Source organism: Limanda limanda, chromosome 5 (assembly GCF_963576545.1).
Source record: "Limanda limanda chromosome 5, fLimLim1.1, whole genome shotgun sequence".
NCBI classification, from domain to species: Eukaryota; Metazoa; Chordata; class Actinopteri; order Pleuronectiformes; family Pleuronectidae; genus Limanda; species Limanda limanda.
This window is the reverse complement of record NC_083640.1, coordinates 12,894,713-12,966,801: the sequence shown is the minus strand read 5'-3', so window position 1 is coordinate 12,966,801 and position 72,089 is coordinate 12,894,713. Positions and strand designations below refer to the sequence as shown.

General features: G+C 42.8%; 2 protein-coding genes across 2 annotated transcripts; both read left to right on the top strand.

Annotated features, from left to right (window-relative positions):
• The first annotated feature begins 3,060 nt into the window (after window positions 1–3,060).
• Window positions 3,061–20,139, top strand: LOC133002344 (DNA repair protein XRCC4-like). The gene is made up of 8 exons (XM_061072139.1): window positions 3,061–3,117; window positions 4,192–4,348; window positions 5,328–5,530; window positions 12,872–13,038; window positions 13,622–13,768; window positions 14,870–14,970; window positions 18,093–18,225; window positions 20,019–20,139. Exons 2-7 carry the CDS (start codon window positions 4,210–4,212, stop codon window positions 18,215–18,217), a joined length of 882 nt encoding a protein of 293 aa, XP_060928122.1. The 5' UTR covers window positions 3,061–3,117; window positions 4,192–4,209; the 3' UTR covers window positions 18,218–18,225; window positions 20,019–20,139.
• An 11,335-nt stretch (window positions 20,140–31,474) lies between these two features.
• LOC133001530 (versican core protein-like) lies at window positions 31,475–71,371 on the top strand. The gene is made up of 12 exons (XM_061071130.1): window positions 31,475–31,490; window positions 31,550–31,933; window positions 33,035–33,209; window positions 33,376–33,503; window positions 35,371–35,664; window positions 66,791–66,904; window positions 67,046–67,159; window positions 68,108–68,266; window positions 68,493–68,575; window positions 70,664–70,808; window positions 70,931–71,113; window positions 71,229–71,371. Exons 1-12 carry the CDS (start codon window positions 31,475–31,477, stop codon window positions 71,369–71,371), a joined length of 1,938 nt encoding a protein of 645 aa, XP_060927113.1.
• Window positions 71,372–72,089: the final 718 nt, after the last annotated feature.

Sequence of the window (72,089 nt, the reverse complement as noted above, 5' to 3'; positions counted from 1 at the left end):
ACCACTTCATGATTATTATGGGAAACAGAGCATGTATGTGTTGTTAGAAAATTAAACGTGTTCGACATCAAACACAGATTTCATGGTTATGGCTTCCTCTGTTTTTATATTTAATATTTTGTTAGCTTCAAAGTTAAAACAATATTCTAAAAACAAAATCCTGTGTTGAAATAATGCACATAATTGACTGGTATTTATTCGTTAAAAGCCTAAATCTCTTATTCTCTCTCTCTCTGTGATTTAGGGCTGGCATTTTTTGTGGTCCTCTTTTCTCTCTCTCTCTCTCTCTCTCTCTCTCTCTCTCTCTCTCTCTCTCTCTCTCTCTCTCTCTCTCTCTCTCTCTCTCTCTCTCTTTCTCTCTTTATCTCTCTCTCGAGGTTTTCACAATGAAGTCCCCTCCCTCCAACCAGCCGCGCATCTTGATTGCGTTTAAACCATGTTTCACATCTCCCTCGACCCATCCTTCCCAGACACTCCTGCAGAGCTCTTCATGTAAAAAGAAGTCTGTCAGCTTGTTAACCACACATAAATAACACTTCAGCTTTTTTTTTTTAAATTATGACAAGAGTGTGGATGAAAACTTGGTGGGAAAAAAAACAAATGTCTGGTTTATAAGAGTGAGAGCTGAGCAAGTGTAAACTTTAAACGGATTCACAGTCCTCTTAATGTACGTTTTATAGGATTGTACAGCGCACTGACCAATTTACATTGCAGTACGGTACATGCCGGATTACTGCAGTCAAATCAAGGCTTGATGTAGTGTCAGTCTGTGTAAAATGTATTTTAGTTACGAGAGAAAATAAAAGGGTGAAACTCTTTTTTGTTACACATTTCAATACCATAAAACTTTACTCAAGTAATAGTAGTGTTCACAGGTTTTGATTGTAGAGAAAGGGACATTGGAAAGTGACAGCCACACGGTTTCTTTGCCATTTTGACCTTCAAACTAAATAAGAATCAATTATGAGCATGATGGTGATGGGCAGTGTTGTGCTTCCACAGGTTGTAATGTTCCAGGGTCTCTACTTTTACACAGCCATAATCATCATGGAGAATTGCCGTGCAGTTGGGATTGAGCTTAATGTAGGATTTCACTGCTGTAGTTTATTCCTGTGTGAATATTGGAGATGTGAAAATGACCTGTCATTGTGCAACTGAATTCAAGGTTAGCAAGATGGTTCCAACTTTATATGAAAGAGCTGAGATAAAGTGGACAACACTTGAAAGGGTAGCAAGGTATTCTGTTTTGAACCGTTTTCCTATTCTTGAAATTAGTCATCTTTTAAGTGACCTGAATTTTAGAGGTGACCTTTGAAGTTGGTGGGACAGCACTGCAGATTACTTTGCCTGTGTAAAGAGTTTGAGTTGCAGTTTCTATTCTGAAAAATTTTACTGAATGAAGTAGTATTTTATCCCTGTGTGATTTCAGTCGAATTTGTCTGATAGGAATGCTTTTGTTCTCACTAAACCTTTCACCCAGTGGTTTTAGAGTGTCATCAGATCTCGCAGTAGTAGATTTACTATTTTGATTCCAGATTGTGTCAAGGGAGTTGGGTTACTCAAGCAGTGGAGAGGCTGATGCATTCTGTCAGGCGTTTTTTAGTTTCGGTGACCACACAATCCACTAAGAAGACGATTAGGTCTGAAGTTAGTTGTCAACAATGCCATTTGCAATTCACTTCAATTTTAATTTAATTTGCCACATTATATGATAAGGATTTTAGAAAATGAACATCTTTGTTAAACAGCACGAGTTGGACAATGACCCTGACCCGCTGCCACTATATCACTGTCTGCTCTGCTGGCAGCAAGAACGTAAGCACTAAAAATGTCCATGGTTGAATTACACTAGTTTCTACAAACTTGATCTTTAGGTCAAGGCACATATCAATCAGGTATTGGTGAAGCTTAACAACTCAGCCTTTGATATGATCATAGTGTAAACCAGATCAGATCAGAGGCCAGATTTCAACCTGTAGGCATTGATTTATCATGTAAAACCTGTATTATCCTTGCACAAGAGAAAGTAGTACAGAGAAATGAAAAGCTCTACCTCTGAAAACAGTGCAAATTATATATATATATATATATATATAAACATTGATTCTGTTGCACAGAATGGATATTGAACTTGATGATGTGAAACACCTAACAAAGAAATCAAGAGACCACTCCAGTCTTGAATCTACGGATCTACATGCAGGGCATCACATACCTATAAATAGTCAAATCTGAGAGTCTGATATTCTGACATTCTTGCAGTGGTTTGTCAATTTTTTAATGTATATGTCATTATTTTATTTTTATGTTAGTTTATGATATATCTCTATCAGTCAAATGGCTTAAGCTAGTCAATACCTCGGGAGAGTAAAGACCTAAATGCCATTGCTCACTCTGCTGCTGTTTAGGGCAGCACTGCTTTAATCCCTGAGGATGACAACAGGACACTAACAAGGAGTTGTCCTTTTCATCTTGAATTGGTGAAAGCATGAGGTGAAAGTCCAGTGAAAGCAAATCAAGAGGACAGGCCTAATTGTCAGGACCCATTAAAGAGACAGTTAACTGCCTTGGCTTACCTCTCTCTACTCTGTATGATCTTGTCATTTAAGACACAGGATGCATAATTACAGGCTCTATTTATGAGTCATTTACCAACTATGGCCTGCACAGAGTTGTGTCTCACGGTGTTTAAATGCGACAGAAAGAGAGAAGAAAAGACAATAAATGGTTGAGCAGAAGAAAAAATTACAGAGGGCCTCAGAAAGAGGATGACGGCTGTATGTCAGGGATGCAGGGAAGCTGCAGCTCATGATTTAAGCATTCCACGGAGTCTGTGCTGATCGAAATAACTGAACAGATGCTAACAGGAGGACACTTTGAACAACTCTCCATTCCTGACAGACAGCGCTGTTTATTTAATTTGAGTGTCTTTCTGTCATTACCACAGGGTCACAGTCCCTGCGGAACAGATGCTACAGTAACTAATGAGTAGCCGGGCTCATTTCATGGGGTTAAAGTTGAGCCCTTCATCCAGCCACACCCCTTCTAGAAGCACAAAGGGTCAACTTTAAGCTGTTGCAAGGGTCTTAGTGTGAATGCACATATGCACACACTGGTGTGTGTATCTCTGTGTGTGTGTGGAGAGAGCACATTTGCATGTTTCATTTTGAACAACCTTGATCGTGTGCTCATGTCAGGGGGTAAAGAATCCCAAAAGAACGTGCTGTCAGGTCATAACTTACAGCATAGTGTCCGAAGGCCCTCATTTTCATTTTTTCCAACATGTCCAGCTTGGCTAACTACCACTTTAGCTGTCCTTTTCCCTCCATCTCCACACACTTTGCCCTGTATTTAAGCAGGGAAGATTATCAACTCACCTCTCACTTCACGTGGAAGCACTAATCGCATGTTCTGACCTGGACATCCGTAATCAAGTAAAACTTTCTCAAGCCTCTCGTGGAGATAAACAATGTAATGGTGGCGACGATTCTGGAAATGTCCTACTTGTCCCAAATTATCCACTAAAATTTAATAAATGAGATGTAAAATAAAAAAAAAACCTTTAATAGTAATTTTATCTAATATGTAATAATGTAGTGTAGTCATTGTGTTTAGTGGAGCTTTTATAGCCTCAGTTGAGCTCGACAGTTTGAGAGCTTACTTGGATTTATCAGTCCTTGAGGGGATTTTTACCAGATTGAAATTTGAGGATGTCCTCACTAATAATTCTTTGCATTTCATATCCTTAGATAAATGTACAGAAAAATTCAAATCATACAGCAACTCTGCCTTTATGTAGATCTTCTTCTATTTATTTTTTAACAGCATGTAATTACTTTGCTGGTGGCCAGGGAGCCCATGCTCCCACACACAACCCTGCCAAAACCTGTTTATCTCCCTGTAGTTCCTCTGACTCAGAGACCCCCATCGAGGACACACACGAGGACTTTTATTACCAAATCCAACTAGTGAAACAATGAGGCGCATTGTTTCAACTGGAAGATTAACACAACTCTGCAACATCAAACTGAACTGATTGGACTTTCGTTGCATGGGGGCCCAGAGCCAAACGCTAACAGTTGGGCCACTAAATGACTTGGAAAAACAATGCAGTGGTCTCGTTGCTGGGAAAATGAATCACAATGATCCATTGTAAAGAGTTTCTGAATTTCTATGTATGATTTTCTGCAGGTCTACAGTTTGTAAGACATGAGTGGCACAGTCCGCCAGATCACAATAACCACTGATCCAAGTACACCCTACTTCCTGCGAGTGGACTGGGCAGAGGACCTGGGTGCTGGATTTACATTAGCTCTCACTGATGGCAGCTCGGCGTGGATTGGAGAAGGTACATTTCATTCTAAATAAACCCCAATCAATATGGATTTTTCAGGGCTGATGTCGATATCAAACCCATATGGCAAAGAAATTGATTATAACTATGACTAAAAGAAAAACACAAATACAACCAAGCAGAAAATTATTTTTCCATTGGATTCTTTATTTTGTAAAATTAAACTTTTCATACTAGCAAACATGGACGCAAATACATATATGTCTGTGAAAGGCTCATAGCGGCTAATGTTTTCATGGTCATTAGATACATCTGTGAAGCTCTAATTCTCATGCAACATCTCTTGTGGTTTTATTTTGCTCAATTGTGTGTTAACATGTAATTTCATTTAAAGACTTAAATCTCTTAGCCATTGACTATCCTGTACCTCGCTGTCCTAATTGTGCAGGCACCTGGCTGAACCCAATCTCATAACATTGTAACTCTGGGTCCTTTAACCAGAGGGACAGCAATGACCTTGTTTCATCGTCCCTCTTCACTTCTGTTCTGCAGCTTACAGGTGTATAAATTAAATTAAACGCTACAAGGGTTGTCTTTGTATGTGCAAGTCAGTGTTCAGTGTGTGTGTGGTTAAATATGCACATGAGTACGTTTACTGTGGAAAGACACCTGGAACATAACTGCTCCCTAGCTTTCCATCGCTGTCCATCTGCAGAGCTGACAGGCAGCGCTGGGGTTGTGACAGCTATGTGGGGGCTTCTGGGTCGTCAGCGTTTCAGTGTTTGATGTGTTAATTGGGACTCTCAACCCCTTGTGAGCAGCTGTGAAACAGTTGATGACATTCCCTTCTCTACATGTTTCTCTTAAAATCCCCTTTCACATGCATCCACGCACATAATCCTTGTTTATATTTTTGTCTGCAGTTTACCTTTAGCCCTCTGTCGGGTTACTCTCAACTGGGACTTGAATATCACACAAAAATGAGAAAAATGCCTGTAAGAGCAAACTGTTTTAGCAACGCCTTTGTGTTCAGTTTCAGAAGATGAGGTGACAAACGAAGCCAGTGAACTGGGAGTCACAAGAGAAAACTATGTGAAGGATCTTCTTCTAGCACTAACAAGGAGTGGTGAAGGAAGAGGAGGACGAGGCAGAGGGAGCGACAAGAAGGCCTATTCTTTCCACCTGACTCCAGATCACTGTCATCTCTCATATCAGAAGTTCTGTGATGACATCACGGTGAGCAAAAGCGTTAGTTCGATATTTACAACAACTTATTTCTAGAGTGGTGACATCTTCGTCCAGCTAACAAATACTTTAAACAAAGTCACACAAGCAGCAGCTTTAAGGATGTGCTCAGACAGATGCGGCCTCCAGGCAGGCACCGATGTTGGGTCTCATTGTCCTGAGTGGCCAAATGCGTGAAATTTCAGTCAAACATTTCCCTGGACATTTCCTGCCAGCCCCCTTGTAAAATGTACAAATGATCCCAAATGATAATACAGCAGGTAAATGTCAGGAAAATTCACAATGAGCAAGTTTATGACGTTTCAAACATGTGCCGGACACAAAACTGGAAGGATACAAATATCTTGGGAGGAAAAAAAGGTGCTATCCAAGTAAAAGACACTGATTGGAAAGACAACAAGATTCAAGAGCTTTTGGCGATAAGGGCCGATGCCGTTGTCAATGCACTGTAAACAAAAACAGCATGCAACAGAATTTATACATCATGTCCAGCCTCCTTCCTGCTCCACCCGGGCGCCAACACTCATCTGAACGTTATGGACATTTTCCTGCTTGGTTCTTTGTATATGAAAGGTAAACTCCTCTTTTTTGCAGACGTTTACAAAGTTCGTGTTTGAACAGGGAGACAGTGGCACTGTGTGAAATATGCTGCCCCTTTTTTTCACTGGGATGGCTGTAATGGCACAGCAGCCTCATCAGTACCTGTAACAGTGGGCCTCCACCAACACCACTAACATTGCCTGCACTGGCATCTGTCAGTGCAACAGTTCGTTCTCTCTTTCCTCACATCGATATGTGTGCAGTTTCAAACTGCTTTTCTCTCCTCCTGACATAAAGCACAAAGTGACTGGAACTGTTGGCACTATGGCTCCTCATTTGGATGATATTTGCTGGAACTGGTTTTGGGAGAATTTCATCATTGGCACCAAGAGTTCTTTAACAGAGTCTTCTAACAGAGGCATAGCAAACTCATGTGGGTATTTTTAAAAGGAAAACGCGGAATCCGCACATTGTGCACTTACCTTTTGTCCCTGTTCCCTGAGGAAAAATGCTGCTAACGACATACAACAATATGGAAAGGAAGTCTTCTTTTTTACAGGGGGCTGTTAAAAAGATAAGGTTTATAGTCGTCCAACATTATGGCAGAATTAGAAAGGATTGGTTTCCCTCAGGCCACAGTTGAAAAAGCCAAAGATAGGAATCATTCAGTTTGTTGCCAGTCATCCGATTGTAACAGTACAAGGTAGATAATGGCTACAGTTCGTAAAAGAGCTTTGTTGATTGAACATTGGTCAAATGGTAATGCTGAGTTATAATGTAAGCTAACCCTGTCCTACGTGAAAGCACATCTCCTGTTAAATGTATTCTACGGTCACAAAGAATGAAAACGTTCTGTACTGTATCTCTGCTGAGGTGGTTCTTACAAAGTGAGCGACAGGTTTGATGGAGTGCAGGTCGCGATGCATTTAGTGGACGTCGGTGTTATTCTTCCCAACTGAAAGGGATGCTTTTGCCTTGGGCGAGCATTGCACTCCGGGTCCTGGGAGCTCTGTGCAAGTAGAGGAGAGCAGAGGGAGAAGGCCAGTGGGTTAGAAACACCGTAGAGACCATAAAGCTCTGATTTACGGGCCGGGCCGTTCCCATCTTACAACGTTAAACAACTGTTGATTGAGAGCCTTTTTCTTTCTCCAACTCCCCCAGGCTTTCTTTGTCTCTGTGAGAGTGGGCCGTGCAGACAAGTGTTCCTACAGTGTGTGTTTGTGTCCGGACATGTGCAGACATCTGTTGGTTTTAGACGAGGATGCCAAGCTTCCAGCATTCAGGTGTCAAACCTGACAGATCAGTATCTTCTATTTCTACTCCACTGAGGCCCAATGGTCTGCTAAACTTCAATCTAGCACCAAATTTTTTAGACCTACATTTCAATTCACTAAATCTGCCTGTGAAAATGTTGAAAAACGCGGTGTCACGATGTTATAAAAATCTCTGGATTTGTCCATTATTTGAATTGGGTTTTCTCTGATCTATACCCCATCCCTCCACCAAGTTTCATGGAAATCTGCTGAGTTGTTTACAAACCAACAAACTGACTCCTACCTGGGATTCTTCTGGGGACAACCTTTGGCGTAACGGTAGATAATCATGGCCTTTTCAAATGTAGTATAATAGATAATCACATTGCATTTCTGGTGCCTGGATAAGCTTTGTGGCTGAAAGACAAACTGATGATTTTACTTTTATATTCCCTAATTTAAGACTTTAAGTGGTTTTGACATGACATAATTGAGCTCTCTTCTTTTTACTGGAGGTCGTTTTTCTTCTTCTCTTGCCTAAAGGGGAAACTACACCACACAAAATGAGTAATAAATCTTTCCATTCTCACTTCTATAGTTCATAAATAGTAATCCAATGCTCACAATGTTGCAGACGGTATCCTGCGTGTGTGTGTGGTAGACACAAATCTAAGAATCCTGGGGGACTATTTGCATAACTTTGCAAACTACCAGTCTTGTCTCACACCTGTAACACCTTTTTTTACCCTGCTGCTGATGGAACATATTTTCCCAGCCAGATAATTTGAGGGTGCAGACATTGCCAAAAATGAGGCAGGTTTCCTTTGGGAGCAGAAGAAAGGCGGGGGGAGACAAAACAGGTGGTGAACTTAACCTGACATTAATATTTTATGTGACCCCAGAAGTTGTAATGATGAATGTAATTTGGGTGTTGGTTGTTAAACTACTTCTCAGCAGGTGTTTAAATAGCTATGTCAGACAGTATCCCCTCCTTAATGTCTATTTAAGTACGGTATCAATCTGTCATTGGTGGGGGGAAAAAATCCAGCACTGACACTTGGCAGCACAGACACTGAATAATCTTGCAGATTAAGAAAAGTGGAGCATGTAAATGGAAGAGACTATACATCTCTTTAAGATAACCTCATTTTGTCTCACACTTGACAAAACAACACAAACTTTCTTTCAGTCTTGTTTTTTCAAATCTAAATTCACTGACATAAATAGAAAACACAATTGTTGTATGGTACTTTAGTCTTGGGCACGGCTTTATTTTACACCAAATACATGATTCAGTGCTGTGACAAGCGGCAAGATAGACACACCAATGTTATTCACATGCTTCCCTTCAGTTTATGAAAACTGTCACTTGAGTTTCACTTGGAGCTCAGCTCTCACTTCAGACCAGCTTCTGTCCAGGGAGACTGGGACTCTTAATGCCTGACAGTTGTGGTAATTGAAGCCACAGGATTCTGGATCAGTCTGTGTGTGACACTGATTGTTCCATGTTTTGTGTTTGTCGCACTCATGTGTTATATTGTTCACTGAGGAGTCCTGCTGTGGAGCTCGATGGCAGCCAGTAGTCCATTTCGTCTCCGCCTGATATAATCAAATCATAAATTCTGAGGTGTGGAGAACAGAACTGAGATAAAGGTCTTAAAGTGAAAACTTTTCAGATACAGACACAATAACAAAATAAATTTTTACGGGACTCATTTCTAAAGCCAGTTTTTAGAAAATTGGAGCAATAAAATGTTATTGTTAAATTGCACAAACCCATTCTATTGTTTGCAGTAAGAGCAGCGCCCCTTATCTGGGCTTTCTCAGAACCATCTCTGTGTGATTTTTCACTGTATCATCAGTGTGCTTATACCAAAGAGCAGCATCTGCCACCATTTGGATCTATTCAACATTAGTTAATGTCAACAATTTGGAGAGACCCGAAGAGAAAAGCCTTATTGTTGGTGAGAAAACTTTGAAGTGGCCAAAATGCTTTTCTCGTGGTTTCAAAAAAATAAATCAACAATCATCCAAACACAAAAAAACAAATATGAGGACATATTGTTTACATGTTTGGCTTTTGCAGATGTATTCACGTTTTTGTTCTGCTCTTGGTGTCTGGGAAACTTTGGTGCAACAGGAAGCCAGATTTCAATCCTGACCACATTGAAAAGTCTGATCCTCCGACGCAATCCCTCCTGCTGTCACCACCAGCAACCTCCACCTCATGCTAGTTGTTCACTTACTCAGACTTAATCTCTCTCGTTGGTGTGTACATTATAAGTGACATAATCTATTCTTGCCCTGCTACAGAGAACTGAGAAAGTGTTTTCCTCGTGTTCTGTGCCATCCTGCAGCATTCCCGTTGTTTTTGAGAACATGCATGTGTTATCAGGAATGGACTGACTGCCGTCTCCCCTCACTTCCTGCTCTTTATCTGGCCTCACGCCCCTGCACGTCAGATGGAAGGGAGTTGATGGGACAAGCTGAGCTCCACTCGAGCCCACTCATCCCATTCTGTGCACCTCAGCCCACCCTTGAACACTGTCTCTTTGTCATTATGCACACAGTGCTCACCCACTTACTTCCCGGTTCACTTGAGCACAATAGTCATTTTCAGACAACAAAATAATTTTTTTTTTTATAGTTTTATCACTATTGTTATGATGTGGCCATTGTTCTTGTCTTGCTTGACATTGTGCAGATGCAATTGATAGCTGGACTTTATAGTTAAAAACGACATAAATGAATATGACAGACATTGTCATATTGAATTACAATTGTATCCATTTTATTGATTAGTGCTTATTGATTAAAATGAGTTTATTGTCCTCTAATCATTTGAAATAAATGGTGGGTGAGGTCTCCAGCTGTGTGATGGACGTGCAATAAGGAAAGCTTTGTGTCCTCGGTGCCCACAGTGGGTCATAGAATAATTTTCACTGTGGCTGTGTTCTTTTGGCTCCGTCGTCCACACCTACGTCCCCCCCCCTTCTCCATGGGTTTGACCTTATGGTCTGGCTAGCTGTCTGGAGATGTTCACACAAACAAACAGATAGACCACACACACACACACAAACACACACACACACACACACACACACACACACACACACACACACACACACACACACACACACACACACACACACACACACACACACACACACACACACACACGCACACACACACATACACAAACACACACACACACACACACAAACATCTGTAATATTATGTGACAAAAAGTCATCCGAAGGAGTTGATTTTTAAAGTCAAATGTTTTACAAAATATGGGTGTTAACAATGTTTAAAAAAAAAAAAAAGTATTGTGCCTTATGGTATCAGAGGCTGAGCCATTAACTTATCTTTGAGTTGTTTTAGTTAAGAAAAGCAGTAGAAGTATGTGGCCGTGGGTTGTGCATAGACAAACAGTCTGACCTCCCACACCTTGGCAGAGGTTGGCAGCAGGCAGCAGACTGACCTTTAACTTTATCTCTGTTTCTCAGGAGAGGAGCCAAAGCTCAAGAAAATAAAGAGCTTTCAGCCTTTTTCTGTCGTTCAACAAATAACTTGAACCAATAATAAAAGAGGTTTTCATTGTCTGTCACTGATTAGTTGAAGTTATCATGCTGCTTGTCCACTTAGTGAATCCTTCCTCCTTTCGTGCAACACAGTCAGCTGAAGGTAAACCTTTGCTGAAGTGGAATTTATACTGTTTACTGCAGTGGTGAAACACAAAAAGTTCTGTATTTGAAGGAAGGAAAACGAACAGCAGCTGTATGAGGGCTATTTTCTTTGTTGATCCATTGAAGGAAGGTTGTGTTTCCAGCAGTTTTGATCTCACAGGTAAAACTGTGATGACTAAGATAAGCATGAACCTTCACATTATCCCTCCTCACTGATTTATTACCACATGATAGTTACAGGTATCACAAAGGTAGAGGAAAAGTCTTTGAAGTATCCATGATCATTTACACTATTCAAAAAGCCAAACACCACTCGTTCTCACTGGGTCTCACCATTAACGGAGGACTATGTGATACAAACACTGAATCAATCTCATGTCACACAAAATCCTTTTGAATCCCGATGAGGAGCCTGCACTGGATCACTGTGACATCCTGATGTTTCTCTAGATTTTTACGAGTTCCTAGGAACCTCGTGCTGCTTCAGATCCTGGGTGGTCTCATCTAGTCCAGATCCCATTCAAATAAGTTTTGTGGAATCACTGATTTCGTCGTCGTGATCAAGTGATCAAATCTATATTTTTTAATATAAAGTAATGTAAAGTGAGAGGCAGGGGAAGAGAAAGTGGAGGAAAGGAAGAGAAAGATGGATGGAAGTGGATTAAAGGGTAGGTTGAGTTAGTGAAGCTGTGGGAGCGACGTGAACTGAATGTCCACTCACTGAAACATGTTCTCGTTCCCCAGCGGAGAGAAAAACAGCTGTGTGGCCTGCCAGGACAGAATCAACCTGGGAAAAAAATGACAAGTATTTTATGAGAGTGTTTGAAGATGGCGGCTTTATTATAGTGGGTCTGTGACCCCTGAGCCCAGCCCAGCAGATTTAGCATCTCGTCGCCTTCTGGTTTTCTAGGGCATCGAGAGCATTACCTTTCCCTGTGTGTCCGTGAAGGGGAACGTCTCCAAGGCAACACGCAAATGAACATTGTGCTGCCTTTGGAAAATGTGTTTCGTCAGGCAGCTTTGAAGGTAGGCAGTTTTCACTCGGGGTTTAAAACTGCGCCTCGAGGGTTTCTCTAGTTAATTATTGTTTGCTGTAATTTGACTCCTGTTTTGCCAATTTAAATATAGAGGGCTTCAGTGGAATTTCGAAAATTTTACACATCAACGAAATGTTTAAAATATTTTTTCTGCATTTTTCTGTAGCCAGCAGTAATATCCCAGTCCTGCTGTGTGACTAAGTGCCAAACTGCAAACTGAATGAGGAATGTTTTTCTGAAGCCTGCCTGTGATTCCACTGACAAAACCCAACAGAGAGGAAACTGTGTGCTCACTTGGTCAGTTTACTGCCGACCAGTCAATTCATCCCATATTTCTCTCAGACAGAAGAAAACACATCATCATCCTAAAAAGTCTCCCACTTCACAGAGGTGTGATGTAATGGTTTGTTGCACATCCATATTGCACAACTTCTTGGAATAGCGGCGAGGTGCAAGTGCTTGCTCATTTTTCACTCTAAGCAGGTTTCAATAGCTGCTTTTGAAGAGAGGATTAGGCTATTGACTCAAATCCGGCCTGTGATTCATGTCAGAGTAACCCTAACCCTGACCCTTTTTTAGTCTGCATTTGACAGCATTTTTATTTATTTTTTCAGAGAATAATTCATGGAATTTGATGACAAATCAGCCAAGTTTAGGTGACTGATATTTCTGAGTGTGTGCAATTTGGTGCAGATAAAGATCCAGATAGTGAATTTAAATGTGTCTGTTGAGCCTTGGTGGAGGTATTCCTTCCTACTGTGTGCCATTCTGATTTGATTTGGCTTTCAACTCTTCTTTTCCTCTTTCCTCCAGGTGGACTTGGGCTCGGTGGAGCTCCAACCGGCTCCAGACCCTCTAGAGCTGAACCGGGAGATGATTGGCCAGTCCCTGAAGCGCGGCACAGATCTGCAGTCAGAAAACTGCCGGCTACTGGAGGAGAATTGTGGACTGAAACAGGAGCACCATCGAATACTCACAGAGTAAGAAAGAGGAGGAAAGCAACTCTGCTGGTTGTGGATATGTGTGTTTATGAAAGAATATGCGATAGAGAGAAAAATGGGAACTATACAGAAAGAGTCAAATTGTTTGGTGTTCAGATGATCAGAGCTGGTATTTGTTTTTTGATCCTCCAGTTGGCATGCATGCTCTCTTTGCTTTTGCTGCGCTGCTAGCTGTTTGTATTCACAACAATCACAGAGTATGACATCATCACTGGTCGCCCATTTCAGAGGGATTGAGGGGTCCGCCCAGTGTTGGATACTGATCTTGTAATTTCGGGGAACTGACTCCAAATGATTTACTTACGTCTTTTGTTTTATATTTCCCAGGCAAATTACATCTTTTCTTATTGTTTATCTGCGTCTCCATTCCTCTGACAAGTATCAGTATCATCCATCTTAACAAATTGCTCTCAGACGGCAGATAAACACTAAATATCAGCTTTTAAAACATGTAGTTTTCTGGCTGTGTGTGTGTGCATGCGCACATGTGTAAATGTGCAAAAGTGAGTCTCTGCATGTGTGTTTTTTTTGCACATTGGTGTCTGTGTGATTTTGGCTCCAGGCTGGAGAAGCATGTTCAGGATAAGGAGACGATGGAGAAGAAGCTTTACTCACGTTTTGTCCTGGTGCTGAATGAGAAGAAGGCGAAGATCCGGGGCCTGCAGGGCAACATCCACCAGCTCCAGCAGACTGCTGACAAGCAGGACAGGTCAGCAGCTGTCATGAACCCAGATGTCCCCTGCCCTCCTCCTCTGACTCTGTGATGCTCTAGGAAACCTGGCTAATTTGCCTCAGTTAAAACAAGGACCCAGAGAAATCTGGTTCGGCAAATACAGGGTTTACTGGTTGATATGTGCTCAGAACAAAAGACTGTGTCTGATACTCCAGCTCAAAGTTATACCAATCAGTTGATACCGTGAGATATAGACGTGTAGTTGTGATTTGTGAATAGCTTCAGGGGATTTACTTCAGACACTGTCAAGGCAATATACTGTATATATGACTATTTTACATTTCAACCCACATAATTTTTGATGATAATAAAATAAATATCATCACTATTAATTAATCCATACATATTAGTCCGATGAATATTTTTCAATTGATCAAGCCATTATATGGTCTTTAGAAAACTGGAAATCCCTATTACAATTCCAAGAAATGCAAAAATATTCAGATGAGGAGAGAAAGCACTTCAGAAGTGAATAGAATCATCAAATAGGAAAATAAGGATTAACAGTTATCACAATATTTGCTGAGTTACTTTCTTTCAATAAAGTAATTGCTACACCTCCAGTCAACACGGTAGACTACCGTAAAATAACATGTGTTTCAAGATGTTATTTTAATTATGTCACTCATCACTAACAGGCTTCTTGCATCACAGCACTTTTCATTGTAACTGAGGGATGAACATTTCATGAGCTACACTGTATTGTGCAACAATTACTTCAGCATTTGATCAAATGCAGAATAAATCATTATAATCTGCTTTAGTTGCTTGCAAGTACGTTGGTCAGCACATGTGGTTTGCAGCACTACTGGCTTCTGCAGAACACTGACAATGGCTCAATTGTTCTTTTGTACAAGCCTCTGTTAGACCCTCGTTACTGCAGGCCAACGTGCTTGGATGGAAGTTTTACTCATAATTGTTCCTCACATGTCGGGCTTTGCCACTGTCCCTTGTGGTCAATAATATTAAGTATTGAAAGATGATTACCTAACGGTTTGGCCAGAGCAGTAAAATGAGATGCTCAGTTTTTTGTCCTTTTTTTCTCTTCTTCTCTCAAACTTGGGTAATTTCTTCCAGTGACGATGAAGCAACTCTGGATGAAGATGGCAGCCAGAACAGAGGAGAGGAGACTGTTCCGAGCTTCCATCCATCTCAGGAGCAAACCATCCTAATCACAGGTGTGTGTGTGTGTGTGTGTTTGTGTGTGTCTGTGTGTGTGTTTGTCTGTGTGTTTTAGTGTATTTCATAAGAAGGAAACTGAATGAGACTGAATATTTCAGATTGAATAATTGGGAGTCACAATAGATGCAGTTTCTTCATTCTAGCCTGCAACTCAATATTTTGCAACAGTAATACGGATTTATAAAACCAAACAGAAAAATCCCCCTCTAATTACTCAGAACAGAATAACAAAGGCCTTGATATCGGAGCCAAACCAGTGCAATATATGAAATAATGAGACCTGGCAATTAGCTGTGTGATATTATATATTAATAAAGATGGACAAAATGACAGCTCTCAAAGTGAAGCCACATCATTTTTATTGACCCCTGGTGTCAGGCTGCAATATACGTCAAAACACCCGGCCTCCTCAATGTTCGTGGATGGGGCTCTGATCAAACTAAAAAGTCTAAATACACATCAAATCATCTTTTTTCAAAGTTGTTTTCTGTCATTTCAGATAGTTCTTATCACACTGATAGTCTGTTAAAGTGTTAATTTCTCTAGTAAATTTGATTTTAATTAGTTAGGCATGCAAACATTGCACCTATTCTTAAAGGTGTAATTATATGTGCAACCAGTCTCAGTGGGTTAATGCTACATATTAAAGGGTGAACACAAACCTACCTGATAATTCATGTATCAGCCACATAAGCGTAATTTAAACATCGTTCCATCTGTTGACATCACTCATTTTGGACTCAGGGCACCTTTATCTAAATTTACGGTTCCACAAGCAGAAGCAAGAAATTGGGCTGCAGTATTAGTTACACTTACACCATGTCTTGTGAAACTGGGTGTGCAAGTGTTGAACATGGCAAACGTTCGCCCATTCCCGGTACTTCTTGTGATGTCATAGGTCACGATGTGACTCAGTAATGATGTCGACTCTTCAGTGAATCTCACAAGTTTGAGCTTTCCTTTACTAATTTTTTACAGGCTAATAAACTTGACAGTTGAACGTTATTGATTGTGCAAGGAGTAGGTTTAAAAGTGAACTTAAAAGCACACACAAGCAGAGTGCGTACCCTCGGGTAGCTGGGTTCTGGGAAACACTTGTCAGTGAGTCATAAACCCACCCAGCAGAGTCCGCTGTGATTGCTAGCACACGGCCGGCCGTGAGGTGGTCCTCCTCTTCCTGCATCACGCAGAGCGGCCGTGATGTCACACGTACTGATTCATCCCCCCTCTACCGCGGTGCTGCAATCTGCTGGGATACCCCACTTATCGTCTCTCAATGGCCTTGTTTGTCTTCAGAGCCAAACTCCAGGCATCCCGAGAGGATAATACATTTGCGAAACACGTTGTTGTCGTAGTGACTTCACACAGATTTTGTTTTTTTGGCCCTCACTCACTCACACACACATACACACAGACACGTGTACACACACCCTCCTCTCCATGCTCTCTCTCCCATCCTGGCTTCAGTGAAGACGGATGGAGGTTGTAGATTGCACAGTTTGGGTCTTGGCTCACACACTTTGTTGTTCGCAGTCCAGAAAGCTTTTACTGTAGTTTCTTGTGTTTTCAGCCTGTCAGTGAAAATCACACGGCACCTCTCTCTTTACTAAATGCCTCAATTAATTTGTTCAACTCTTCTCTTAATTATCTGCGTTTTAAACATTGTGTGTGTGTGTGTGTGTGTGTGTGTGTGTGTGTGTGTCTTAGTCTTTATTCTAATTCCCCTGTCTAACAAATCAGTTTCTAGGCGGTTCTCTCTTGGCAATAATTACCGCACTAGAAACAAGACATCTAGTCATGTCAAACGCTTTTACAATATACTAATGGAGCCTAACGCGTTGTTAGTCCTACCAGTTTGCATCAGTCTGCCAGGAACTAATTGATTCATAGCCCACTTCACAGTGATTGGAGAGCATGACACATAAATGATGGGCTCTGATAATCTTTTATGTTCAAATATTCAGTAAACGTACAAGTAAATGAAGTAAACTTAGGTGAATTCGAGACCACTCCGACATTTGTTGTGTTTGGAGAAGTATGTGCTCTCCTGATTGACATGGCAGTTTGCACCTAGACCTCCACCCAAACCCAACACGCTCACTGCCCCGCTGACATGTGCGGCCCCAGTTCATCTTCATGCCCCATAGGCTGCACTTTCATTTTGCCGAGGCCTGATAAGAGAGAGGAGTAATGACTTACCAGAAGAGGAGACAAAAGAAGAAACTCTCTCTGACCTGATCCCCTCAGGTGCAGCATCTGATAGTGACAGCATAGGGAAACGCATCACCCATCGGGGGGTTGGGGGGGGGACTGGACTTAAACGAGACAGAGATGGATGAAGGAGAATAAATGGAGAGAAGAGAGTGAAGTATCAGGGAGGGAAAGGAGTAACAGGAAAGAAAGGTGATGAAATGGCCATTGCTTCTTTTTCTCTATCACAGTGTTACATGAGACTCCATTTTTCATTTTACTGTGAATATCCACACTAGTATTATTTCCACGAGTTTGATCTTTTAATCAACTCAAGTCCTCAAAGTGTTTTTTTTATCAAACACAATCCATCGATCTGTGAATCCGAGCAGGCTAGCGGCAGTGTTAAGGGGCAAACAGGTGTGTTCATGCGTCTGCCTGTAAATAAACAATTTCATCTGAGTGTGACCGGGCTTGTGTGGAATGCCAGATCTCTAATTCCGATAGCGGTCACGGGACTGTAGGTGCGGGGTTGTCAAAGGGGTTAGCACGGGTCACCGGTAGATAATTGCTCCGAAACTGCAACAAATGTGCCGAAATTGACACTGATGGAGAATCACTTTAATTGATGAAGTCAGAGAATTTTCAGTCCGGTCATAAATCCAGTGGAATCATCTCAAAAATCTGAAAGAAGACCTCAGCGTGCAGGTATTTAGAGGCGTTTGTTTCGAGGCATTCAAGGAACTTGTAGTCAGACAGGGAGAAGTCATTGTGAAGAAATGTAAACGTGAGTTTATTTACAATTGACATGATTTACTTTTCAGATGAACTGGTCTGATTGATCAGTTGTGTAAATGATGTAGAAAGAGGTGTTTTCTTAACCAGTTTTTTTTTGAGTTTGTGTGTGTGCTTTTTTTTTTTTATGCAGGTCGTAATCTTGTGTGCCACGGCGTCACTGTGGACCACACGTTTTCTGATAACGAAGACGAACAACCGAGAAGGAAGCGGAGGTTACTTCACGCTCCAAGTGCCGGGCCCTCTGAGCAGGAATAAAATCACAGGTCAGTCACTACCTCTGCAGAGAAGGCTGTTTCCCCCCTGTCCGTTTATTTGTTGGTTGGATTATTTAGTTATTTTGATGTGGATCGGGATCAGGGGGCGGATCCAGGAATTTCTTTCCTTCTCTCTTACTTGGCAAGATGGGGCGTTTTTCAAAGGTTCCTTGATTTCTCAGAGATGAATTCATGGATCTTCACGGAAAAATATCAGGCATGTTTGGGGACTGATATTTATGAGTGTGTGAAATTTGCTGCAGATTCAAATTAAAATCAGTTTCTAGTGAATTTTAACTTCGTTTCATTTGGAGACTGTTGGGCCCTGGTGGAGGTGTGTTCTTTACTGAGTGTCATTGTAGTGTTACTGATGCAGCCACTGTGTATCACAATATTAAGTATCAAAGTTCTTGACACTTTTTTATCTTGAGTACTTAGCTTATGCTTTAATTCATGAAGGAGTTCTTTGGAGTCTCTCTTCTCATACAGCGGGGATACAAATGGCCCTGCAAGTTGTTTTTTTTCGGTTTCAGCACTCAGACTAAACAGAAAAACCATCGCAGTAACAGATGTAGAATGCCCTACTGAAGTTTTATCCGCCTTTCCTTCCCCACTTCCGCCATTAAGGAAGCTTGAATCATCATTTTGATGTCATCATTAGTGGTACAGGCAAAACCCACAAATGCACACTTCCCAGCATCCGACAGTGTCAGCTCCAACACTTGTATATTTTTCCATAATTATTTCATCTTATATCTTAAAACACAGATTGCTTCAGTCATTAGGATCATGCACAACTGCTCCTGCTGCCTCTGGCCTCAACACTGCTCTCAGATGTGGAGCTGGTTTACAAACGCTACAGAATAATCACACTGTCCTCCCAATTAATGATGAAGAAAAATACATTAAAAGCTACAGTTACTTTTCATATTTTATGCATGGGTCTTAAATGCTGGAACTTTACAGATTTTCCTCCTGGGATCGCGGGTAGAGTTTGTAAAACATTTACATGGCTGTGAACATCTTAACAACATGACTCCATAAGGACACACTCAGTGGTGGGTCTGACTGAGCTCTGCAGATAAATCAGCTTCTGTTAATGTTTGGGTTTTCAGAGGTGTCTCCTGAATATCCGGCACAAACACGCAATGTTGTGAGGTCTCCTTCCTCGTCCAACAGCTGCATGCTTTCTCATCCTGACTCAGAACGACCCGAGGTTGTGTGACTTCCTCATTCCACCTCAGACTAATACGTCTATTTAACACAACCGAAACTTGCATCTCCAAAAATGGTGTTGATGTGCGTCGAAACAGTAATAGCAGCTTTCAGTGTCTATCATGTTGTCAGTCAATCTTTGGTACATGTATGGTACATATGAGTTGATAAACTCGCACCACATTTGTTGCTGTGACACTTCTTTTAAATCCAACAACCTCATAACATCCTCCCACAGCTTACATCTGGGTGTTGGCTGGCAAATAAACAACCCTGCAAATTACTGCAGTGTGTGGTGCTGCTCAGTCCAGCTGAGACGTGACAGCAATGGCTTCTGAGTGCACTTGGAAACATGCATTTCTTCTCTCATTTGCATCTTTGCCTTTGCATTTTATCAGATTTCATTTGTTGCCCAAAATCGTCTTAAGCAGAATACATGAGAATGTTTATTTGAATGTCTTAAACTGTACTTCATGGATTTTATGTAGCACAAAATATTACTTTAATATTTGTTTTATTAGTGAATATGATATTCTACCACTAACCTTTTCTCTCTGCTTCCTCTCCACCCTCCTCCCGACATTCAGATGATGTCCAGGACTCATCAACATGATTGAAGCCCTAAATCGAAGGCCTTTTTTCTGATAAACAAGTTTTCTGGATCCCTATCGAGCTATGTGGGGAGCTGGTCAACGTTTATCTCAATACACACAAACAGTGACAACCAGGCCACAGCATCCTGAAGGTGGCCCCAGTCTTTATATCAGATTTGGTCCCAAATTGTGAAAGCAAGTTTCAGGAAACACAAGCATGTTCCTGCCATCTGGTTTGCTTTAACTGCGACAATTACCTGCCAGAGTTCTCACAAGAGACTGGCTGCTCGCCTTGCATCCTCAATAAATGCTGAGAAGACGGTCGATCACAGCCAGTTGTGACGTAGAGGCTTTGCCCAGATCCGTTAGTCTTCGTGTGGTAATATTCACTAAATGCCCAGCAGTGCTTCCTCAGGAGCTGATGGCGCTGCTGGTAAACACATGGAGAGCATGGGAGAGAACCGTGACCAGGAGCATGGAAGCAATTTCTCAAGAGCTTGACTTCACCCTGTGCTCGAACTTGCGCTGCCAAGCCCCTTGGCCTTGGCTCTGTGTTAGACCAGAAGAAGAGTAACAACTACTGCGGCACAACAGGCTACACCCAGAAAACAGGGTGTCACCACCAAGGAACCGAAGCTGCTTTGTTGCTGCTTATTCATCATGTCTTGCTGATGCTTTCCTCCCTCTTTTCATTATGAAAATAAACCGTATGCCATCTCTTTCATTTCCACTTTCTAAACAAGCATTTTGCAAAAGATAATTTGTCCCCCACGTTTCCTTCTTGTTTAAGTCTACCCTTTTATTGTGTAGATGTTCTTTGGCCCACACTACCTGAGGCCTGTTTTGCAGTGGGTTAAAAGGGTTATGTTGGATTCGCCTCTTCGCCTCTTCACCTCTTCCTTTATCTCTTCTACCACCTTTAGGTCTCAAGGTCATCCCACTGACAATAATGAAGCTAGGTAGACCTGACCATTACCATTATTTAACCATTCTACCTTTGACTTCTGAACCCGCCTGCCGTCTTTTATAATTTGGATGATACATATATGTCTCCTGAAGACCACAGGTGGCCGCCGCGGTAATCCCACAACACGCGCTTGCTTCTGTAGTAATCCCTGAAGGAATGTCACACTCCTCGATATATCCTGTCAATAAAGGCGTGTTATGCAGGGAGGTACAGATCGGTGACCGGGGATAATTGACGGATGGGCGCATGACAACTTGCTGGGGAGGATGAGACAATGTGGGAAAAAGAGGAGACGACACTGAATCTTTGGTTTCATTCAGAATAAATAATGAAGCTGTGTTTTCATGTTGAATATTTTAAACATAACATTCGAATAAGGAAACAACACAAATTGGTGTTGTTTCCTTATTTTGACCAGAACCTGATGGTTTTTTGTCTCTGGTAAAGACCATAAATATTTCCATTTTCAACCAGTTACCTGATTTCTTAATTGTATTTTATTTGTGTATTAAAAATACACATTGGATATATTAATATTTTAATTATAATGTTTAACATTATAAATGTTTTTCAAGTCTTCGTGCAAAATATGTGTAATGTTTTATAAGATAAGGCCTGTAAAATGTTGTCAGCTTTACTGAAATAAACATTTTTCATTGCAGAAGTGTTGCCTTGTGTGCATTTTCTAAATCTTGAATCACTAAGATGTAAACAACAATGTGGACTGAAATTTGAATGTAAATTAACGTGTGTATTGGCTAATTATGAAATATTCAGAGGAAGTCGTCAGCTTGAAGAATTTCTATTGAGAATAAAATATGTGACGTATTTCAGACGATGAAATAGTTTGCTGACGTAAAACTACAGAAAATGTTAGAAAAGAAAGATATGGGTGTTTCAAGAAAAAAGCTTGAATATGCGTGAAAAAGTTAATTTGCCTCTTCTGCTCTCCCATTTGGTGCCTGGTGTACTTCTGTATCTGGAGGGCACGTGTGCCTATAATCTTTATACATTGATAACCTCCGTTTTTTTAGCACAAACTTGCACAAAAGGCCTAAATTATATTGAGATTAATTAATTGGTTTTCTCCACGTGGCCCTCTACCTAGGCAGCAGCCTCCATCTACAGTATACAACCATAGTCCGGCTCCTTCAACAGAAAGGGCTAACACTGTTTGTGAGCGAGTGACGACGGCTGTGCGAACCTGAAATTAAACATCCAGTCACTCGCTTATCATCGTCCTTCACTTACTGTGTGCACCTGTAGGGTTCCCATCGTCCGGGGACATGGCTGGAGTCTTCCTCCTTCACCGCCACAGCGCTGTGGTGAGACAGAGTGCTCTTTGTGTTACCCATTCATACAACTACAGCCCTTATCTTCCAGTATAACAAGAAAGACCATTCAAGTCATCATATTCCCAATTTCCAGATGTTGGATATCCATTGATAATTTGATAAATAAAGTGTTACTCTTCCCTCATATATATCATGAAAGTATCAAACTGCTCTGCTTCACTCAGTGGCCGAGCCAAACACAAATCTCTTCTCCACATCTAATGCTGACTTGTGTTCCAGTCATGGAGGCGTCTCTTGATCTGGACTATACAAGTTTTGCCAGAGGCAAAGAGTATCCGCTTCGTTTCAGCCCAGCGGTTAAAACAGCCTTTTGATCATCACAAATAATGAGCGGGTCCTCGTTTAAATTCAGTTGTGAAGCAATTGGCCTCATTATATGAATTAGACCAAACGTCCTGCAGGTTTTACAGGATGGGGGTTGAATATTAAGAGTGTGATAAAGGCGACCTACTGCAGAGTGGGCTCGAGGGAGACTTTCTCTTTTTTCACTGTTTTCCTTTTTTTTATGAAGAAGTCGGAAACTTTTTGACACTTTCTCTCTCATATATATATATATATATATATATATATATTTATATATATAGTCCTGCAGATATACAGACTCGTTCTAATCCTGAGTCAGGCCTAGCTGTCTATCATGACTTTTTCATCCTGATATTATGGCATCAGAAAAAAAATTAAATCCAAGCTAATCAGAAACATTCATCCATGTAATAGGAACTAGCTAAAATGTCAGAAACCATCTTCTGGAAATAATTGACATGTAATTTTCTTGTTTTTGCCCATGTCTCATCCACTAACATGGTGGAGGCAGGGTTTATGACCTGTAATGCATCCAGCCACAGAGACACTTTGGCTTCACTTTTTGGAAGCAGTCACGTTGGGTGCAACCATCATATTTCTGATGTTTCTACTGTGCGTACCCCCCCCACGGATTTTAATCAATGACTAAAACAGGGCTTGTTTGCAGTTTTACCCGAACATACTTTCAATTTATAATTGTAACCAAAGAAACCAAAATGACTTTGCAGTTGCCTTTAAGTTGGGAATGCATGATGCTATTATCTCGACTTCCTCTCGGTCACAGACCAAAGGATCGATGAGCTGTCCACAGCGCCTGCTCTCGTGTCGGCCTAATTGCTGCCTGGCTCAATAACTAACTGTCTCACACGCCCACTTCTCCTGTGGTTGAAGAACAGTCACATGCTTGATGACTCCTCTGGAAACTCTTTCCATAGGGAGTTGAGGAATTTTCACATATTCTGTATTATTGTCATATATCACTCATTTTTTAAATAGCTTGGTGCTAAATTGTCAAATATGACAACTTCATTTGAAATTTTGTAATCCCATCTCCCCTGAGGTTGTGCATAGGCTGATTACAGCAGAAGGGATGAGGTCTGAGGATGAACTGTTTCCCACAATGCTGCATTATGTTTACTGCAACAGGCAAACATCCATGACGTGGGGATGGTCTGTTTCTGGTTATCAAACCATTTTCTGTGTTCCCCTTCTTTCTCAGCTCTCGCTCACTTCCTCCGCCTTTGTTCCTTTGCCATCCCTTCAGTTTGAAGTAGTTTGCTCGAAGGTGACAGATGCACTGATTCATAGAGGCTCAGTCCTCTCGAAGTACAACCACTAGAGCTGGACTTTCTCACCAAGGCTGACGCTAGAAGGTTTGGGTTGGGCGGTTTAGTCACAATCTGATAAATTCTTGTAATCAATGGGAATTGATTTCCCCCGAGTTTCACAGTTACAATAATGTATAACAAACCGGCCTTGTGGTTTTATGAAGGGATTCAGCCTCACCGCAACTCCTGTGATTTTGGTTTGTGTGTCTTTTCTCAGGTGTATATAGTTTAAAAAGCTCTGTTAAATCTGACCTGTGCTTACATGTTCTTATGGAATTGGGTAAGATGGAGTCACTTGCCTTCCTGGAAGCTGATCCACACCGACTGTCAGTAAAGGGAAACACATCACTTTAATAAATTGTAATAACAGTTAACCAAACACCACATGGCTGATCAACAGACAGATGTGAACTTGCTGAAAATCCACCAGCTGTCGCTGCCATAACTGACACCTGCCTGTCAGTAGACACCTGGTATCTAGGGCTCCAGACTGTTGTGGCACTTTGAGACTCATCCTCACAGTGGCAGTGTGCAGCTTTTCACCCCCATGCTTTAACCTTTTAACTATTTTTATGTTGTTCGGAAGTCGTTGAAATGTGCGGGTGTCGTTGGCCGGAGAGAAGAGCATTCTTCTGTTGTTGTCTGGTTGTGTTTCTATTAAATCACAGCTCAGAGCTTCCTGTGACATGAGCGGTTTAAAGTATATCATCTAAAACAAACATTTCACACACTAAATAAAGGGTTTGTATTTATATAGGGCATTTCTAGTCTGACGACCACACAAAGAGCTTTACAGTACAGATTTTACATTCACCCATGCATACAGTGCATCAGTGGACTTTCTCTATTCAGGGATTCAGTAACTTGCCCAAGGGCACTTCGGCATTCAGACTTGGGAAGACAGGGATCAAACCACAACCTTCTGCTTAGAGGCGATCGCTCTAACCTCCTGAGCCACCAACATTTACCCTGTCTGCATGAACATTTGACCAAAATATGAACATGCAAAGATATTATATATATGTAATATATATTTTGTGTATTTCTACCAATATTACTCCCTAATTCAAGTTAAATATCCAATATTTGTTTGTAGCCTTTGTTTTATTCAATTTTTTTCAAAATAATACCCCTATTGAGGACTTAACTTCAGATATGTATTGCATGATGTATTGTTTTTGTTGTATATGTTTTAATATCAACACATACAAATTATCAAATATCAAAAATACCAGACAGGCTTTACTTTATTAGTAAGCTTCCTCTGCATTGTTTTCATTATTATATTTCTCCTCAGACAATACCACTGAACATGGTTAGGAAACCGACAGATTGACCTGATTTTGCTCTGAAGCAACTTGATTAAAAAGCTTGATAAAAACCCCTGCACTGTCACTTACCTCTGTTGGCCTTCGACTAAAGCTGAAGGGATCAGCTTCGGTGGTCTGGGCCTCCACACTTGGCTCCAAAGGATCAAGGTTCATGTTTGTCCAGGGGCAGAAAAGTTATTCCCACATTTTCTGCTTTGAACATGGACGGGTTCACTCACAGAAACACACACACCCCACACCTGTTTCCCTGTACCACTGGAAATCACAGCGAGCTATTGGTTTTTGTTTGACACTTAAATTGTACAACTTCTCACGCATCGTTATTTAATAATGATTATTTCCTAGCAATGCTCACTTGAGTCATGATGTAATCTCCACTTGTCGGATGTTTTTCCGTGTCTGTTTATTTACTCAGGAGCAAACATGTCAGACATATCGTGACTTCCCGCTCATTCCAGATTTTCTTTTACTCCACTGAGAAAGCGAATATTTTCCTTATAGAACCTCACAGAAAACCTGATTTTGGGAAAAGCTGCCGTGTGTAAGCGATACAGCAAGTTCAAATCAGAGCAGCTTTGGTCTTCAACGTTGTGAGTTTCATTAGGACGGATCCCTCGGGGTCGAAGACATTTAATGCCTCTCTTCATGCTGTCTGAGGTGGCATGGGGCCGGAGGTAGACCACCTTTATAGGTCATGTGATATGCTGGTCATCTCGGGGCCCTGCACAGCGGATCGCCAGGATCAAACACTCTTTGATTGGCTCTCTGACCCATTGATTTATGGATCCTGAAAGGCAACAGGTCTTCTCTGGTTACACGTACAGTACAGAGACCTTTTACGCGGCAATAAGTGACTGGCAACTTTTAAGTTAACGATGACTCAGTGAAGATGGTGGAGCAGTAAAACACGATTCCTGTAACACTGACTAGATGTTATAATGCCGGGGGCCAGGTGGCAGATTCCACCCAGAGTCAGGTCAGCGTGAGCTCTGTGTCAGTTTAGTTAAGTTACAAAACCTGTTTCCTGGAGCTCTCTCATCTCTGGCAGAGCATTACTGACGGCTGCACATGCACCTTTCTCCTCTGTGTGAGTTCAGAGTTCAAACATGCCTCAAACCTGCTGGTGTTTAAAATCTACTTGTCATTTTATGATTTAGTATATTTTAATTGAAAATAGTAAAAGTTGACAAACAGTTAACTCCAGCCTTCCCTTTTTCCTTCTCCTCTTTTTCTAAGAGTCCGGCTGTCCAGTCCAGCCTTGCAGAGGAGAGGTGAATTGTGGGTAACCGTTGCTGAGCCCTGAGATGATTACAATGCACACAGGTATGGGCCTTTTTTTTACAAGGGCCTTCAGGCAGTGGTCTCTGTCAGGGGCTTATCACCTCTCCGCTGGCTCTCGGCTCGGCTTTAGAAGTCAACGCAATGATTTTCAACGCTCAGTCCGCCCCAACAGAGTCAGCAACCAGACCTACACCCGTCAGCGGTGATTCATGTGCAGAGGCCTTATCTTTTAGAGGCTCTAATTACGAAACACCATTGACAAGACACCACAGCTTCCCTTAACACCGCTGCTGAAATCAACCTGGATTTTTCAATTTGAAAGCAAAATTTCAGCAAACTCGATCGTATCTAACAAACTTGATCATGTTTAAGACATTGCTTTTAGAGATCACTATATAAACGGTGTTTTGATCTAAATTTGAGGTGTGTCCACATCAGGTTAATAGAGTTGAATTGGCTCAGAGAAGATTTGTTATGCAGAACATTGAACCTGCAAAAATTTTTAAAGATAACATTTGATCTCCTGTCAAGACCAACTGGAAAAGACACGTCTTATCCCATTTACTGCAGGGACTTATAATCACTGCCAGACTACCACCACACACAAACACACTCACAAACGCACACACAAACACACACACACACGCACACGCACACGCTCACACACACACACACACACACACACACACACACACACACACACACACACACACACACACACACACACACACACACACACACACACATACACACACACACACACACACACAGCTAATCCCTCCTACCTATCGAGCAGTAGCCAATGATGGTGATCATTAGGCAAGAGCTGATAGACTGTGGTCCAGCCTCTCCCCCCTGTGGAATAGCCAGGCACAGAGGATCCAGTTCACACTGTCACTTCACTCAGGCAGTCATGGTAATCAGAGATAACCCATTTCAACTTGAGATTATCTATTTCTGTTTCTCCCTCACACATCCGGTTCACTGAATTCATATATATATACACACACATCAAGACAACAAGACAATAGGCTGCAATTAAAATATGTCAATTAAAAACCATACTGAGCTACTGGGTTCACACAATCGGTTGGTGTGAGTGTCTGAAGTGGGATGGATGGGAAGAGCTCCCTCACTATGCTCACAGAAATGTGTTATTGAAATAAAGTGTAGATTGTGACTCAATGTCAACCCGAGTCATGTCTGCACCACCCTGTTTCCATCGCGCAATGGGACTGACTGGGGATGTGACTGGTGATGTGACTGGTGATGTGTTGCGCTATGCTCATGGCATCGATGTGAGACCTCATCAGAAAGAGGTGTCTCGTTCTATCCATCACTTAGACAGTGAATCAAACGATATAAACACACCTGTCATAAACTTTTATATTTGGTGTCAGTTATTTCACATTTGGACACAGTAATTGAGAAAACCTCAGAAGTGGCGCTTCTCTGTGGAAATCCAGTCACTCTGAAATAACAGCGTTACCTAGAGAAAAGGATCCCCGCCTGATGCCGGGAGAGTCTGATTGGATGAGGATGCACCTCTCAGGCACAGGGCCAAATTAAGTATTGTTTCCCTCCTCCCCCAAGGTGTCTCACTCACTTTTCAGTGGGCACTCTGCCCCTCCTCTCTGACACTGACGAAATAACAGTGTGCGTTAAGCAAAATTGCTTACTTGTTGCTTGCCAGCACTTGACGGTTCCTGTCGCTCTGCTCAGAAGCAGGATCATCCGGGATTGGGACCCCGCCGCTCTGGAGCAGCACAGGGAAGACAGAGGCGCACCGGGGAGATAAGTGCTGCTGCGCCGCTTTGTAGTGGACATATTTGGGCACTTTTTACGCACGCATGTTGCGCACTGGGACTAACTGGATTTAAGGGCATTTACAGACAAATGTTCATTTTATGGAATAAAACCTCTTTAAACGTAAGTATATTTCCTTATACTTTTCTGCGAACTAAGATATGATGTAAGGAAATTGCACTTAACCATGTCATTTAATCTGAATTCAGTTATTGGCATATGGTTTCTGCGTTTATTACATTTGATCATGTTGTCGAGACAATGCTATAAAAACGAAATCACTCATTAAAGTTAACTTAACTCTGTGGATTCAGTCTAAACGGGAACGCACCCAGTGATGCCGTGTTGTCCTCAGATAACCTCCACTGGTGCGCCCCGCTACTGCGCGCAGGCACATTTCTAAACTCAGCGCTGCAGACTGGATATTACGCCTAATGTCTAACCAGTTGAAATATATAATACTAAATGCTTTGTTATCATATCATGATATCCGCTGAGCATCCACAAGCAACAGGTGTTTCTAGGAGGAGAAGGGGAAAAAAGAGTAATGCTGTAGAATCATCACCAAATAAAAACTCAAAGTTTTTTATTAATCTCTGCTCCCAGTAACAAATATCTGTGTTTCATGGCAGGGAGCATCGCATTAATGGCCACTGGCTCCCCAAAAATCTGCAACTCATTATTCGTCTGTGTGATGCCGGAGCACTTCTTTCTCTGGATGACTCTTTTTTTTCGACTTCCTAGAAAACCTTCTGCATCAGCCTGTAGCCTAGTTCCTGAGTCTTGCATCACTCTGCAAACATTTTAAAATCCAACATGCGTTAATCGGAAAGAAATGTAAACCTGGACTTAACGCGTGGATTTAAGACCTGGATTTGCTGTTGTTGTCTCGCCAAACTTTTATTTCACCTAGTTTCCATTCGGGTGGGTCTGAATCGGGACAGGCTAGACTATAGTGTCAGAAAACTGGCATCATGTCCCAATAACAGGCTTTACCCACCCTGAAATATTATAGATGATGAGCTCTTGACATTAGTCTCTCTCTCTCTCTCTCTCTCTCTCTCTCTCTCTCTCTCTCTCTCTCTCTCTCTCTCTCTCTCTCTCTCTCTCTCTCTCTCTCTCTCTCTGTATTTGAAAGAATAGCAGTCTTCCGTTCCCACAGAGAGCCGCTGCTTGTGTTTTTACAGTGGGGTGCATGTGAGGACAGGGGGCTCACTGTACTTCTGTCCTCCTGTGTCCAAACTCTCTGCAGTTTGACCCCACAGGAAGTTTTACTTTTCACCTCTGCCACCCAGACATTCACTGACAACTCTATTAGTTGTGAAATACCGTATTTGCGGGTATCATACATGTACCTGGTGCAAATGAAAGTATTCCAGTATGCCAGGAAGTGTGATATGTCATGTGAATTTGATGTGTGTTAAAAGGGCTTTTCATTATTGGTTATGATTTATAAAAGTTTGTTTATATATGTATGTATGTTGTAATCCTGCTCCGTAAATCAAATGTTTAGACTGTGCTCATATTGCAAACTTGTTATTTAGCAATTTTAAGATGATGAAAACTTGTTAAAATTACTGAATATTTTCTGAAAGCCATGACACAGATCTATAATATTACTCAACAATGTATTGGCCAGTCTCCATAGGAAAAAATAAAATAAAATAAAAGACAAGTATGATTTGTTTGCTAAATGGGTCTTTTTTATTTTTCCCACAGATGACACTAAATATAAAACATATCCTGTGGTTATGTTTCCTCTGGGAAGCTGCGGCTGCCTCAGGTAAGACTTGTTTGAGTAAATTCCCTCTTTTACCAGTCGGTCCTTTAGGCCGCCCTCTCTCTACTTAACTCCCTCCCTCTGCTTTTTCTTTATCTTCTCCCCCCCTCTCCCCACCGATCACTCCACATGTCGGCCTCACCAAACATAAAATAGTATGACATGGTCACGTTCAGCTTAAATCAGCCTCACTACATTCTTTAAGTTGGAGCCTGAGTTGAGCCGCCTCCAGTCCTCGTCCTGTGAAAACCTCTGAGACGTTATTCAAAGGTGAAGGTGACATAACCACAGAGCTCTGCCTCTCTGGCCCCCCTGGCCCACCTGGCTTTCCTGCAGCCCCCAGTCCCTGGCTCTGTCTGTGGGTATGAGTGGACACCTTTCAATTAGATTCTGCTCCCAGTCTGGGAATAACAGCTGGTTTCACCCCTCTTCCCTAATAAGACCCTCTGTTAAAGCACACACTCATGCCTCTGGGGCTGTCCCACCGCTGTTTCCAGAGGATTGCCCACATTGTTCCTGTGACTCCCCCCCCTCCCTCTAAAAAAAAAGAAAAAAACCTCTCCTCTCACAGGGCTATGGTGTGATTCAGCCTGTTGCCATTCATTTGAGTCTGGCCTCCTGTCTGACGTCCCCCTTTGCTTTATCACATGCTTCTCACAGAAATGGAATGAGACCGAGGAGCTGTTTTAAATGTGGACGGCGCTCAGGGGGGCGAGGGGGATTAAGAACAGTAATTGTTAACCTTGTCTGGTCAGGGGGGCAGTGAAACAGCATAGGGGTTATTGCACTACAATATCCAAGATGTAAGATAAGATGAAATATTCTTAGAGAAGTGGTTTTCAGCTGGGAACAGAAGAGAGGGTCAGAAGAGGTGACATACGTTACACTGCCCAGGGCACATTATGCTGATGACATACTTCACTTTGTTTAGTGTGCGTCTACCTGTCACCATCATTTAGTCCTCCTGTGTTTTGATGAAGCAGAGAAGAAAAACTAACATGCACAGAAGAGAACGCAGCAGTGCTATAACATGAAGTAATGCAACCATAACTCCCCTATTTAACCAATTATCTTCCATTTTTTCCCCCAACTTATAACAAACATGCTACACACACTGCAGTCAGTGTGTTCCCACACCCATCACTTTAGGGATGAAGTTGGACTTTCCAAGAGCCATTTCAGGGCATGATGCATGTTGGGTGTAGTTGTTACATAGTTGTGACAATGTTAATGACCCGGGCAGTTTATAGTATTTAATATATCCGCTAGGGTGACTGTAAACAAGTGATGTATGGCTATATGGCTAAAAACATCAGTGAGTGAAGTCAAATATTTTAAAGTTGCATTTAACCATTCTGTGCTCTTGCCTTCCAGCCTCCAACTCGTTATCGATAATCCGACCGGTCACTGGCTCCCTCTCAGGGAAGGTAAATCTTCCCTGCTTCTTCTCCACCATACCAACCTCAGCGCCGGTCATCAGCCCCAACGGAACTGCCATCTATAGCAGAGATTACCTACGGATCAAATGGACCAAAATAGTGGGAGAAGTGGAATCCACAGTGCTGGTGGCACAAAATGGCTTCATCAAGATAGGTTCCATCTACAGGAACCGCGTGTCAGTGCCCAGTCACCCGGAGGACGTCGGTGACGCCTCTCTGACGATGGTGAAGCTGCGTGCCAGTGACGCGGGCACTTACCGCTGTGAGGTCATGTACGGCATTGAAGACACCCAGGATACAGTGAACCTAGATGTCAACGGTAAGACGTCCATATCACCCTTTCCACAGAAACAACACTGGAAATAACTTTGCCCCATACTCTCTCTGAATGTAGAGGGGGTTGCTGCGAGGGTTTAATAATAGTGAAATGGAATACAAGTGGTGATAGAAATGTAAACGGAATGAGACAACTATGGACGCCCTTCTGCTTACTTTGATAGCAGCCCCTACCCAGTAGTTACACAGAGTAACCACAGTTTTTAGTTGTTCTTAATTTAGAGTCAATGCATTGTTGAAGAAAAGAGTCTTGATGAGCCTGCGGGACCTTGTCGGTACCAAGTACTGCAACGTTTTAATCCCAGTGTGCATCCGTGTAACTATGTGGATTACATTCCAGATGTTTGTCCGGGCAAAGCAAAAGCTGCATAACCTCATGTGTCCTTGCCACCTTGTCAGTTGAGATTTTTCTCTTTGGTTCGGCCCTCAGTGGCTGTTACTCAGCCTTTTTTTTCCACCTTGCCTTCATTGAGACAGGACGGAATTCCCCAATATGAACTTCACACAAGGTTTAAGTTATGTCTATTATAAAGCAACACTATTGCAGTTACCACTAAGTCAGATGTCACAGGCTCGTTAAAGGGGAAACCTCGTGTCATTATGTGCATTCTACATTTTCTCACTTGATAAGCACTCTGGGAGATATAACTCATGTTTTGGGGATGTAGAAAACATGGGTGGAGTGGGGGTATACCGGGATAGTTTTGCTTTCCACTGGTTAACGATCTTCACAACCTCTTTCCAAAATATCTGCAATGTTAATTAGCACTATCAATCATGTCCTCCGCGTCTGTTTACTGTCCACAAGTATGGGGATTTCAGGGCCATGGCATCATCTGCACTTATCTTGTTAATTTGCGGTGAACTGTATTTTACTTACCAGATTGGTTTATTGCAAAGTTCCTCCTTTCCAAAGAAGCTGAGAGACTCAATCATTTCACCGATGCTATGTGCTTTATGAGACGTTTGCCATAATTTATGGAGCTGACATTATGTCGATGAATTCCAGATCACAATGTTTGTACACAAATCCACATTATGCTTCATTTCTTTTTTTCTTTTTTTTTTTACTATTTGTTTTCAGGTGTCGTCTTTCACTACCGGGCGAGCGTCAGCAGATATACACTTGACTACCAGAACGCTGTCAGGACTTGCCAAAATGTTGGAGCAACCATTGCCACATATGACCAACTGAGAGCAGCCTATGAGGACGGCTTTGACCAATGTGATGCCGGCTGGATCGCCGATCAGTCAGTGAGGTCAGCTGCATTTAAATTCTCTTTCAAAAATCATTAAAAAACAAACCTGTCTATTACACGATATATTGTTGCTTGTGTTCTGATGTGACATAGAATACTTTGGCACACGGAGAAGATGGGTTTAACTCACGGGTTATAAAGCATCTTCTTTTCTCTCCCTGCATAGATACCCCATCATCAAGCCAAGGAACGGCTGCTATGGCAACCTGAAGACCAAACCTGGCATTAGGACATATGGCATCAGGAAACCAACAGAGACCTATGATGTATATTGCTACGTAGATAAACTTCATGGTAAGTTAAGCCACCAATTTAAGGCTTTTCCCTCTAAGAGATGAGGTGTTGTTTAGAGGCACCGACACACCCTTTGGCTAAAATGACGAATCCTCCAAACCATAACCGTGCCAAATCAAATTACTTTTACAGCTTATTTTATGACCGCTGGGGAAATACACTTGATTGTTTTTGTTTGAAAACATCACTGGTGACAATGTGAGACCTTTTATATATATTTTGTTTTCCCAAACTGTTCCAGGCTTTGCAAAAAAGAAAACTGGGGTTAGAGAGAAACTTCCAATGACCAGATTCTGATGCAGAAACTGAAATTGTATTCTCCACCATAGAGGTTTTTATAACATTCACCAAAATATGTGATAATGGGTGTTTTAAGTGTCTTTGGCGCTGCTCATGGGAAGTTTTCCCCTCTCAGCCAGCAGTCCTTTTCAAGCTGTTCATTATCCAGGCTGTTACTGCTGATGGACTCAACTGCACTCCGGTTTTTTACGAGTGTTACCATTCCCTCTCAACACAGCTTCTCGAGTCAGTCCTCTCTAGCTGGGATGTGTGCCGTGCAGCCCTGGCACAGGCTGCAAACCAATCGTGTATATGTAATATTTAGTGAGTACTGTGATATTTGTTTGATCAGACTTATAAGCAGAGGCACAATATTGAGTCCCCCTGTCCTGCAACCACCAGGGACACACACATCGAGTATATATCTGACTTGTCTCTGCAAGAAACCTAACTTGTATCCAAGACCACAGTGCATTCTGGGATTGCTGGGTATGATGGGATGGTGTGTTATTATCAAACTCTTTCCCACACTACTCAACTCAAGGGTCCATTCCTTTGATTTAGTAGGTAACTCCTTCAACTAGTTGCATGCATGATTGAAAGAAAGTAGCATAAAACCCTTTTTTGGGACATTGTGGTAACATCGGGATGCTGTTAGAATATTTTATTACTGTCATTATAATAATAATAATAATATATATATTCTCCTCTTTCCTTGAAGCGTTTGATATATACAGACAAGATGTTTTTTTTGTAAAATAGAACTTGTGGCAACCAATAACTTACTGGTGTCATCACACCATGTAAAAGTAAAATCACGTCGTAAAATAGGGAAGTTTAGTTGTTGAAAGTGACTAAATGTTGGGGATTAGATGTCTCCTGTCTTCTTTTAAAGAGCAAGCTTGATTTCTGGGTGGAAAACATCTCCTAATCTCAATGCCATTGTAAATCGATGGGATGTAACCAACAAGGGATACTCAAAATGTTACACCCAAGACTAACTGAAAACACATAGTCATCCTCGCTTGTCATGTCTGGCTTCAACTGAGATCTTGCTTTTCAATAGTGTTTAATTTTTGTTATTCCTGTAGAAAAGACAGGTTATAAACTATGCAATTATAATTTTCATAGCGCAGTGACCTTTTCTGAGGGTGAGACCCTGACTTGAATAATATGAAGGAAGGAAAAATTGAAGGTGTAATCCAGTTCCCTCCCTCCTGAGGGGAAACCTAATGTCCTGAAGTACAGACACGTTCATTGATAGGCCAGACATTATCTGCATTGTTATCCCACCTCACACTATTGTACTGAATGAACTACTGTTGTCCTGAACATGATCGGTGGGAGATGTTTTGGGTCCATGCCCTGCACAGCTGCGACTTTTGTCAGCAGTTTTTGGGCTATGTCTCCTCTGAAAGGTCAAAAATCTGCAATTTGAGATTACTCCAACTGGTAGGCTTTTTAGTCTGGGTTTCATTTCAAAGAATCTAAAATGAAATGTGAAACAACTGTAATGAGATTCTGTTTTTTGTGATCACTGACAATTTGTCATATCGTTTGCCTTCTTTGCATGTTTCCTTCTCTGCAGGTGAGGTGTTTTATGCTCCTGTGACCCACAAGATGACTTTAGGAGAGGCCAGTGCAGAGTGCAGGAAGAGAAAATCTTCTTTGGCGACTCCTGGCCAGCTCCATGCTGCCTGGCGACAGGGCCTGGACAAATGCGACTATGGCTGGCTCTCCGATGGCAGCGTGCGACATCCTGTTGCAGTACCCAGAATGAAGTGTGGGGGGGGCCTGCTCGGCGTGAGGACCATGTATCGCTACAGAAACCAGACCGGCTTCCCAGAACCATCTACGAAGGTTGGGGCTTACTGTTTTAAAGGTAAGTTCACTCCTAGGTTCTTCTTGTTATTGTTGAGTAGATTTTCAGTTAATTGTGGAAGGTGTTGCCTGCACATGTTTGGGAAAATGTTGTATTCATGTATATATATATCTACATATTTTGTTTTTGGTTTATGAGAAACATACAGTAATTGAAAGCACAGACTTTTCCTTGTCAAGCTGGCCTGGGCTGTAAGCAGCTATGATCTCATCGTGTGTATTCACTTCAGATCCCCGCCCTGCTTCTTTGCACCACTGTACACATACCCACAAATACACTAGACCAACATTTTTTAATTTTTTTTTGAATATCTCTTGTATGTTCAGTGTTCAGTTCACTTTATGTCCCATGTCCTTGCTATATGCATAGTTTCAAAGGCAACAACCACAGAAAAGGTGCGGAATGATGTATCTTACTTATATGTCAGACTAGTCTCACAGCATCCAGTTGACCTCAATTTCTCACAACAAAATTAGCCAAGAGGGCAAAATCATACTTATAATTTTTGTTTACTTTGAAAGCAATAGACACAACAGTTCAATCTAATGGGGGGAATAAGAATTATAAGGAGAATTATAATAAATTGTTTTCCTTCTGAGTTTGTGACAGTTCTTATACAACCTCACTGCTGTAAAATAAACTTAAACAGTATTTAACTATTTTACATAATATAGAGATTTAGTGATTAGTGACCTTGGGGAGAAACTATTGTATCGCAATGGATCTCTATAAATACCAATGCTTTATGGTTCACTGGCAGTAACAAGAATCAGGCTAATCTCTCAAAATGTGAAGTGTTCTTAGTTAACCAGTGTCCTGAGGGCAAAACCCAATGACTGATGATAGCCGACATTTAGAGAAGCAACAAAAATAACTAATACCACACCTGTCAGCCTTTTTAGTCTCACTATCTTATTCCCTGCTCAACTTTCTCCTCTCATTTCCGCTGTCAGAAGTTTGTCCTCCGTCATTCTCACTTGTACTTATCAGAGCAGACATTTGGATAATGGACAAAGCTACTGCTGGACTTCTAAATTCAGTCATCCTTGGCGACCCCTGACCTGGCCTTTCCATCTTTACAAATGAGGGGTTGGATAGATAAGCCGTCCCCTGCCCCTGAGCCATGCTAACTCTCGCAGTGATAAGTCCCCATGGAGTTCAGAGGGCACACAAACAGGCCACCCTCACCTCCTGCTCTGTGTATTCCGTGTCAGCCCTCTCACTCATGTTGTATTTACGCCCCGGTCTAAGTGCTTTTCAAGTACCCGTATTTGGCAGCACTCACTCCATCATTTCCGGCTTTCCCACTCCCAGTAATATCTCAAAAAAGAAATATGATGTAAACCTACGTAAGTTAGACTACACAGTAAGACAAGGAGAGAGGAGGTGGGTGCAAAGGGAAATGGGGGATAATTGGTCTGAATGGTGTCTGCATTGGCCGAGAAGAAAACAAAGAGTTCAGTAAGAGCAACATTTCAAATGTATCAGTGAGATAATGCACTCCCTCTGAGAAGAGGCCCTTTTTTCCTGTTAGGGAAAAACCTGTGTCACACCTCTCATTAGAAACAGTTTGATGAAGAAAGAGGGTTAGTGCCTAATGGTCAACAGCTGGCTTTACACAATCTGTCTGCGTCACAGAGGAAAGCTCTCTAGAGCCGCTGCACTGCTTTTTATGGGAGCGAGTAAATGAGAGCGCATTGGAGGACAGAGGGACAGGGAGGTGGAGGCGCGTACAAGACAAACGTAAATACTCAATAAAACCTCAAGAGTTAAGTAGACTGGTTCATTAGCGAGCATTTGAGGACCATTGGAGAGGGATGCTAGAACAAAAACAACTGAGTGGAGGACAGATAGTGCAGAGTGTACAACAGAGGACAGAAATAGTCAGGGCAACTCTAACAAAACCAAAACACTACTATATTTAAGTTTAAATACTGTTTAATTCATCTGTTAGGGTCACATGAATCTTTTCAGGCCAATCTGGAAATGTTGAGAAAAACCTTTGAAGCATTCCTGGAAACAAAACTTTAAAAATGACCTCATCTGCAGTAAGATGATCACTGAATATTCAATTTAATCATGTACAAGAGAAAGAATATTAAGTCAACATTATCTTATTTGCCTCACCAGCACTTCAAGATAATTGAGGTTATTTGCCAACCACTCTAATGCACATTTGAAATTGGATCTCTGACTTTATGTAGGGGTTAAACAAGGTTGGTTCCACTTTGTCTTTGAAAACACTGTCTGAATTAATATTGGTTCTGGTTATAAACAGAATGAAGAGTAAGGATAGGAAGTCCTTCACATTAAGGTTTCTAGGAAACTAGAACAAACCAAAGAAAACACTGTTATTGCAGCTTTGGCACATCGCTCCTTCACGACTATTTGACTCTTGATACGTACAGTACAGTGTCTGAGACGTATCACACAGGTGCATGAACGGAAAACATAAATGCAAACGTAACAAGAAAACCTACAAAAACCAAAACGGTGGTGAGCTACAATGGATGCCGACAAACAAACAAGCAGAGTTACCCAATCGAGTCGAGTGAATCGTTTGTGAAAACCTGAAAAAGAGGTGGAGCAGCCAAAGAAGATGAACGTACCTTTACTGTAACACCTTAAAAAGACAAACAACACAATTTAGGCAGTGATTGGCTAGTCCTGGTTTTTACAAACAATAGTTCACATGACCGCAGTAGGTAACTCTGCTTGTTTCATAGTCAACATCCGCTGTCGCTCACTTCCATTGTTGTTGCATTCCTGTTTTCCGTTAATGCGCTAGAGACAACTCGACAACCATACATACGTCTTGTCTCACATACATGTGCTTTGTTTGAATTATCTTATTTAGACTGAATTGGGTTTTCACTCATCACATACAACATGTTTAACATTGAGTCCAGTGCTTATGTGTGTCGCTTATGTGTGTTCGCTTATGTGTGTTTTATAGGAAGGAGAGAGGTGATCACCCAGATGACCTTTGTTGATATGATTGTGGTAGGGACCACCCCCATCAGCTCCACTACCTCCATCCCTTTACTAGAGAGCAGCGCCCCTACGCTAACCCCAAAATCTGTAACTGTAGAGGCGGATGAATCTCCAGATCCTTCAAATGTTCCATCTATGTTCTCTACCAGTATGGCTCCACCGCGCTCCACTCCAGCAGGAGAAGAAGAAGAGTTAATCACCACAGTCGCACCCACCATCAGAGAGGAACATGATGACACGACACCTGAGCCAGAAATTCAGCACACAACCGAAAGCAGTGATACCACAGAATCAGTCTCTGAACCCGCTGAGGAGCTTGATGATAACTCAGTGATTGTGGTCCAGCAAATCCAACCCGATGTCGCCATAACCGAAGCCTCTCTCAGCACGGAGCCCATGTCTGCAGCAGGCGAGACTGAGGAGACTATTCTGGGTGCTGCGATAACCACAGCGTGGACCTCTGACCTCACAGATACTCCCACGGAATCGACCGAACTGACCAGCAAGGAAGTGTTCAGCTCCTCAGAATTAACACCCCCACCCACCGAGCTTCATTCAACAACACTGTACCCAGATTATGATTATCCCAGAAATGATGAGATTGGGGTTGATTTTCGTGTAGAGGCACCTCCACCTCCTCAGCTACCACAACAGAGCACATCTTCCAGCCCGTCAGACAGCACTAGTAGCGTCGATAGAACAACAATTCCCACTGCCATTCCCACTGACACCACCATTATGTGTAACACCAAACCCAGCGAAGAGGTGAGCCCCCGGACCACAGGACCACCAGAGACAACGCAAACCACAACTCAAAGCCAGGATGCAGAGACGCCGGCTGTTACCTCCAAGGACAAGACCACTCCTGTATCTGTGGCATCCGCCGCCGTCCTGACAGACAGTGGAACCTCGGCCGAAAGTGTAACATCGTCAGTGATTGTTTTTGATGAGTCCATCACTCGGGTACCGGAGCACGGCGGTGACATCGTGACAGAGGACAATACCTCATCAGAGTTTGACGCAGAGTTCCTTACATCTGCTTCTGTGACCTCAGCTGCTGCTGACACAACCAGCACTCCAAGTACAGCGGCCACTGAGGAGCAATCCATCCAAGTGACCACCGCCATGCCGGGGCAGAATGTGTCAGGTAACAACCTTAATACCTTAAGCCTTTGAAGCTACATTTGACAAGTTTGATTTGAATGAATTGATTATTTTAATTTAAATGTAGATATATCTCCCAATAGGAAATGCCATTACATGATCTTTATTATGTCACAATAATGAAAAAATATTTTGAGATGTCTCAATAATTATGTGGTGCAGTGTTTTCGGCTGATTTATGGTGATATTATTACTGAGGATTCTGGGAGGTTGTGCTGTCCAGGGTGCTGAAGTCGAGAGAAAGTCTGCTTTTGATCGGTGGTGATATTTTATAGATGGTGAAGTAAATTGAGCTTAACTCAGATGTGTTTTTTTTTTGTGTATATATGTAATCGATATAATTATTGCAATACGTTGGTATGCAAATGAGGTTTGGTGACTTTCTCTGTAAGCATACTATTTAGTGGTAACTGTAATCTACATAATGCACAAGCAGCTACAGAATACTCACGTTTGCATCTTCCACTGTCGAAGTGTTTTGTTTTCTGGTTCCCGCTGCCTCATCAGTTCTTCAGTTGAGCTGAGCAGATGGCCTGACAATGACGTTTTAAAAACTATTTTTCAAAGTGTTTGTTTGCACCTCTAACAAATGCTACTGCCCATGTTGTGATTTTGATATATTAGTGACAATATAGGGTCTGAATTTGTGCCTGAGAAACTTGAAGTGCATATTTTGGCGATGACTTTTAGATCTACAGGACATGATCTCGCATTCAAACAACAGCTGCATCATTTTTCACTCCTTTAATTTGCTCTCCATCTGAGCTGCAAACATTGCCATGGTGACTCACTCCTCGTCCCTGAAGAGCAGCCTGTGTTGGAGTGAAGGGATCTGGTGAATAGGAGAGGATTCAAAGGGAATAAATGAGCCATTTGACCTTTTTAGATTTTGTCTGGCTTCGTGGTAGGTACAGAGTCTGCCTGGGAGAGCTGCAGTCTGTACTCCATGTTGCAAAGGAGTTTTTTCTCTTCTGCCGAAAAGCGCTTGCTCATGGTAGCAACCGTTGGGTTTCTCTTTCTAGTAATGTAAGGTCTTGACCTTATTCTGCAAAGTTCCTTGGGATAATTCATGTCATGCATTATAAAAAACTGAATCGTGTCCACACTCAAATTGCAGTGTGGCCAAAAGTATTGCATAGCTTGTACAGCCAGCCTTACAGTCAACGGAGGTGTGTAAGCAGTCTACCTGAGTAAGCACAGATGCCCCTGAAGAGGTGATGTCATTGCTAGCTCACTGTGCGGACAGCTGGTGGCTGCCTGAAGCGTGTGATTGTAGCTACTTTTACTGCAGCAGCATGTGATGTGGCTCAGCTGAGGCCCCTGACGTCTCTGTCTGCCCTCCCGGCGTGTGTGGGAGAACCTTGTGGAAAATATTGTGGCACAGTCTGGCTGCATGGTAGCAAAGTGCGCAGCAATATCAGGATGTTGTTGCCCAAAACCTGTCAGTGCTACAGCCATGTGAGCGGTGCCCATGTGTCTCTGATTAATTGTAGACAATTAAATTGACTGTTTACCAATTGACTTGTTGATTGATACTCTGAGGCGTGTCAACCACAAATGTCACAAAGCAATGCAATGCAGAACATTCTAACTCCAACAAAACATCTATTTAACATTCACTATCACTTCCTAAAGTAATGCTTGTTTTAGGGAATTATGTTTATTTGTTTTCTGTCAGGGTCAAAGAAGAGAAATGATTGCAACAGTTCTCCAAATTATACAACCTATATTTATCCCTACCCTCAGATATGACCAATATTGGTGTAAATATGCGGCAGGCAAAATCAGTCATTGTTTGAGTAGGTTTGTATAAAAATAGTTAGGTTTAGAAAAAATAATCAAGGTTAATGTTTGAATAACACTTACTTTAGGCTTATCATTGTCATGATGATTATAATAAAAATAACGTCACAGATGACCCATATAGTTAAGTGGTTTAGTTTGATCGTCATGTGCTTCTCCTTGGGGGTTAGGGATAGAGTTTGGGTTAGCGCTCTCTCTCTCTCTAAATATGTGTGTGTGTCTGTGTGTGTTGTGAAGGTCAGCTACATGGGTCCAATGGGGGTGTTTCTGCAGAGCATAGCTGGTGCAGGTGTTTGGTTGCAACCAATAATCTTTTTGAATCACCATTTGTGGGAAACAAGGGGGATGGAGAGAGAGAGAGAGAGAGAGAGAGTAGAGTAGACTAAAGTTTGTATACTAGAGGATTTCAAGTGGCAGTGTGTGGATAATCTTTTCCTCCTCTTTGCTTGCACTACATTTCAACACTGGTAAACATTCATGCTAAACAGAACCAAACTGGTCGTTACAGGATATAGCGCAGCTCTCTTCTCTTATTGACGCCCGCTAAATAGAATTCCACGTTCTTCAAAGGCTTGACGCTATGTCACACTCTCCACACTTCTCTTTGCATTAATTATGAGCGGGCAAAACAAAACTAGATGCATATTCTTGTAGGGATAACAGTCTCATGAGTTGTAATAGAGCTTATAAAAAGTTGTTGTTTGGGCCAGTCATCGTGTGTAATGTTTCTTTCTATGGGCGTGTCACATTCAGTGGGTGTCATCGGGCATCAGTGAGAGAGAGAGAGGGACATGGACTCAAGGCATTTTCTTAGCTTCAAAGGTTAAGATATTGGTTCACTAGATTGAGCTGTAATATATATTTTGATAGTTTGACATTTGTCAGTAATTTAAGTGCACTCTCTTTTAGAGGAGGTGAATTATTTTTTAACCAGACAACCTTGTTAATTCATATGAATACATAAACCCATCCAAGGCAACATAGTGTAGGTATGATGATAACATGCTGCATGCTGTACAGGGAATTGAACACTGCTGCTGAGTTAGACTTCAAGCTAGCAGCAGAGAGCTGCTGACATCAGGGAGCAGGAACAATAACATGAAAACATAATGGTATCCATACTAATGTGAATTATACAGATATATACTGTAGGTTTCAATGTTTTATTTTTTATGAAGAGCTGAACACAAATGCTTTGTTTAAACTCTCCTTTATTATTTGAAGCTGTAAATAGTGAAGATGTTGTTTTGGATGGCATGAACAGTTTTCATGAATATCCCTCATAGATGGGAATATGTTTTGAAATGTCTCAACAAAAACTGAGCAGTTGCATTTGATACATACTTTTCAACACACCGATATACTATCATATTATCTGTGTCTAATGTGTCACACACAGCAGGAAATGTTTCTTCTCACATGGATCTAGAGAATACATTTTTTTATATTGGCATGGAAGAAGTATTTTGTCAAGGCTTTCAAATATGGTGGAGGGAGAATTATTTACAATATTGTTTCATTTAGAACTTCTTTCGGTTTAAATACATTATTTTCAAAGCACATTCAAGTACAAAAACTTTGAAATTCATCGGTCATACAAATCCATTGATGAATGATAAAAGACAGTAATTGAAACCAATGTTTTTTTAAGTGCACAGGTATATTTCTGAGGATTTTTTAATATTCTAAATATTACTTTGTGTCTGCTTTTGGTTTCACTACTCCACTGGCTCATTGTACCTACAAAGCACATCACATCTTCCGGGGCTAAATTCATAAACTTGCTGGCCTAGAGATCTATCTTTTCTAACTTAATTTGATGTGTTAATATTGTGGAGTTCCCTCATAAAATATATGTTTAAATGAAAATTTTCCAAGATTAGAAATATGTTTGTCTCTTTCTCATAAAGTGATGAATTTTGGCATTTATCCACTCATAATGAAAACAGCAGCTCTTAAGAGGGATGTGTGTGATTGTGTGTCTATGCAATGTCTCTCCCAGGATTTTAAGAAAACATGCTGATGTTGAATGTTTCTTAAACCAGTTGGCTAAACTTTCGGTAATCAAATCGTCACCATCTTTTTTTTTCTTTTTTAGTTGCCCAGGCTCTACAACCACAAGATTCACAGTCTACTGCCATCCCAGTTATGCCTGAACAGCACACCCCCTCCGTGGCTGATGGTGAGCCTATTCAGCAGACTGGAGACCCACACCTTTTCTCTCAAGCTGCTGTAACTCTAACTCCAGCTATTAGTTTTGTAAATGGTAAACAAGAGATCACATTGGAGCCACAGAGCCCAAGAGAAGAAGAGGCCAAAGGTACCCAGATTTCAGCAAATGTGACAATTCTGGGAGCAAGTGATGAAATGAACACTGAGTTGTATTATAGTTGGACCAATCCCACAGACGGACAGATCTCGACAGAGATCACAGATGCTGATATTATTGAGACCCATGTCTCAGTAGTGGAATCAACACCTCCTCACATACTCCCTACAGAGGAAGACCTAGTCCCTCAGATACACTCAACCTTATTTCCAGCCTCAACAATGGAGGGCACAGCTCCATCAAAAACTACACAGAAAACTGAATCTGGTCCAGCTTTTACAATTGCCACAGAGGGGATGAGTGATGTCACAGTTACCTCAGCTGACCTAGTTCCTAGTGTACTACCAGCCGAGCCGCAGATCACCAAAGCAACTGAAACAACCCAAACAACAAAGGGTGATAAAGAAAGCACCACTGTCATCACCGCATCTGTTCAACAAGAGGTAGACGGGTCGGGGGTGACTCCCAATTATGTGAAAAGTGACTCAACAGTGACTCAGACACAGAAGGCTGAAGACAAGCTCCCTGTTACTTCTTCAACGGAACCTCACACAGCGACATACAAAGCTGAAATCCCAGAGGAAACACACAGCACATCTGCCAGTCCAGCTGCAGCAGATGACATTCAGTCTACACTGAAGTCTGCGTCCACTCCCTCTTCAGATGACGCTGATGGGAGCACACCAACATCAACAAATAGTGACTCAGAGAGCTCCACTCAAGATGTGGAGGGAGGGAAAGAGACCCAAAAGCCAAAAGAATTTGCCTTCAGTACATGGGCTCCTTTAGTATCCAGTAGCTCAGGTCCTAATGAACTGACAGCCAAGACGGAGATAACACCACCTAGAGACGTAAGCAGCACTGAATCATCACCTGTTGCACCTACCCTGGCACAAACCTCAGACGGGGCAGTCATAAGTCAGGGGGAAAGTACTGTCAGCCAAATACCCTCCATTTCACCTAGTGAGAGAGTTGCGTCTGATGTAATGTCTACATCTGAGGAGGTGAGTTCAGGAGTCCAACAAGTAAACATGTTTACAACCGGCCCTCCATCAAGTAGCTCTGCGGGGACTGCAACATTGTCTTCAGGTTTAAGCCCTACACATGCAACAGGAGAAGAAACAGGAGAGAGTAAATTAACATCACAAACAGTACAAACAGCAGGCACAGAAAAAACTGTCTCCGTAAAATCTTCTGCACCAACCACTGTACACGAGGAGAAGACACTAAATGAAACCGCTTCACCCTCTCATGGATCCATTACAACTACTGCTTCCCCATTATACAGTGCTATTGAAATTATCAAGACAACTGTGGCTTCATTCACAGGAATCAGTCAGTATACAACAGCCAGTGCATCAGCAATGACTGATTTACCCGAAGGAAAAGTGGAAACTACCACTGGTGTCACAGATAAAGGGGCTTCAGTTCAGCAAACCTCCGCAACTGTGGTCACCCCGAGTTCCCCAATCTACACAAGTGAGTCTGGTTCAACCACAATTTCCGATATACCTGAAGACACAACTAGAACACAATCCTCAACTGTGACCCAAGTGAGAATCATAACAGAGAGAGATCCACTGCTTCCTAGCACTGCAGGAGAAAGTGCAGAGGAGGATTCAGTAACACCTGAGAAAACTTCTACTTTCCCAACAACTGAGGGAGAGAGTTCAGGTGAACCGACTGACATGTCCACCAAAGATACTGGAGCTCCTACAGCTTCATCTTTGTTCAACACAGAAAAACCAACTGCTTTGGCCATCGAGGAACGAGAAAGTGCTGTCATAGATCAGATCATTGATGGAACTCAAGACATGTTCTCTTCAACCTCTGTGGTCACCGATATATCTTCATCTTTATTCAGCACTGTGGCCCCAACAGCACCAGGAACACAAGAAAGTCTAAAAACTGATAAGACAGAAATGTCAACACTAACACCAGAATCCTCAATTTCTCCAGTTTCTGATGGATCATCAACAAGCTCAATAACTGTAACTGTCAGCACAAGTCAGGCAGAGGAGGATTCAGTCACAACTGAGAAAAATTCTACTTCCCCAACAACTGAAGAGGAGAGTTCAGGTGACCAGACAACTGGTATATCCAGTGAACACACTGCAGCTCCGACAGCTTCATCGATGTTCAGCACAGAGAAACCAACTGCTTTGGCAATTGAGGAAGAAGACAGTGCTGTCACAGTTCAGACTGAAAAGTCATCACATCCAACAGAGATATCCACTGCAGTGGATGAAGCAGGTTCAGGAGATCGGACTCCTGACATGTTCACTTCAACCTCTGTTGTCACCAGTACATCTTCATCTTTATTCAGCACTGTGGCCCCAACAGCACTATCACCTGCAACCAAAGACAGTCTTGAAACAGAGAAGACAACAATGCCATCACTTACAGCAGAATCATCAGTTTCTCAAGTTTCTGATGAGGCACTAACAAGCTCAACAACAGTCACTCCAACTTTGACCACATTTATATCATCTGCTTTTCCAGGCATTGAGGATGACGGTATTAGCAGTGAGATTAAGATAGTGCAGTCCATTCCTTCCATTACTGAATCCACAATGAAATCTGAAACGTCAACAATCCTCATTACAACATCTACAGAGAGTTCTGGAGACGACGCTACTGAGTTCACTGAGGAGTCAGTCTTCATTGCATCTACTGTCCCTTCACTGTTGACAACAGAGTCACCATCAGTCACTGCATCACCTTCATTTGAAACCAGTGAAACTTCATCAGCTACTGTTACCAGAGTGTCATCACTCTACAGTACTGACAAACCAACATCCCAGACGCTGGAAGCACAGGAGACTGTTACCACAAGTCAGGCAGAGAAAGAGACTGAAGAAACATCACAAACAGTACAAACAGGAGGCACAGAAAAAACATCCACTTCTGCCACTGGTGAATCAGCAAAATCTTCTTCACCAACCACTATACACGAGGAGAAGAAACAAAATGAAACTGCTCCACCCTCTCATGAATCCATTAAAACCACTGCTTCCCCATTATACAGTGCTATTGAAATTATCAGGACAACTGTGGCTTCATTCACAGGTATTTTCAGTCAGTATACAACAGCCAGTGCATCAGCAATGACTGATTTACCCGAAGGAAAAGTGGAAACTACCACTGGTGTCACAGATAAACAAGCTTCAGTTCAGCAAACCTCCGCAACTGTGGCCACCCCGAGTTCCCCAATCTACACAAGTGAGTCTGGTTCAACCACAATTTCCGATATACCTGAAGACACAACTAGAACACAATCCTCAACTGTGACCCAAGTGAGTAGCATAACAGAGACAGATTCACTGTTTCCTAGCACTGCAGGAGAGAGTGCAGATGACCAAACATCTAATACGACATCGACAGAAGCTACTGTGGTGGCCCCCATGCTTAGCACAGAGAGAGCTGCAACACGACAAACAGAATATGAAACAACTCCTGGTTCAATCACACTTGGCACTGTAACTCCTCTGCTCACAACCACTGAAGGAATATCACAAACATCTGAAATTAGTTCAAATTTCACATCCACGGATGAGGTGACTTTTAAAGGTCAGGAAACATCAGCAGAAACATCAATGGAAGAAGAAACAAGGACAACTGTTTCATCTGACATCAGTGTTACTCCAACTCGCTCATCTGCATTTAATACAGTGAGTGATGTGACAAAAGAACAAATGGAACAATCATCAATGTCTTTATCAGCTACCAGTACTGCAACTTCATCACCAACATCTTTGTCACCTGAAACAAAGGAGACTCTTCCCACACGTCAGGCAGAGGAGGATTCAGTAACAACTGAGACAAGTTCTACTTCCCCAACAACTGAAGAGGAGAGTTCAGGGGAACAGACAACTGATATATCAAGTGAACACACTGCAGCTCCGACAGCTTCATCGGTGTTCAGCACAGAGAAACCAACTGCTTTGGCAATTGAGGAAGAAGACAGTGCTGTCACAGTTCAAACAGAAAAGTCATCACATCCGACAGAGATATCCACTGCAGTGGATGAAGAGGGTTCAGGACATCGAACTCCAGACATGTTCACCTCAACCTCTGTTGTCACCGGTAAATCTTCATCTTTATTCAGCACTGTGGCCCCAACAGCAATATCACCTGCAACAAAAGACAGTCTTGAAACAGAGAAGACAACAATGCCATCACTTACAGCAGAAGCATCAGTTTCTCCAGTTTCTGATGAGGCACTAACAAGCTCAACAACAGGCACTCCAAGTTTGATCTCTTTTACATCGTCTGCTTTTCCAGGCATTGAGGATGATGGCATTAGTAGTGAGATTAAGATAGTGCAGTCCATTCCTTCCATCACTGAATCCACCCTGAAATCTGAAACATCAACAATCCTCATTACAACATCTACAGAGAGTTCTGGAGATGACACTACTGAGTTCACTGAGGAGTCAGTCTTCATTGCATCTACTGTCCCTTCACTGTTGACAACAGACTCACAATCAGTCACTGCATCACATGCATTTGAAACAATTGAAACTTCATCAGCTACTGTTACCAGAGTGTCATCACTCTACAGTACTGACAAACCAACATCCCAGACGCCGGAAGCACAGGAGACTGTTACCACAAGTCAGGTAGAGCAGGATTCATTAACATCTGAGCAAACCGCTGTTTTCCCAACCAGTGAAGAACAGGGTACAGGAGATCGAACCCCAGACATATTCGCTTCAACCTCTGTTGTTACCAGTTCATCTTCATCTTTATTCAGCACTGTGGCCCCAACAGCACCTGGAACACAAGAAAGTCTAGAAACCGATGAGACTAAAATGTCAACATTAACACCAGAATCCTCAGTTTCTCCAGTTTCTGACGGATCATCAACAAGCTCAATAACTGTAACTGTCAGCACAAGTCAGGCAGAGGAGGATTCCGTCACACCTGAGAAAAGTTCTACTTCCCCAACAACTGAAGAGGAGAGTTCAGGTGAACAGACAACTGATATATCACGTGAACACACTGCAGCTCTGACAGCTTCATCGATGTTCAGCACAGAGAAACCAACTGCTTTGGCAATTGAGGAACGATACAGTGCTGTCACAGTTCAGACTGAAAAGTCATCACATCCAACAGAGACATTTTCTGTCGCCACCGCAATAGACGAAGCGGTCTCAGGAGATCTGACTCAAGACATGTTCTCTTCAACCTCTGTTGTCACCGGGACATCTTCATCTTTATTCAGCACTCTGGCCCCAACATCACCTGGAACACAAGAAAGTCTAGAAACATCAACAATCCTCATTACAACATCTACAGAGAGTTCTGGAGATGACACTACTGAGTTCACTGAGGAGTCAGTCTTCATTGCATCTACTGTCCCTTCACTGTTGACAACAGAGTCACCATCAGTCACTGCATCACCTTCATTTGAAACCAGTGAAACTTCATCAGCTACTGTTACCAGAGTGTCATCACTCTACAGTACTGACAAACCAACATCAAAGACGGCGGAAGCACAGGAGACTGTTACCACAAGTCAGGTCGAGCAGGATTCAGTCACACCTGAGAAAAGTTCTGATTCCCCAACAACTGAAGAGGAGAGTTCAGGTGAACAGACAACTGATATATCACGTGAACACACTGCAGCTCCGACAGCTTCATCGATGTTCAGCACAGAGAAACCAACTGCTTTGGCAATTGAGGAACGATACAGTGCTGTCACAGTTCAGACTGAAAAGTCATCACATCCAACAGAGACATTTTCTGTCGCCACCGCAACAAATGAAGAGGGCTCAGGAGATCTGACTCAAGACATGTTCTCTTCAACCTCTGTTGTCACCGGGACATCTTCATCTTTATTCAGCACTCTGGCCCCAACATCACCTGGAACACAAGAAAGTCTAGAAACATCAACAATCCTCATTACAACATCTACAGAGAGTTCTGGAGATGACGCTACTGAGTTCACTGAGGAGTCAGTCTTCATTGCATCTACTGTCCCTTCACTGTTGACAACAGAGTCACCATCAGTCACTGCATCACCTTCATTTGAAACCAGTGAAACTTCATCAGCTACTGTTACCAGAGTGTCATCACTCTACAGTACTGACAAACCAACATCACAGACGCTTGAAGCACAGGAGACTGTTACCACAAGTCAGGTCGAGCAGGATTCAGTCACACCTGAGAAAAGTTCTGATTCCCCAACAACTGAAGAGGAGAGTTCAGGTGAACAGACAACTGATATATCACGTGAACACACTGCAGCTCCGACAGCTTCATCGATGTTCAGCACAGAGAAACCAACTGCTTTGGCAATTGAGGAACGATACAGTGCTGTCACAGTTCAGACTGAAAAGTCATCACATCCGACAGAGACATTTTCTGTTGCCACCGCAATAGATGAAGAGGGCTCAGGAAATCTGACTCCAGACATGTTCTCTTCAACCTCTGTTGTCACCGGGACATCTTCATCTTTATTCAGCACTCTGGCCCCAACATCACCTGGAACACAAGAAAGTCTAGAAACATCAACAATCCTCATTACAACATCTACAGAGAGTTCTGGAGATGACACTACTGAGTTCACTGAGGAGTCAGTCTTCATTGCATCTACTGTCCCTTCACTGTTGACAACAGAGTCACCATCAGTCACTGCATCACCTTCATTTGAAACCAGTGAAACTTCATCAGCTACTGTTACCAGAGTGTCATCACTCTACAGTACTGACAAACCAACATCACAGACGCTTGAAGCACAGGAGACTGTTACCACAAGTCAGGTCGAGCAGGATTCAGTCACACCTGAGAAAAGTTCTGATTCCCCAACAACTGAAGAGGAGAGTTCAGGTGAACAGACAACTGATATATCACGTGAACACACTGCAGCTCCGACAGCTTCATCGATGTTCAGCACAGAGAAACCAACTGCTTTGGCAATTGAGGAACGATACAGTGCTGTCACAGTTCAGACTGAAAAGTCATCACATCGGACAGAGACATTTTCTGTTGCCACCGCAATAGATGAAGAGGGCTCAGGAAATCTGACTCCAGACATGTTCTCTTCAACTTCTGTTGTCACCGGGACATCTTCATCTTTATTCAGCACTCTGGCCCCAACATCACCTGGAACACAAGAAAGTCTAGAAAAATCAACAATCCTCATTACAACATCTACAGAGAGTTCTGGAGATGACGCTACTAAGTTCCCTGAGGAGTCAGTCTTCATTGCATCTACTGTCCCTTCACTGTTGACAACAGAGTCACCATCAGTCACTGCATCACCTTCATTTGAAACCAGTGAAACTTCATCAGCTTCTGTTACCAGAGTGTCATCACTCTACAGTACTGACAAACCAACATCACAGACGCTTGAAGCACAGGAGACTGTTACCACAAGTCAGGTCGAGCAGGATTCAGTCACACCTGAGAAAAGTTCTGATTCCCCAACAACTGAAGAGGACAGTTCAGGTGAACAGACAACTGATATATCACGTGAACACACTGCAGCTCCGACAGCTTCATCGATGTTCAGCACAGAGAAACCAACTGCTTTGGCAATTGAGGAACGATACAGTGCTGTCACAGTTCAGACTGAAAAGTCATCACATCCGACAGAGACAATTTCTGTTGCCACCGCAATAGATGAAGAGGGCTCAGGAAATCTGACTCCAGACATGTTCTCTTCAACCTCTGTTGTCACCGGGACATCTTCATCTTTATTCAGCACTCTGGCCCCAACATCACCTGGAACACAAGAAAGTCTAGAAACATCAACAATCCTCATTACAACATCTACAGAGAGTTCTGGAGATGACACTACTGAGTTCACTGAGGAGTCAGTCTTCATTGCATCTACTGTCCCTTCACTGTTGACAACAGAGTCACCATCAGTCACTGCATCACCTTCATTTGAAACCAGTGAAACTTCATCAGCTACTGTTACCAGAGTGTCATCACTCTACAGTACTGACAAACCAACATCACAGACGCTTGAAGCACAGGAGACTGTTACCACAAGTCAGGTCGAGCAGGATTCAGTCACACCTGAGAAAAGTTCTGATTCCCCAACAACTGAAGAGGAGAGTTCAGGTGAACAGACAACTGATATATCACGTGAACACACTGCAGCTCCGACAGCTTCATCGATGTTCAGCACAGAGAAACCAACTGCTTTGGCAATTGAGGAACGATACAGTGCTGTCACAGTTCAGACTGAAAAGTCATCACATCGGACAGAGACATTTTCTGTTGCCACCGCAATAGATGAAGAGGGCTCAGGAAATCTGACTCCAGACATGTTCTCTTCAACTTCTGTTGTCACCGGGACATCTTCATCTTTATTCAGCACTCTGGCCCCAACATCACCTGGAACACAAGAAAGTCTAGAAAAATCAACAATCCTCATTACAACATCTACAGAGAGTTCTGGAGATGACGCTACTAAGTTCCCTGAGGAGTCAGTCTTCATTGCATCTACTGTCCCTTCACTGTTGACAACAGAGTCACCATCAGTCACTGCATCACCTTCATTTGAAACCAGTGAAACTTCATCAGCTTCTGTTACCAGAGTGTCATCACTCTACAGTACTGACAAACCAACATCACAGACGCTTGAAGCACAGGAGACTGTTACCACAAGTCAGGTCGAGCAGGATTCAGTCACACCTGAGAAAAGTTCTGATTCCCCAACAACTGAAGAGGACAGTTCAGGTGAACAGACAACTGATATATCACGTGAACACACTGCAGCTCCGACAGCTTCATCGATGTTCAGCACAGAGAAACCAACTGCTTTGGCAATTGAGGAACGATACAGTGCTGTCACAGTTCAGACTGAAAAGTCATCACATCCGACAGAGACATTTTCTGTTGCCACCGCAATAGATGAAGAGGGCTCAGGAAATCTGACTCCAGACATGTTCTCTTCAACCTCTGTTGTCACCGGGACATCTTCATCTTTATTCAGCACTCTGGCCCCAACATCACCTGGAACACAAGAAAGTCTAGAAACATCAACAATCCTCATTACAACATCTACAGAGAGTTCTGGAGATGACACTACTGAGTTCACTGAGGAGTCAGTCTTCATTGCATCTACTGTCCCTTCACTGTTGACAACAGAGTCACCATCAGTCACTGCATCACCTTCATTTGAAACCAGTGAAACTTCATCAGCTACTGTTACCAGAGTGTCATCACTCTACAGTACTGACAAACCAACATCACAGACGCTTGAAGCACAGGAGACTGTTACCACAAGTCAGGTCGAGCAGGATTCAGTCACACCTGAGAAAAGTTCTGATTCCCCAACAACTGAAGAGGAGAGTTCAGGTGAACAGACAACTGATATATCACGTGAACACACTGCAGCTCCGACAGCTTCATCGATGTTCAGCACAGAGAAACCAACTGCTTTGGCAATTGAGGAACGATACAGTGCTGTCACAGTTCAGACTGAAAAGTCATCACATCCGACAGAGACATTTTCTGTTGCCACCGCAATAGATGAAGAGGGCTCAGGAAATCTGACTCCAGACATGTTCTCCTCAACTTCTGTTGTCACCGGGACATCTTCATCTTTATTCAGCACTCTGGCCCCAACATCACCTGGAACACAAGAAAGTCTAGAAAAATCAACAATCCTCATTACAACATCTACAGAGAGTTCTGGAGATGACGCTACTAAGTTCCCTGAGGAGTCAGTCTTCATTGCAAGTACTGTCCCTTCACTGTTGACAACAGAGTCACCATCAGTCACTGCATCACCTTCATTTGAAACCAGTGAAACTTCATCAGCTTCTGTTACCAGAGTGTCATCACTCTACAGTACTGACAAACCAACATCACAGACGCTTGAAGCACAGGAGACTGTTACCACAAGTCAGGTCGAGCAGGATTCAGTCACACCTGAGAAAAGTTCTGATTCCCCAACAACTGAAGAGGACAGTTCAGGTGAACAGACAACTGATATATCACGTGAACACACTGCAGCTCCGACAGCTTCATCGATGTTCAGCACAGAGAAACCAACTGCTTTGGCAATTGAGGAACGATACAGTGCTGTCACAGTTCAGACTGAAAAGTCATCACATCCGACAGAGACATTTTCTGTTGCCACCGCAATAGATGAAGAGGGCTCAGGAAATCTGACTCCAGACATGTTCTCTTCAACCTCTGTTGTCACCGGGACATCTTCATCTTTATTCAGCACTCTGGCCCCAACATCACCTGGAACACAAGAAAGTCTAGAAAAATCAACAATCCTCATTGCAACATCTACAGAGAGTTCTGGAGATGACGCTACTAAGTTCCCTGAGGAGTCAGTCTTCATTGCATCTACTGTCCCTTCACTGTTGACAACAGAGTCACCATCAGTCACTGCATCACCTTCATTTGAAACCAGTGAAACTTCATCAGCTTCTGTTACCAGAGTGTCATCACTCTACAGTACTGACAAACCAACATCACAGACGCTTGAAGCACAGGAGACTGTTACCACAAGTCAGGTCGAGCAGGATTCAGTCACACCTGAGAAAAGTTCTGATTCCCCAACAACTGAAGAGGACAGTTCAGGTGAACAGACAACTGATATATCACGTGAACACACTGCAGCTCCGACAGCTTCATCGATGTTCAGCACAGAGAAACCAACTGCTTTGGCAATTGAGGAACGATACAGTGCTGTCACAGTTCAGACTGAAAAGTCATCACATCCGACAGAGACATTTTCTGTTGCCACCGCAATAGATGAAGAGGGCTCAGGAAATCTGACTCCAGACATGTTCTCTTCAACCTCTGTTGTCACCGGGACATCTTCATCTTTATTCAGCACTCTGGCCCCAACATCACCTGGAACACAAGAAAGTCTAGAAAAATCAACAATCCTCATTGCAACATCTACAGAGAGTTCTGGAGATGACGCTACTAAGTTCCCTGAGGAGTCAGTCTTCATTGCATCTACTGTCCCTTCACTGTTGACAACAGAGTCACCATCAGTCACTGCATCACCTTCATTTGAAACCAGTGAAACTTCATCAGCTTCTGTTACCAGAGTGTCATCACTCTACAGTACTGACAAACCAACATCACAGACGCTTGAAGCACAGGAGACTGTTACCACAAGTCAGGTCGAGCAGGATTCAGTCACACCTGAGAAAAGTTCTGATTCCCCAACAACTGAAGAGGACAGTTCAGGTGAACAGACAACTGATATATCACGTGAACACACTGCAGCTCCGACAGCTTCATCGATGTTCAGCACAGAGAAACCAACTGCTTTGGCAATTGAGGAACGATACAGTGCTGTCACAGTTCAGACTGAAAAGTCATCACATCCGACAGAGACATTTTCTGTTGCCACCGCAATAGATGAAGAGGGCTCAGGAAATCTGACTCCAGACATGTTCTCTTCAACCTCTGTTGTCACCGGGACATCTTCATCTTTATTCAGCACTCTGGCCCCAACATCACCTGGAACACAAGAAAGTCTAGAAAAATCAACAATCCTCATTGCAACATCTACAGAGAGTTCTGGAGATGACGCTACTAAGTTCCCTGAGGAGTCAGTCTTCATTGCATCTACTGTCCCTTCACTGTTGACAACAGAGTCACCATCAGTCACTGCATCACCTTCATTTGAAACCAGTGAAACTTCATCAGCTTCTGTTACCAGAGTGTCATCACTCTACAGTACTGACAAACCAACATCACAGACGCTTGAAGCACAGGAGACTGTTACCACAAGTCAGGTTGAGCAGGATTCAGTCACACCTGAGAAAAGTTCTGATTCCCCAACAACTGAAGAGGAGAGTTCAGGTGAACAGACAACTGATATATCACGTGAACACACTGCAGCTCCGACAGCTTCATCGATGTTCAGCACAGAGAAACCAACTGCTTTGGCAATTGAGGAACGAAACAGTGCTGTCACAGTTCAGACTGAAAAGTCATCACATCCGACAGAGACATTTTCTGTTGCCACCGCAATAGATGAAGAGGGCTCAGGAAATCTGACTCCAGACATGTTCTCTTCAACCTCTGTTGTCACCGGGACATCTTCATCTTTATTCAGCACTCTGGCCCCAACATCACCTGGAACACAAGAAAGTCTAGAAACATCAACAATCCTCATTACAACATCTACAGAGAGTTCTGGAGATGACGCTACTGAGTTCACTGAGGAGTCAGTCTTCATTGCATCTACTGTCCCTTCACTGTTGACAACAGAGTCACCATCAGTCACTGCATCACCTTCATTTGAAACCAGTGTAACTTCATCAGCTACTGTTACCAGAGTGTCATCACTCTACAGTACTGACAAACCAACATCACAGACGCTTGAAGCACAGGAGACTGTTACCACAAGTCAGGTCGAGCAGGATTCAGTCACACCTGAGAAAAGTTCTGATTCCCCAACAACTGAAGAGGAGAGTTCAGGTGAACAGACAACTGATATATCACGTGAACACACTGCAGCTCCGACAGCTTCATCGATGTTCAGCACAGAGAAACCAACTGCTTTGGCAATTGAGGAACAATACAGTGCTGTCACAGTTCAGACTGAAAAGTCATCACATCCGACAGAGACATTTTCTGTTGCCACCGCAATAGATGAGGAGGGCTCAGGAAATCTGACTCCAGACATGTTCTCTTCAACCTCTGTTGTCACCGGGACATCTTCATCTTTATTCAGCACTCTGGCCCCAACATCACCTGGAACACAAGAAAGTCTAGAAAAATCAACAATCCTCATTGCAACATCTACAGAGAGTTCTGGAGATGACGCTACTAAGTTCCCTGAGGAGTCAGTCTTCATTGCATCTACTGTCCCTTCACTGTTGACAACAGAGTCACCATCAGTCACTGCATCACCTTCATTTGAAACCAGTGAAACTTCATTAGCTTCTGTTACCAGAGTGTCATCACTCTACAGTACTGACAAACCAACATCACAGATGCTTGAAGCACAGGAGACTGTTACCACAAGTCAGGTTGAGCAGGATTCAGTCACACCTGAGAAAAGTTCTGATTCCCCAACAACTGAAGAGGAGAGTTCAGGTGAACAGACAACTGATATATCACGTGAACACACTGCAGCTCCGACAGCTTCATCTATGTTCAGCACAGAGAAACCAACTGCTTTGGCAATTGAGGAACGATACAGTGCTGTCACAGTTCAGACTGAAAAGTCATCACATCCGACAGAGACATTTTCTGTTGCCACCGCAATAGATGAAGAGGGCTCAGGAAATCTGACTCCAGACATGTTCTCTTCAACCTCTGTTGTCACTGGGACATCTTCATCTTTATTCAGCACTCTGGCCCCAACATCACCTGGAACACAAGAAAGTCTAGAAACATCAACAATCCTCATTACAACATCTACAGAGAGTTCTGGAGATGACGCTACTGAGTTCACTGAGGAGTCAGTCTTCATTGCATCTACTGTCCCTTCACTGTTGACAACAGAGTCACCATCAGTCACTGCATCACCTTCATTTGAAACCAGTGAAACTTCATCAGCTACTGTTACCAGAGTGTCATCACTCTACAGTACTGACAAACCAACATCACAGACGCTTGAAGCACAGGAGACTGTTACCACAAGTCAGGTCGAGCAGGATTCAGTCACACCTGAGAAAAGTTCTGATTCCCCAACAACTGAAGAGGAGAGTTCAGGTGAACAGACAACTGATATATCACGTGAACACACTGCAGCTCCGACAGCTTCATCGATGTTCAGCACAGAGAAACCAACTGCTTTGGCAATTGAGGAACAATACAGTGCTGTCACAGTTCAGACTGAAAAGTCATCACATCCGACAGAGACATTTTCTGTTGCCACCGCAATAGATGAGGAGGGCTCAGGAAATCTGACTCCAGACATGTTCTCTTCAACCTCTGTTGTCACCGGGACATCTTCATCTTTATTCAGCACTCTGGCCCCAACATCACCTGGAACACAAGAAAGTCTAGAAAAATCAACAATCCTCATTACAACATCTACAGAGAGTTCTGGAGATGACGCTACTAAGTTCCCTGAGGAGTCAGTCTTCATTGCATCTACTGTCCCTTCACTGTTGACAACAGAGTCACCATCAGTCACTGCATCACCTTCATTTGAAACCAGTGAAACTTCATCAGCTTCTGTTACCAGAGTGTCATCACTCTACAGTACTGACAAACCAACATCACAGACGCTTGAAGCACAGGAGACTGTTACCACAAGTCAGGTCGAGCAGGATTCAGTCACACCTGAGAAAAGTTCTGATTCCCCAACAACTGAAGAGGAGAGTTCAGGTGAACAGACAACTGATATATCACGTGAACACACTGCAGCTCCGACAGCTTCATCGATGTTCAGCACAGAGAAACCAACTGCTTTGGCAATTGAGGAACGATACAGTGCTGTCACAGTTCAGACTGAAAAGGCATCACATCCGACAGAGACATTTTCTGTTGCCACCGCAATAGATGAAGAGGGCTCAGGAAATCTGACTCCAGACATGTTCTCTTCAACCTCTGTTGTCACCGAGACATCTTCATCTTTATTCAGCACTCTGGCCCCAACATCACCTGGAACACAAGAAAGTCTAGAAAAATCAACAATCCTCATTACAACATCTACAGAGAGTTCTGGAGATGACGCTACTAAGTTCCCTGAGGAGTCAGTCTTCATTGCATCTACTGTCCCTTCACTGTTGACAACAGAGTCACCATCAGTCACTGCATCACCTTCATTTGAAACCGGTGAAACTTCATCAGCTTCTGTTACCAGAGTGTCATCACTCTACATTACTGACAAACCAACATCACAGACGCTTGAAGCACAGGAGACTGTTACCACAAGTCAGGTCGAGCAGGATTCAGTCACACCTGAGAAAAGTTCTGATTCCCCAACAACTGAAGAGCAGAGTTCAGGTGAACAGACAACTGATATATCACGTGAACAAACTGCAGCTCCGACAGCTTCATCGATGTTCAGCACAGAGAAACCAACTGCTTTGGCAATTGAGGAACGATACAGTGCTGTCACAGTTCAGACTGAAAAGTCATCACATCCAACAGAGACATTTTCTGTCGCCACCGCAATAAATGAAGAGGGCTCAGGAGATCTGACTCAAGACATGTTCTCTTCAACCTCTGTTGTCACCGGGACATCTTCATCTTTATTCAGCACTCTGGCCCCAACATCACCTGGAACACAAGAAAGTCTAGAAACATCAACAATCCTCATTACAACATCTACAGAGAGTTCTGGAGATGACGCTACTGAGTTCACTGAGGAGTCAGTCTTCATTGCATCTACTGTCCCTTCACTGTTGACAACAGAGTCACCATCAGTCACTGCATCACCTTCATTTGAAACCAGTGAAACTTCATCAGCTACTGTTACCAGAGTGTCATCACTCTACAGTACTGACAAACCAACATCACAGACGGCGGAAGCACAGAAGACTGTTACCACAAGTCAGGTCGAGCAGGATTCAGTAACATCTGAGCAAACTGCTGTTTTCCCAACCAGTGAAAAAGAGGGTTCAGGAGATCAAACTCCAGACATGTTCGCTTCAACCACTGTTGTTACCAGTTCATCTTCATCTTTATTCAGCACTTTGGCCCCAACAGCACGTGGAACACAAGCAAGTCTAGAAACATCAACAATCCTCATTACAACATCTACAGAGAGTTCTGGAGATGACACTACTGAGTTCACTGAGGAGTCAGTCTTCATTGCATCTACTGTCCCTTCACTGTTGACAACAGAGTCACCATCAGTCACTGCATCACCTTCATTTGAAACCAGTGAAACTTCATCAGCTTCTGTTACCAGAGTGTCATCACTCTACAGTACTGACAAACCAACATCACAGTCGCCTGAAGCACAGGAGACTGTTACCACAAGTCAGGTCGAGCAGGATTCAGTCACACCTGAGAAAAGTTCTGTTTTCCCACCGAGTTCAGGAGAACAAACAACTGATATATCACGTGAACAAACTGCAGCTCCTACAGCTTCATCATTGTTCAGCACAGAGAAACCAACTGCTTTGGCAATTAAGGAACAAGACAGTGCTGTCACAGCTCAAACAGAAATGTCATCACATCTGACAGAGATATCCACTGCAGGGGATGAAGAGGGCTCAGGAAATCGGTCTCCAGATATGTTCTCTTCAACCTCTGTTGTCACCAGTACATTTTCATCTTTATTCAGCACTCTGGACCCAACAGCACCATCAGTCACTGCATCACGTGACTCTGAGACGGGTACAGTCTTTATGTCTGTTGATACTAAGAGCTCCAGAGATGATTTGCCACAAAGTACAACTGCTGGAATAATTAGCACATCTGGAAGACCACTGTCAACTGCCATGACATTAATCATGGATCTATCCAGCAAGTCCACAATGCCAGTAACCACACCTTTGCTTTTAACATCAGGTATTACAGTTACACAACATGAAAAGCAATTATCCTCAGAACAAACATCAGCCATCCCAATAATTGATGAACTTGAGATTAGTTCTACAATCATTTTGACAGAAGACACCAGCTCAACAGGGCAAACAACTGAAATAACCGAGTCATCCGCCTTGTCTTTGTTGCCAACTGTAGATGAAACAGAGGAAACAAGCAACCACTCGGCTGTAGTGATCGGCAGCTCAGAGGGAGCAGTTACTACATCACCAAGCTCCACAAGACCACATATACCTATCATTGATAACACTGAGATAATTCATCAAACCCATGATTCTGAGAGGACAGGTCCATCGAGCACTATCTCTTCAATGTTCAGCACAGAAAAACCAGCGGTAACAATATCATCAAATGTAACTGGAACAAGAGATATCTCAGAATCCATTGTTGTTACAGCTTCCTCTGTGTACAACACTGAAATATCAGTTTCCCCTGAAACAGAAAAGACTAAGGAAAGGCATACATCAACTCTTGGAACAGACTCAGCCACAGCTCAAAGAGAAATCCCTGATGATGTGTCCACGGAGGAACCTCTATCTCCTCCAACCAAAGTCTATTCATCTTCTGTGTTCAGCACAGAACAACCTGTGATGACAACAGCTGGAAGTGCAAGTATAGCAGCTATAAGCTCAGCAACATATAGTACTTCATCTCTGTATAGTACTGAAAAACCTACAGTAGCTTCACCTAGCATCGTGCATGAAGACGGCTCTGGGGACCAAACCCCAGATATGTTTGCTCAGGTCTCTACTGTAACAACTTTTGTTCTTGGCACAGAGTCCCCAACTGATATTGCCTCAGTACCCCTCAGTGAAGAAGTGGACTACAGCACAGACTTCACTCGAGTTGAATCCTTACCTAGCTTTGTGAAAACAACTGTCAAACCTTCCAGCACTGCTTCTGGCAATGATAAAGAGGCCTCAGGTGATGTTGCCAATACTACTGTTACTCATGTACAAACTACAAAGAGCACTGCCACAAATGAAATGGCCATTACAGCTGCAGTAACTGCAATCTCTGTGTCTGTGAGCTCTACTGACTCCAGCGTATCACAAAGCAAACTGCCACTTAGTGAGTTTATCGAAGAAGAAAGCTCCGGGGACAAAATATCTGTATCCACAGATAAAATTCGTCTAGAAACACCAACAGCGGCTGAGCAACAATATGTGCAACAAACCTTTGCAACAACCACATTTAGTACTGTCACAGCAAGTCCCTATACACTTGAAACCTCTAAACCATTAGCAATCCCCAGCATCACTACCCTTCCCTCAAACCAAATGTCTATCTATATTGATAGTGAGGATTCTAGTGGTTCTTCTGGGGGGGGCGATTTGGAGTTCAGTGCAGATGGGTCTGGTGAAGAACCATCCCCTAAGACTACTTTAAAACCCCGGGTTGAATTTACATGGGCCACAGACGAGACTGAAAGAGAAGAACCTGAGAGCACATCGGACATATCAGGTACTGCACCCTCAAATCCCTCTAGCACACAGTTTACTGAGGAATTCATGTCATCAACCCAAACTTCACACATTCCCATTACAGCACCGGCTACAAAGGGAATTTCAATTTCAGTGTCCTCTAGTGCTGTTGCTGTCACAGAGGAGAGCTCAAGCGACCAAACAAAAAATACATCCAGGGACGATGCTATTACACAAACACCTACTGGCACTACAGCCTCTTCTCTTTACAGCACGGAAAAGCCCACTTCAACAGTCCAGAGCAGCTCAACTGATATGTTCTCTGAGACATCTTCGATATCATCTTCAGCTGTTTATAGCACGGAGTCTCCTGATAGCACAACGAGAACATCCTCTTCCCTGTTTAGCACAGAGAAACCTACAACAACTTCTCTCTACAGCATTGAGAGGCGGAATATTTCAACAGCATTCACTACTAGACCTGCCCAGTCAGCCGAAACGTCTCCCTCTACAACTGATGAATCAAAACAAACTCCAGATTTGCTTGAGACAGAAGAGGGGTTTTCTGGTGACAAACCCACTGAGGTGTTCACAGTAAAGCCATCAGGGACTGAGAGCATCACGTTTGGAGAAGCAACAGGTGAAACTGAAACCTTTGTTTCAGTCACACCGACCTCTGATGAACAGGTTTCCTCACAGGAGGCCAAAATTATGCCGGATACCCCCTACACTTCTAAAGCAACAGAGCCTCCTGCATCAGGCACCGGGAAAGAAGTTACTGTAGCTGAGCACACAACACAATCTTCCCATACAACTTTGTCCCCTCACACATTTGGACTTTTAGTTAGTGATCATACCACAGTTGACTCCCCCACAGTAAGATCCAGCAGTGAACATGAGCAAGATGGACCCACAGCGTTGTCGACCTCAATTCCCTCTATTATGTATCAGAACATTACAGACCAACAGGTGGTGATCATCACGCCCAGTAGCAGCCAACCCCAGACTGACTTCACTGAGCAAACACCTACGATGGTCTTGCATGTGTCTAAACCATCAACCAGCACAACCATCATATTCACAGAGGATATAACAAATGAAGATGAGCTGCTCTCTACAGTGACAGACAGTATGAAGGAAGGCAGCCCCACTCCTGAGCTCATCACAAAAGATGACACTATCATTGATGTAGATACAATCTCCATAGTACCCCCCTCCTCAGTTTACCCAACCATCCAGACAGAGGAAGCTGGAGGTGTCACAGCAGTTACAATGACACGAACCCTGGAGGTCACAGTAGAAACGGAGGGTTCAGGGACTGATGGTGCCACTTTCTTTACCTCTATACCAGTTACACTACATGCAACCTCAGCCCCTGGTTTGTCATTAGATTCAACATCTTTTGAATACTCACAGTCGACTTCGAAGCCAACATCTACGGAACATGTTTCTGCCAAGGGGACATCGAATGAAGAGACACTCACATCATCACTACAGGCCACCCCAGCTGCCACTGTGTTCACAAGCTCTGAAGAAACATTTGATTTAACGACACCAAAAACTGTTTTCCCAACTGAGACTCACACCAAACAAGTTACAGAGCTGTTGGAGGAAGATATATCAACGGAGGAGACCGCTGATAATGTCACAGATTCTATAACGGAGATTGCCACATCCTCATCTTTGCCCTTTCAAACTTTACCTGATTCAACAGACATCAGCGTCACTCCAGCGTCCAGTGAGGAGTATATGGTCAGCACAGATCAAAAACCACAAACCGTGCCCACATCACCCACAACAATAACAGCCATGAGTACTGATATGACTGTTGAATCTCTAAGTTCATCCATTCCAACACAAGCCACTGTATCTTCAGTAGCTGTCACGCCACACACACAAGTGTCCACCGAACCTGGTGCTTTCAAAACAACCAGTACAGCGTCTGATATTAAATCTTCAAGTAGCGATGAATCTGAGGAAGGCTCTGCTGCTACTGAATGGACAACATCTAAAACACTAGTGACATCAAGTGTGTCCTCCCTGTTCAGCACTGAGAAAGCAACTGTTGCCTCTGATGTGGATGAGGAGATTTCAGGGGATGGTATTATAACAACAGTTAAGGCAGAACAAATCTCTCCAACTTCACCTGGAGCAGAGACAGGAGATGTTGCAGAGCCACCAGCAAGTAGTTCCTCATCCCTTTACAGCACAGTAAAACCATCAGTCACTTCTGTCTCAGATGTTACTCTGCACAGTACAATACAAATGGACCAAATGCTATCCACAGCAACATTACTTCCTCCCCACAGCACTGAAACATCAGTGCTCACAACAGAGGGTGCAGATATGGTGAGCTCTGGGGTCAAGATTGTAGATGCCACAACTGCGTCACCTGAGGCAATGACATCTGAGGGTGAAAAGATGGTCGGCACCCCAATATCCCCTATGATCAGCACTGAGAAACCAATCGATGAAGTAAGATCAACCCCAGCAAATGACGAAAGCACAAGAGATCACATCACCTCTTTGCATACAAAACAATCAGTTTCTACATCCACAGTTTCATCTTTACAGAGCACTTCAGAGCCTGATGTGATGATTCGGTTTGTCACCACCTTTGTCCCAGAACCAGATACAACAACACCCGAGGTGTCCTTCGAACAGGCAAGGTCTGAGGTCGCATTCATTCATCTTCCACACACTGAGAATTCCTCTGGGAAAACTGAGCTAGCCACAACCAGCCCATTATTACCCACTGAGCAGTCTAGCCAGCGCTTGGAATCTAGTGATGGAACTCTCCAGACTGGAGTTACAGCCACTTCACTGGAAGATAAGTCAGCTAAACCACCAAGCCAAGCACCTGGATCTAAAGCAGTTCCAACTGATGCTGAAGGGAGCTCAGACAAAGTCACAGAAGTCAAGGAAACATCTACTTATTCTGTTACAACTTCTCCGTCTACAGATGAAATATTACTTTCTATAGGGACAGAACCTTCTGGGGTTGAATCCATGACTCCAGAAACTGCAACTGACGAATCTGCAAAAACCGAAGAAGAAACATCAGCGAGTTCAACTGTTTCACTTTCAAAGCAAACAAAAGAGACACTATCCCAAACTACCTCTTCACTTTATAGCACGGAGTCTCCATTAGTGGCATCCATATCAGATGTTACCGATAAAACGGTCCCTGAAGTGACATCATCAGCATCACCAACAATGGTGACAGGAGACGGTGATCAGACTGCCTCTCCCATCCCAGTCATTAAGGAAACAACTGCTGACTCAAGTAATGAAAAGACGTCATCAGAGAGTGAGGAGAGCTCTGGATCAACAGAAAAGAAAATCATCCTTTCACCAGAAGATGGTTCAGGTGACCAGAACCCCGGTAGCTTTGATTCTGACTCTGTCACTCCAACTGTTTCATTCCTGTCTGCTACTACGAAGATAGATAGTACCACCAGTGATTTAACATCAGGGATGTCTGGATCAACAGGTCCTGAACATGAGGGGACACGAGATTCAGACCTAACAACATCTCTACCCACTGATGTTACACATGTTGCTGAAATATCTACAAGCCCAGACACTGAAGTACTTGCTGCCACAATCTCCGCTGTACACATCTTAATTGAACCTACTTCAAATGTCCTTTCAGCATCTACGCCATCACAGCCTGATGTTATGGTCCACGTTGCTACAACAGTTTCCCCTGTACAGCACCTAACAACTCCCCAGGATTCATTTGAACAGGTCAAGTCAGAAATCACACTGACACAGCGACCTAGCACAGATCTTTCCTCCCAGGATTTGTCAATGACCACCACTCACCCTATTTTTGAAAGTCGTGAAACAACTTCCTCAGTGGCTGAAGCAGAAAAAGGGACAGTTGAACCCACTCCCGAACAGATCTCAATTGATGCAAAGACAAAGCCATCTCCAAAACCTGATGTCCAAGTAGCACCCACTCCAAATTATGATTATCTAGCCCCAGATTATGAGGCAATAGACCCAAGCAATGTTGAATCTGTTCCACAACACAATAAAACTGCAACAACAGAAGAAGTAGCAACGCTCATTACTACACCACCGTCTGTTTCTCAACTACCTGAGCATCCACTTGTTGACTCAGGGAGCAGTACTGAAAGTAGCTCAGGAGAAAAGGCAACTCAATCCCCTGTAGTAGCAGCAGCTATCACTGTCTTGCCATCTGCAGCAGGACCTATCACTGCAGCATCATCTTCTAGTTCTGAGAGTTCAGAAAGCAGCAGCAGCTCAGAAGAAAACATCACCACAGAAAGCACCATCACGATGGATGGTAGCCTTCTATCCGCCATAACTAACTCCCCATCCGTCCTCAGCAATGAGACTGAAAATGTCTCTGGCAAGCCTGACAGTGTGACTGAAGAGTTCATGACTACAAGGAAACCAAAGGTTGACAGTATAGAGGAACACACTCTGTCCCCAGATAAAATCCAGACTGTATTCAAGGTAAATGCTACCACAGCATCAGAGGTGGATTCTGGGCATGTTAATAACACCTCTGGGAAAGAGGAAGTTGTTGAGGGAGATGTCTCTTCTACTCCTGCAATGTCCACATGGACCCATTCAGAGCTCACACCAATGTCATCAGCTCAGCCACAAAGCCAGTCAGCGTCGGTTCAATCTGCAGCTACCTCTCCATCATCTTCTCTTGATGAGGATGAGAAACTGGACAGTGGTACAACTGCACTTCCATCATTTATTGAGGTTGAACAACCTCTAAAACAGGAAGAATCAACCGCCGAGCCAGATGCAAGTCTCGATTTGGGACACACTGTTGTCGGCGAGACTGTTGAGATCCCAGGTATGGTTTTTTTTACAAATGGCTTTCATTCAAATACAACCAAATACATCAGCTCGAAATGAATTAATTTTTAATACAACTTTTATTTTACTTCTTTAAATCTCTTAACAGGAATTCACTCATGTACAAAGGACATTTGTCTGAATGGAGGATCTTGCCACAACATCGGAACCCTTTATACGTGTAGCTGTCCTCCGGGGTACAGTGGTGACCGCTGTGAGACAGGTAGGACATTATGCACCAAGAAATCCTATCGCTGTATTAAAATTTCACCCGAGAAGCACTCAAATATTGTTTTTTCTGTCTTAGGGACACAGCGTTGTTTTGCCCATGTCTGATTTTTCATTGCATTGGTTTCTTTTCCAGATATTGATGAGTGCCAGTCGAATCCTTGCCGCAACGGAGGCACCTGTATAGATTGTGTGGCTTCCTTTTCGTGTGTGTGCCTCCCAAGCTACTCCGGGCTGCATTGTGAAGAGGGTATGTTTGTGATTAATTTGTTGGATTCTTATAAATGAGTGATTTGAGTGTTCTTTTTTAGAATAATAAGAGCTTTTTTTTCATTAGTGTTGTAAAAGGTTCTAACCATTCATCTACATTTGGTATACAGAGCTTGAAGGAAGTTTAATACAAGATAAAAGAACACAGTTTGATTATTTTAATCACCTGATACCCTGGAAAATAAGATGGTGTCTTAGGTTTTTCCGTTTTACTGTCTCTATTTAGTGTTTCCTAGAGGTCAGTAATGTCTAGTACTTGAATTTCCCCAAGCACTCTTGACATTTTCATCCACTATAAGATAAACAGATTAGAAATCACATGAGTTCCTGAGTATTTACTGACTACTCTACTGTACACAAGCCATTCACGGTATATAGAGGAAGAATTTATTTGGAAGTTCCCATACACGTATAATTTTACTTTAGTTTTGGAGTTGCACCCTACTTTCATCCCAAGAGGGTGGAGCTCAGGGCATCATCTGCCTTGGCTGATTTCTCAGTGTCTACACCCTAAATGTTGTCAGGATCCCTCATCAGTGACTCACACCCATTCTGTGTTTCGCAGACCCAGCTGCCTTCTTAAAAACTTTGGCAACGGAAAAGGAGAAAAAGTAACTTAAAGAGGAACAACTCAAAGACAGATTCGGCGTTTTCTGATCAAGGATTAAAGAGGGGAGGGAGGGAGAAACAGAGAGTAAACCGAGTCATTAAAGTTTGGACCCACAGCCACTATCAAATGGGTTAAAATGACAGTTAAGTGTGGATGAGAGAAGCCTTAAGGGTTTGACTTAAATGAGATGATGAGGTTATATATTAAATTGTTGAGGTAAATAGCTGCAATAATAAAAGAAACCGCTAAAAGCTTATTGTCCTTTAAATATGTTAATGCATTTCATGTCTCATTCTCTCTCGCTTTCTCGTCCATCAGATACAGAAATCTGTCAAGATGGCTGGCACAAGTTTCAGGGCCACTGCTACAGGTACTTCCCCCAGAGGAGGAACTGGGACACAGCAGAGAGAGAGTGCCGCATGCATGGGGCTCATCTCACCAGCATCGTTTCCCACGAGGAGCAACAGTTTGTCAACCGTAAGTTAAAGATCACAGCAACTATTTTATAAAACTGCATATGACAACATTGAAATAACAATAGTTCTTTATTAGAGTCACATCAAATACTCATTGGTGGATACGCAGTTAACTGTTAATGCGGGGGAATGATTAAGACGTTAGAAAATTCCTGTTTCCTCCTAAAAAGGATATATGGCAACAGGGAACCATAATCTGCTGTGTCTCACTCTACTCTGTCTGGCAGGTCTTGGACAGGACTACCAGTGGATCGGCCTGAATGATAAGATGTTTGACAGCGACTTCCGCTGGACTGACGGCCGGCCCATGGTAAGATAGGTTGCTTTCTCACATATTTTTGTCTCAACAAACATGGCACAGAGACAGAGTAAATATTTGGAATGATGCTGGTGACAGATACAGGCGTCTTAGGGGAGTCGTTCTTTTCAAGGCCTGTGTTGGCTTTCTCATGACGCACTCTCGTCTCCTCTCATACAAACTGCTGGGTGACTGCTGTGCCAATAAAACTGATACAGAACATGATGTAAGGCGCCACTGAATCCTTTTAGCCACTGTGAGTCCAGCACAAGTAGAGAAGCAGCTGCAACAAAGAAGACGACATCCGATGTAGAAGAGTATGCCCGGGAGAAAGAATTGTTCACAATTGTCATATTTACACAACAACACACAAGGGTGTGATTGGTATAGTTGTTGTAGCTGCCGAGGACCTCCTCATAAGACAGGGAAGTAGCTAATTGCTATGTGCATCCATGTTGTACAGACTGATTTCCTCACTTCAAAGATAATCCTTCCAGGACCAGAGACATGGGAAGCATAGAGACAGCCTCGGGGTTAAAAGATAAGGTCAGACCGCCTATGGAGATCCTTGCTCAGCTGAGAGATTGAGGTGTGATGGGGGTGTGAGCTATGCTGTGTAGAGGGGAGTTTGGCAGGCGAAGACAGGTATGGACCCCCTTTGACCCCACACACATCAGGAGGCCCAGCCAGCAGGCTGCCTACCGGGTGAAGGGCCATCAGGCAGGAGGACACAGATGGACAGCACCTGTGCTCAGCTTCAGAAAAAAACAAACTGCATGGAAGCATCCCAGGGGGTCCGGGTGGGTGATCACCACAAGTGGATTGTACTATAACAAATAAGACTACATTGTGTGTGATATTGATAGCATAATAATTCATTCAGGGTTTAGTGTCATAATCACACCATAGTTATTGGATCTTAACAACAATAGAACAACACCCAAGTTGAGGTGTCTTTGGATGTGTGTGTTCCTGTGGGTGATGAAAGTTTGATTGATTATTTTGATGCCTGCTGTGCAGCTGATGGGTCACCTATTTGTTAACTTGAAGTGAGCAGTGCAGGAAGTCAGCGTGTGTGTGTTTGTTAAGCATAATGACAGGGTAGCAGAGCCCCGGGCCATGATTGGAGGAGTTTGGGGGGGGGGGTCACAGCTTTGAAGAAACTGTTTGAACCTAGAATGCGCTGAAAGACTACAGGTAGCATCAATTCCAGGAATACAGCTGTGTGTATATTGTTAACATTGGTTAAATGTGCATCTATGTTTCTGGCATTTTTTTGCCTGCTGAAATTCTCGCGTATGTACTCACGTATGTAGGGTGTTTGATGATATGACGTAATACTAATGTATGTCTATTATCCCACAGCCATTTATTATCTAAAATGCATGTAACGTGAATACCAATCATGCCAAGTATATAAAGTCACATCAGTGTGTGAACTGAATTATGTTTCAGAAACCTGAAAAGATCCATACTGATATATATATATATATATATATAATATATACTATATAAAAATGGTTTTATAGCCCATTTTATTTATTTGTTGGTTTCTCTGTGTTTTGTTTATAATACAGACCCTTTATGGGTTCCTTACAAATACAATGATGTCATAGTTGCTGAGTTTATTTTGGCTCCTGGAAAGACACAGTTCCTCCCTCTTGTGGCCATTAAGTAAAATCACACTGATGGAAAACCCCTGCCACAGCAGCCCAGGATCTCTACTGATGTGATCACATCAGTAGACTGAGAATAATACAAGTACTAAATAACTTTACACTTTTTAAGGCCGAAATGTACATGTATGTTAGGTGTAGAGTTGTTGGATTTTATTATGACTTTAATAAAATAAAATAAAAGATCCTTTAAAGCAGTGGTTCTCAAATGGGGGTCCTTGGCCAACATGTTTAAGATTTTTCTAAGATATTTCTCTTGTGTTGTTCTTTCACAGAACTAAGTCAAAGTGTAGAAAATATAGACTATGTCAAATTATTCCAAGGGAAATACACGAGGGGATCTTGTCGACAAAAACTGTGAACCTGTAAAGATTCCCAGAACTCGTCCGAATGTTTAACTCCTTGCACTCTGCTCTTATTCCAGCAATATGAAAACTGGAGGCCCAACCAGCCCGACAGCTTCTTCTCCTCGGGCGAGGACTGTGTAGTGATGATCTGGCATGAGGACGGCCAGTGGAACGACGTTCCTTGCAACTACCACCTCACCTACACCTGCAAGAAGGGCACAGGTAACAACATCTCTTTCATTCCTGAATGGAAACATTCTATAAAGGACTTTACCAATCAGAAAGGAGACTCCTTTCACTGTAAAATTCCCCTCTTTAATGTTGTCGTCACTTGTGTTTCTCAGTGGTCTGTAATCAGCCCCCTGTGGTGGAGAATGCACGAACCTTTGGCAAAAAGCTTGAGAGGTATGAGATCAACTCTCTAGTGAGGTACCAGTGCAGGACAGGCTTTATTCAGAGGCACGTCCCAACTATCCGTTGTCGTGGGGATGGACGATGGGATCTCCCTAAAATCACCTGCAATAACCGTAAGTACAACAAGTATTGCTCTCAATAGATACATATTGTCCTGGGTGTCTCGTACTATGCAGGACTTTACCAACATTACCATTGCTTGAGAGCTATTGTTTTTTTCCCTGACAGCATCCAGCTACCAGAGGTCCTTTAACAGAAGACATCATCACAGCAGTCTCTACAGCATCAACAACTTCAGAAGACTGCCAGATGAGGCCCTCGGCTTTCACAATCAGCTCTACCGGGGAAGGAGGAAGAGGACTGGACATTAGCTGAAGAGACAGTGATCGCCATGCAACATGGCGCAGCCTCCTGGAGACGAGAACACACGGCTGACGCCTGTGTATAAGGAGGAAAAGGATTCTCTAAAGGAAAAGAGAAGAAAGACAAAACTCATCAAAAAAAAAACAAGAGGAAAATCAGCAGTTTTGTTGCATTTTACACTGACGATGGAATCTAATGAAGTGCCTTTTTTGAAAGAGATGTTGACAGACAATGTTTCTTATCAAGGGGGCGCTGTTACACAACAATGTGGATAAAAAACACTTTCAGCTGGCTACTGGAAAAGCAAAAAAGTATTCTCATCATTCTTTTTTAAACTGTGGATCTTTTGTTTTTCCTTGACATGGTTTATCAAATAATACATTCATGAATGTTGTCTAATACCTTTGTACACCAAATGTGCTTTTAAAAATCATCATAAGTGTTCCTTGTTCCTACAAAAAAAACTCTTTTGTGAGATTATAGCGCTTATGTTATGTAAAGGACTCGATTATGTTGTCGTGTTGCCCTCAACCTGTAACTTCTCAGAAAAACAATGAGGAATCAGCATCGAGGACCCTCAACGCCAAGGACCCTTTGTGGAGTTTTGTATCATATTAAGAATAATATGCCTTTATAAAGTGTCTGTCTTCAGTCTTCAGATCCAGAGGCACACATCATGTTCTGAAACATGGTTCTATAGGTTTGCTATTGGTAGTTTTTCAGATT

Excerpts from the sequence above, each read along its gene's own strand:
- LOC133002344 (XM_061072139.1), top strand. The coding sequence starts at position 4,210 with ATGAGTGGCACAGTCCGCCAGATCACAATAACCACTGATCCAAGTACA. Across the intron at positions 4,349-5,327 it reads CTCGGCGTGGATTGGAGAAG|TTTCAGAAGATGAGGTGACA; the intron begins GTACATTTCATT and ends CTTTGTGTTCAG. Across the intron at positions 13,039-13,621 it reads CACCATCGAATACTCACAGA|GCTGGAGAAGCATGTTCAGG; the intron begins GTAAGAAAGAGG and ends TTTTGGCTCCAG.
- LOC133001530 (XM_061071130.1), top strand. Across the intron at positions 33,210-33,375 it reads ATCGCCGATCAGTCAGTGAG|ATACCCCATCATCAAGCCAA; the intron begins GTCAGCTGCATT and ends CTCCCTGCATAG. Across the intron at positions 67,160-68,107 it reads CGGGCTGCATTGTGAAGAGG|ATACAGAAATCTGTCAAGAT; the intron begins GTATGTTTGTGA and ends CTCGTCCATCAG.